Raw genomic sequence first — 72,089 nt, 5'->3', positions numbered from 1 at the left:
TTTTGTGTTATTTGTCAACAAGATTGATACAAACAATTTTCTTTTTTAAAATCAAATATATTTTAATACACAAACATAAAAACAATATAATTTATAATAACGGATATTAATAATAGTTATTACAAATAGTAGTTTATGTACTAAAGTTTTAGAAACTTATAAACAGTACTGATTCCCATATACAGTCTAGAACTGAATATTTTATCGACGATCCAGGTACATGACGAGCAAATTAAATCAGAGTTGATATTGTTATAATATCACTTAAGCTAGCTAGCTTGATTGGCCTCATACATGAATTTTACCAGCGATTATATCTAATGTTATAATGCCCGAAGCAATTCATTGTAGTTGAATGGTTTGTAATTCCAGAAATCTATAAATGTTTCTTGTCCAAGTGTGTATTTTACCAATTTCTAGGCGTTATTTACAATTATGGCTTCCTAGGCCTATGACACAGTGATCGTAACTGTCCAATAATAATATTCTTCTTGCCTCTTGAGTCGTCGATTTTTATATATCAACCACGGGAGCCTCTAAAACATTCACCAAAGTTTGTTTGCAACAATACTGCCAACCGTTAGTATTATATACACACGTCGTGATTCTTACGCACAAGAACGTTCTACAAATTTCGAGTACACGAAACACAGTTAAGAATATACATCACATGCAAAAAAGAAAACTAGACAGAAACAAGCGTAGGCACTAAAATTAATGTACAACGACATATCCGTTACACTATATAATCAGAGAAATGTGACATATAAAATAAATCACAAGACAAAAAATGTGGCATACTTAACAAGTCATAAGTCAGATATAGCGGCGTTGCAAGTAAAATAGCCGGGAATTAAAGACACACGCTATATTAGAATACGTAAAACGTTACTACAAAATGCAACTGACCTATTGCATTCTGACAATAATGAGGTAATGCAATCCAGCATTCAGTTAAGAAATTCATAATGCACAAATATACTTTCTCAGGGTATTCAATCTGAGATGAAACATCCATTTAACAATGATTTTCCCATAGTGGATATTACTAATTTTTATACCAGATGTTTCAAAAATTATTACAAAATAGTGAGAAGTTTATGTTTACCAATCCGAAAACTTAAATCATTGTTTCAGATATATTTTCCTCCTCCATACCAGAAACTTTGTTACACTCACAATTATTGTTTGTTGGTTTTGTAATTAAGCACAAAGCTACAGAGAGGGCTATTTATACTCTGCCGACCACGAGTATCGAAACAAGGATTTTAGCGTTGTAAGACCGGAGACATAACATTGTGCCACTGGCGGGCGCTCGTAGTTAATAATATATATTTAAGTAAAGTGTGTTTTTCCCATAATAACTTTTTCTTTTAAATTTCAAGCCTTACTAATATTACCTGGGGTGTCGTTCAACTGTTACATGTGTAGGTTTTGATAAACTATTTTACAGTACATTCTTATTCAGAAACATTCTGGATCACACTGAGATACTACTATCTTAATATATTTCACTGCTTGAACAGGTATTCATACTATAATCGTGTGTATATTACTAATGCAAGTTTACTGTTTTATTACCAAGGAGCTCTTAATGAAACCTATCATATTTTACGCCTAAATACTGATTATAATACATCTTTCGCCGTTTTGTTATTAACCTGTTTGTATTTTCTTATAGCAAAGCCACATCGGGCTATCTACTGAATCCACCAAGGGGAAACAAACCCCTGATTTTAACGTTGTAAGTTCGTAAACATACTGCTGAACCTGCGGAGAACATTATCAACGTACTTTAGCCCCGTAATCAACTGTACAAAACACTGTACAGAGAAGCAACACTGAACTTTTAAGGAGAGCTGCATAATGTGAGTTTAATTGTTAAGTGATTTATCTGCTATCAAACATAAAGATATGATACTTTAAGAAAATACACACAATAGCTAATGTTCTATCATTATTTCTATAAAACTATGAAAATGCATTAAGACATATTAAGTATGCTAAATGTTAGTTCATATGAAGGCAGTAACATTTCTTCATTACTTGGCTTTATAATAAATTATTTTGCTCGTAGTGATATCCCAATATATTATGTCACATGCAACGGTTACATTAATCTGGGTGCGTGCGTAAACGTCATAGCATCAACTAACCAATGTTACAGATGCTCTTGTTAAGAAGTTTTATTTCATAAACGTCAGTGAATATATGCTCTGATATTGTAGTGTAACCTCAAACAAATGAACAAAAGATTATGTCACTTTTAGCAAGTGACACAAACTAAAAAGCAAGTTCTCTAAACATTGAATTCAATAAACGTTACATCAATTTATTGATTCAGGTTATTTCCACTCAATATTCATTAACATGACTCCATAATATTTTGTTTTTCAATTCGCAGTTCTATTTAACTTGTTAAATAAGAAAATGAATCACTTTTGTAACATGTTATGTAGTAGTGTTAATAATAAATAATAATAACAACTAGACGCAAATATTACTGTTTTTAATATTGAGGTTAATACCTAGTCTGAATTTAAAAAAAACAATAAATCTGGTCATAATATTTAGCATAACGATGTGGTTTTGTCTGTAAGAAAACACACACTATGATCCTGTACAATAACTATTGTTTTAAGAACCTAAGTACAATAGTTATAGGTTATTGTAAACAATGTGAAACATCAAATGATTTCATTCAGTTTTCGAAATAGTGATGCCAATCGTGATGTCTGATACAAAACCATGAAAATGCTGTCATTCCTTGAAATCCTGAAGAAAGTACATCAACCTTACATTTACCAAAACAAACTTAAAATAAAGCTTCAAAAATATTTTAAAAATCACTTATTCGTTACGTGCGATACCATTAGCTTTATTAATGCCTCCTAATAGCACTGCAAAATGTCTCTGAACTTATAACACTAGAAACTGGGTTTCGACAACTGTGTTTGGCAGAGTACAGATATTCCATTGTGAGTCTTTGAGCTTAGCTTCAAAACAATGAAGATATATCAATACTAATGAACTTATAAGCTTTCTACTTACAACTAACATGGTTTTCAATATAATATAGCTTAGTAAAGATGATTCAGTAGTAGTTTTCTTAATATTTTTTTAAATATTTAGCTTAAGTAATAGAATTTAAAAGACTGTAATTATAGAAGGTAAAAATCAAAATTATTTCTGTTTATAATATGCTCCGTAACATAGTGCAGGACTAAAGAAACGTTTAGACACACCATTTCATTGAAATACCAATTGAGTACAAGCAGCACCGTTACTTTACTTGTACGGTTATTTCAAAATGTATGTTTGCTTGTTATTAATCACAAACCTGCATAATGAGTTATCTCACTGTTAGTATCTAAACCTAATTTGTTTTGCATTTTGCCACCGGAAGGCTTCTAAAATGTTTACCACTTAGTTCGAAAAGTTATTTAATTGTTAACAGTATAGGTTCAAAATACCAGGTGCTTGGTATTAAAGTAAAGATTGTGGTAAATCAGTGTATGTATACTGATATAATTTCTTATTATTTGACTAGCTACATAATTTGTTTTAAAATAAGCACGAAATTTATCAAATGATACAAAATAAAAGACATCCATTATTGTCAATTATAAAAGAATGTTTAGCGTAGGTGGTATTAATTAATTATTTTGTGAGTTAATAAAAGAGGGTTAAATGCACACGATTAATGGAAGAAGTTGTGTTTATAATTCATTAAAGTTAAGGCTATTATCGAACGTCGGGTGAAATTTATTGATTTCGAAGGTATAAAAATCCATAGAGGCAAGCAGACGATTAAGTGATAAATATATTAATTTGTTTGTTTTGAATTTCGCGCAAAGCTACTCGAGGGCTATCTGCGCTAGCCGTCCCTAATTTAGTAGTGTAAGACTAGAGGGAAGGCAGCTAGTCATCACCACCCACCGCCAACTCTTGGGCTACTCTTTTACGAACGAATAGTGGGATTGATCGTCACATTATAACGCCCCCACGGCTAAAAAGATGAGCATGTTTGGTCCGACCGGGATTCGAACCTGCCACCCTCAGATTACGATTAGAACGCCTTAACCCACCTGGACATGCCGGGCCTATGTGGTTAGTTTGTATGGCATTACTAAGCCTAAAGATTGATAATAATATTTGTTTGCGTGTCATTGAAATACTATTGTACTCTCTAATTACTGGAACATTGTGGGGGCTTGGCCATGCCAGGCCAAATACATTAATAATGTGATCCGAACAACAGACCGACAGAGCAGACGAGAAAGTAAAGTCAAGGACGCAAAGTTAACTGCTATAGGAGTGAAATACCTAGGGAGTAATTCCTCAGAGGAAATTAACATTCTTAAAAGAGATAGCAAGTATTCCGTCAAAACAAGTTCTAAAGTAAATGAGAAAGCCAGAGTACACTTTGACAAAAGCAACATACAGTATTTGAAGTACGACTACCAGACAATTACTCACGCTATAATTGTAAGTGAATTATAAACGGAATAATGGTGCGTTAGAAATAGAGAAAAGTAGTACAACTTGTCTTTGAACTTCTAAAGCAAAGATGATAGGCCTAAGCGAACTTTTGAGAAAAGAAAAAGAGAGCTATATAGAGTTTATGATATAACTATGATGTGACTACGATCTCTATAGTGTAAGGAATTCATATAAATATTTTTAAATAATTGAAATATCTGTATATAAATATATACATATAATTTATTTTGAAAGCAAGTGGTGTGCAAATGTATCATCAACAACTTACAGCTGATCCGCAGTGAGACTTTTATAGTTCGCCTAAACAGAAAAAAATAGTGTTGGTATTTCTTAAATAACGCTTGGAAACGATTGCTGATAAATGTTAAGTGTTATTGCAGCTTATTTCGCGTGACAGCTAAACGTATAATAATAATTAACAAGTATTTTGGTATCTTAAAAATGTAAGCTAATGGAATCGCTTTAAAAATATGTTATGTTTGAAATTTACCTATTTATACTAAACTAAAGGTAACGCGAAAATAACATTAACTGTGGTAAGTGTAAAATCATACACACATGCATCTATACATGTTCGAGAACATTAGTAGAATATTGATATTCTGTCGTTTTAGGACAAAAACAATTTTCGTGACAGCAGAACAAAGGTCATTTTGTTATCAAAAGCATATTGAAAGTTGTTGTCATAGAAACATTATATCAACAATATTATGTTCAGAAGGTGAAATACTGATTGATACTCAACAAAGTACAGTATTAAAACGTTGAAATAGATCGTTAATATTGTTTAAAGGCAAAAAAAGACAAGTAATAGCGCGACTAAAATGAAGCAAAAATAAACTGTCGTTTAGAATTTTTTAATATATTTCGTACAGATCGATAGAAATGTAATTGATGATGTTGTCATCTTGTTTTTATATCGTTGTTTTTTATTGTAATAGTATGGGAAGACAAAATACTCAAAAATATATCACTGATACATTACAAAAGTCTATTTGTAATTAAGCACAAAGCTACACATTGGGCTATCTGTGCTCTGCCCACCCAGAGTATCTCTTTAACTTACTACACACCTTTAAACTTTAAGGTGATTCAAGATAAAGTGTCTAAAACTGAGAGTATTACTGTAAAAAATAATAAGAAAGTATCTCTTGGTTCGTAATATCAAAATGTTACTAAAATGATTAAGGTAACTGTAAACTATTAAATTATATTACTAATAACATATATAAATATTATCTTAATGTAGGTTTATGAACACCTATAATTTATTTCTATCGTTTCGCTTGCATTTCACGGAAATGTAAATTACTCTAAGACCTCAAACTTTGAGTACAACCACATTCAAATAAACACCCAAGTAAGCGGATGTGTGTATATTGTATTCCCCATTTTTAAACTAAACGACAAGAAATCTGTTGTTTCTAACGGTTATAGTAATCTATCTTGTTTGATGTTTGAAAGTAAAATTTTAATTTATGCTAAAAGTATTGAACTTATCTAAGTGTTGGAAACAAAATGAAGGGAGATACAAAAGTTTTGTATATGAGATACATAAAGTTATTATCTTTAGCCTTTCCTAATTTTCAGCTTATATACTAAAAAATAGGCAAATAGGCAGTATCATGTGGCACCAGCTTTTGAGGTACACTTATGTGCCCGAATAACGGGATTTGACCCACATTTCTATTGAGCAGTTTGAACGCACTTTTATTTCAACATGGCGCTAACCATAGACCCTTATAAAGGTCTAAAGTCTAACACTTCAAACATTGGGCTACACAAACCCCGGTGCGTACTACTCCTTCTGATTGACATCAATGATATTTGTTTGTTTTTAATTTCGCACAAAGCTACTCGAGGGCTATCTGCGCTAGCCGTCCCTAATTTAGCAGTGTAAGACTAGAGGGAAGGCAGCTAGTCATCACAGCCCACCGCCGACTCTTTTGGCTACTCTTTCACCAACGAATAGTGGGATTGACCGTTACATAATAACGCCCCTACGGCTGAAAGGGCGAGCATGTTTGGCACGACGGGGATGCGAACCCGCGACTCTCAGATTACGAGTCGCACGCCTTAACACGCTTGGCCATGCCGGGCCCCATCAATGACATAAATGAAGGAATGGTCAATAAGTTACTTAAGTTTAGGGTTGTAAATTTAAGTGTAGTCAGGAAGATTAGATGGTTTACTTGTTCGGCAAATGTGCACAATTAAAGTAACACTTTAATTGTTATTTTGTGTCACAATATGATGAAAATTAGGGACTACAGTAAAAATAATTCGCCAATTATCAGATTAATGATCAACTTATCAGAATCTTCTGTTTTCTGCCTTAATTTCGTTCTTTATCTTCAACTTATAAATTACCTTCAGGAATATCAGTTGTTTGTAATTAGTCAGAATTCAACAAACGTTTGAGAAATCTTAAATCTATCAATACTTACGGAGGCCGAAGTAGGTGACGCTTCACTTTCTCAACGTTTATATTCTATGCACGTTGTATGTATATATTAGATGTATTTTATTATTTTGCATGTTACTTTAATTAATTTATTTTCTCTGACTTATGGCGCGCCAACGAAAAAAGCCTGAAAAAGGAGATTGGTCAGTTTTTCGCCGCTTTCGTAGACTTAGTAATATTTTGTAGACTTAGTAATATTTCGTAGACTTAGTAATATTTTGTAGACTTAGTAATATTTTGTAGACTTAGTAATATTTTGTAGACTTAGTAATATTTTGTAGACTTAGTAATATTTTGTAGACTTAGTAATATTTTGAATTTTGATTGCAATTTTACTGAAATTTTAAACCTAGAATATTTAACAACTAGTGTATTTCAAACACAAAAGCTCCGAGGTTCGAAAACTAGCAGAAGTAATGAATGAAATATATGTTTTACGACAGGTAAAGTCAATGCGGTCGAGAAGATAAAATCTCTCCTTCAAAGTATTAAGTTCATCATGATTAAATAATTAAATAAAATATGTAGAGTCTTGTTAATCTTACAAGTAGGGTTGTTAAACTCGGTTAAAGTTACAAGTATGGTTGTTAAACTGGGTTGATGTTACAAGTAAGGTTGTTAAATTGGGTTAGTGTTAAAAGTAGGGTTGTTAAATTGGGTTAATGTTACAAGTAGGGTTGTTAAACTTGGTTAATGTTACAAGTAAGGTTGTTAAACTGGGTTAATGTTATAAGTAGGGTTGTTAAACTGGGTTAATGTCACAAGTAGGGTTGTTAAACTGGGTTAATGTTACAAGTAGGGTTGTTAAACTGGATTAATGTTATAAGTATGGTTGTTAAACTGGGTTAATGTTACAAGTAGGGTACTCGAAACGTAGTTTTAGGACCGTTACTCCATTTGATTGACATCAATGATATAGATGAAGAAACAGTTAATAAGTTACTTAAATTTGCAGATGATATGAAAGTTATAACAGTCAAAAGTATCTTACTGATTTACCAAATGATTAATATCACTTTATGATTTGAGCAAACAAATGGCAGATGGGTTTGAATTATAAGTGTAATTTGTATTGGAATAATTTTAAGTGTAATGTGAAAACGGGATATTGATGTAAAAACTAATCAGTTCCTCAAGCCATCCATGGACTGTGCTGTTGCTAGCGACAGTGCAAATAGTATTTTAAGTTGCATTTGCAGAAATACTGAATACCACAATATGCAACCTTTGCTTTTGACGAAGGTTGAAGCAATTTCAAAACTACTGTTGTAATGCTTACAAGATCGTCAAGTAGTTATAGAATGCCTGTACAAAAACATTTGAAAAACATCTCTGAATGACGCTAATTTACAGCTAGAGAAGGATATGTTTGTTTGTTTGGTTTGGTATGAATTTCGCGCAAAGATACACGAGGGCTATCTGCGCTAGCAGTTTCTAATTTTGCCGTGTAAGACTAGAGAGAAGGCAACTGGTCATCACTACCCACCGCCAACTCTGTGGCTACTATTTTACCAACGAATAGGGGGATTTACCATCACTTAATAACGCCTACACGGTTGAAAAAGCGAGCAAGTTTTGTGTGACGTTTGTTCGTCTGTTTTGCTTTACAGCAAAACTAAGTCAGGCTGTCTACTCTGTTAAGCGCAAGGAAGCGAGTCCCAGATTTCAGTGTTATCATTACGTAGACTTACCACTGTCCCACAGGAAGACAAGAGGTAGAAAGTGGGGTTTTCAAGTATCACAAAGTCAAGCCGGAATAAGCCTTGCACAACGATTGTCTTCTTTCCGTCAAAGTCTACATGGGTGGGATCAATTAGTTCAGCACACCCTCTGGCAGTACAAGTTATTCTATTTATCCCTATCAAGCTGCTAATTTCACTTTAACATATCAACCGTTAAAGTTATTCACTCCACGATGGCTTTTTTTTCTGATTGAACTTCTCTTTTACTTGACTTTACCGTTTTCTACTTCTACTTATATTGTTGCTGCTATGTTTGCTTATTACTGGAGGCCTCTAGAAATTTCTATGGCTTCGAAATCTATGAATTACCAACACAACGTACGATAGCCTCGACATCCATGAATTACAAATACAACGTAATATCGCCTTTAAAATAATTGTTTTTAACCCTGCTGTTACGAAAACAATCATAAAATATTAACCTCACAAAATAAATTAATTAATACCTACCTACACTAAACAGTCTTGTATATCCAATAGTTATCATACTTGCGTTAGTTGATTTATCAATCTTTATCATACTTTAACGTTTCAAACAAAGTTGGAAACTGAATGGGTTGGAAACTTAGCTTACGCATATATTTGTGAAAACAGTTCAGTCTACAAATATTCAAAGTAACTCTGAAAATGGAACAATTCAATTTTAAGTTTTGTTGACATATTTTTCACCTAGTTTTTTTGTGGATCATAATTGACGACTTATGATAGCATAGTTCTAAACGTTCTACATTGTATTACATTTTCAATATATGCATATGTTATTCAACAGAAATTGCTAAAGATGAATTTAAGTTAAGAGAACAAACAAGCTAGCTGAGGTTTGTTTGTCACATTTTTAAAATTATTACCTGCCGTGTGTGTTTGACCAATAAATAAATTACTTCTTCTCACTAATCATTTGTTATGTTTTTAAAAAAACACTTTTTTCTGTTCTTGTTAAGTTTTCTAAAAGCATAATCAGATATATAACGTGAAGTTTAAAACGTTGTACTAGACTAGCTGAGGTAGTTGAATGTCAGTTTTTTGTAATTCGTTATACAATTGAAACCCAAGAACTCCTTACCGAATATAAATCAACACTTCCTACAAGATGTTTTTAAAACATCGATTTGCCGTTATGATTTCCATACAACTGATATTTTTGTGTGTGTCGGCTTACCTATGTCTCCCCTTTGGTCAGCGATAAGTTTGTTGATATACAGCACTAAAATCCGGAATTCGATCCCTCGCTGTAGATAGATGCTGATAACGCATTCTGTAATATTGCACTGAGAAAACAGCAAACTTTACACATAATCCCAGTGAATTTGTCACGGAGAAATGATGATTAAATAACTATTTTTTATGGAGTTATTCCTGGCGTACTTATATATTTTTTAATTGTGAAAAGGTCCCATTCTGCACGTAGAACTTTAAACTCCCTAAAGGCACTTAGTTTCTCAAAAGGTACTTATTACAACTAGCCATTTAGAAATCCCCAGTTATGCCTATATTTAATATATACTCAAATACATCGTTGCTGATTATATTCTATTTTATATTTGGATGTGGTGATTTTTTATGATTCCAAAATATAAGTTGTGTCGCAGACCCTTCCGTTTCACTTACCATTGTTCGAACATTGGACCCATACCACAGACTCATCCGTTTCACTTACCATTGTTCGAACCGTTGAGCAGTGCTAAAGATCCACCCGTTTCACTTACCATCGTTTGAACCGTTGTCTCCGTCAAGAAACTCAAAGTAATGAGTTTTACAAAGAACTCTGCCGTCATACAAAGCAAACTCTTCTCCTGTTGACAACTGCCTTTGACAAGAATCACAGGCAAAACATGCCAAGTGATAAACCAGATCACGGGCCCTCCGAACCCAGTCTGTTGACTGGATTGTCCTGTTGCACTTACAACATCTCGCTCCAAATTCCCTAGATAAAACACATATTCGAAGACTCTATGTAGCATATAACGTGTCATTATGCATAATTTTATTAAGCTCTAAAAATAACAATAACAATGAAACTACTAACTGGTGAGGAAATTGTACAGATGCACGAACACATTTTTCTTACATTCAATTACGTGGTATTTATGCAGCTAACTTGGAAACTACCGAATAATAAATTAGAATTTTTAACAATGGGCTAAAACTGGCTTTGTATGTATATATCTATAAAAATACTGCATTTTTATTGAAACTGTTATTTATAGAATATCATAATATTATTCTTATACATTGTTTTTCTATAATTGAATGTACGACAACAATATATATTCTGTATCTACAGTGTAGTTTTTTACTGAGTCTGTAATGAAAAATTAAGAAAAGTTATGGCAACATACAATTAATTATTAAACGTTTTCAAAACTACTTTAAACGTCTCTAATTTTTACTGATGTCTAGGAAGTACATTTATTTACTTCTTGCTCCGATGACATGTAATTATCAATATCTTCTGATCAAACTACATGCGTGAGAACTAAAAGTAAATAATGTAGCTAACTTTACACAATGGTCTAATCAGGACACGTAATTTCACAAAATAAATCACAAGCAAACCTAAACGTCGAAAAAAAATCATTGGAAGGGAATCCAAATTTAATGATGACTAACTGTATATTCTTAAGCTTTGAAGTATTAACTTTATATTGTTGTTTTATAAACGTCAAATGTTTATCGCCGCTGTAGTATGACTTTATCAATCATAAATGTTCCCCGCCTCATACAGCGGTATGTTTACGGACCTACAACGCTAAAATCAGGGGTTCGATTCCCTCGGTGAACTTAGCAGATAGCTCGATGTGTCTTTGCTATGGAAGAACACACACATTAATCATAAAAACAAACGTGATAGTTTCACTAAATTTATTTTATCAGCTGGACATATTCGATATTATTGACATTTCGGCCATAATACAAATAATATCTTATGAGGTTTAACAAGCTAAAAAAAGATTTAGGCGGAGCTCTATCTCTAACACCAAGCTGATATGTGTAAAAATATATCTGTGTTTTTAACGTTATCTATACAAATCTGCATTTAAATGTCCTCATAAAGTGAGCTGATATAAATTAGAGGAAAGATAGATAGTCAACAGCCCCTACCAATAACTTGTTTGTTTTGAATTCCCTGAAAAGCTACACGAGGGGATATCTGCGCTAGCTGTCTCTAATTTAGTAGAGGGAAGGCACCTAGTCATCACCATCCACCGCCAACTCTTGAGCTACTCTTTTACCAACGAATCGTGGGATATAACACCTCCACGGCTGAAAAGGCGAGAGCATGTTTAGTGTGACGGGGATTCGAACCTGCGAGCCTCAGATCTGGCGTCAAGCGTCTTAACCAACCAATCAAGCGGGCCAACCAAAAAAAGCATTTGTGTTAATATACTGTAAGTTATGATTTATCTTTTACTGTAGCTTTTGTAAGTCCTGCACGTTTATTGTTAGTGGCTAAGAGTTGAGTCTGCGAACTTATAACGCTAAAACCGGATTCAATACCCATAGTGATCAGAATATACATATTTTATTTTATCTAAAACAACAGACAAACAAAACACCAGAGGCTTCCCTGTAAGGATATCTGTTACTTCAGCTTGACGATGAGGCATTTTGGTACTCATACATGTCTATATACTTTTTATATGTTCCATACAAGTCTATATACTTTTAATATGTTCATGATAGTAGGAAATCACGTAGCTTCAAGGTAACAGTTTATCACAAAGGTAATGAAACGCTATGTCCTACATCAGAAGCACTTTCGATAGATAGGCCTTTCTTCTTGTTTAGGGGCAAACTGTAGAAGACAAGCTCATAATTTGAAGACATATGAGTTATATCGTTTCACATCTTTATTTTCTATATGTGATATACTAGCATATGCGTGTATAACATTTTACCCAACCAGCAAAACCTGCAAAGCTTTCCTTCATAATCTGTCTCCGCTGTGGTACAGCGATAAGTCTATGGATTTACAACACTAAAGTCAGAGGTTCGATTCCCCTCCTTAACTGAGCAGATAGCCCGATGTGGCTTTGCTGTCAGAAAACACAAACCTTCATAATTTGTATTTTATTACCCTCACCAAAAGAATTTTTTGTGTATTTTACAATACTATTTGCTATCTTGTGATTGTTGTTTAAAAATATCGATTAGTGCAAGATTTGAAAAGTTCTTTTGAAAGATATTAGATATGTTCTTACTGCTTTTAGAATTTTTATCTTTCGATCCTAAATTCTTACTCTTCTGTTACACCAAATTACACATATAATTACACATATTAGCGCAAGTTATATTTATAGAGTTAAATTAAGTATCCCAACGCTTTTATCACAGAAAAAAAAGAAGAAATCTTTCTTAGTGTTTTGTTTGATTTCGTCATTATTTTATCCTAAGTTATATTCGTGTTTGCTGACATGAAATACGAGTTACTGGTATTGTTTTTTTGCTATCAACCTATTCATATTTTCACTTAATATTTTAGTAGCTAATATTTTAGCTACTAATATGAACATAGAACATGTAAATTTATTTGTCAGTTACCAATATAAATATAAGCCTACTTTTGGACCCAACTAGTTGTTGTGTAATTCACTCTTGTCTCCTCTTATTCTGGGAACAGATTTATATAATTACTCAATAACTATCAAAGAAAACCCATTTTGGGGCACAGCATATAGAAAAAGGCTAAATACACGCATAAAATGGCACACCACAGCTCAAAGAAGAGCATTCTATTTTATTAAGTCACAGTAGTCGATTCGATAAAACGAATTATATATATATTTATAAATGTTACATATACATCTATATAATATGCCTTTGAAGCCATCTACCGTTAATGTAATCAATGAACATCTGATTTCCTTCAAAACGTTATAAATCCTGTTTTCATTATTTTTGTTATTATTTAGCGCAAAACCATATTTTATACACCATGAGGAATCGAGCCGTGGAGTTTAATGCTGTAAGCTCGTAAATTCATAACCGACCCCCTGAGGGACAACTCTGTCTCTAACAAACCAGGTTTAGTATTAGAAAAGAAGAAGAAATTCATCAAGAACTCAGTTTCTCTTCTGTTCCAAAAAATTATATCTGGCATGAAACAACTAAAAATCTTTTATAAAACGATGATAGTTATTAATAGAAATGCACAGTGAAAACTGATATTTAATGGTAATAAATATCTTTGTAGATTATGCTCACGTATTACCTATAATAAACATGATGTATCTTATTTATTTTTTTATCACCAAATACTGGTTATCAGGACTTATATTTTCTGGTTAGTTGTTCTGTACTTTTTCACGTGTTCAAGCGAGTGAAGTACTGGTTAGTGTGTCTGTTGGGTTTGTTTTAATGCAAAATCATACTATGGGCTATCTACACTCTATTCACCGCGGCGACTCGAACCACGGATTTGAAGTTGTAAGAATATAAACGTACACTTGACTTACTGGTGGAAGAAATGAATACGTAAGTCACTTTAATATTCTCTTACGTACGAGATTGAAGACTCCCAGTGAGAGGTCTTGAGGGCTTTGTCTGGCTTTGAACCGAATAACGAGGTGAACTGTCACTCTTATAACGCAGCGACAGCTGAGTACACATTTCAAGTTGGCAATACGTTGCCGTAAACGTGTGACGCTTTCAGCTACACGTGCTGGTCGCTTAAGAGTAGCAGTAAAGTTGGGAAGGTGTTTCATTTAGTAGAGAGATTTCTGTAGCAGAAGCTACTTATCATTATTTTGATTTTGTTTTCTTTGACGAGTATTGCCCTGAAATAGAGCTTTGGATATTGTGAATGCCTAGCACAAAAATATTCTCTGCTCTTTAAGCAGTAGACGCATTATAATAGTGACTGTCAATCCCTTGGCTGCCTTCCCTCTAGACGGTAATTGTTTGTTTGTTTGTTTTTGAATTTCGCACAAAGCTACGCAAGGGCTATCTGTGCTAGCCGTCCCTAATTCAGCAGTGAAGGCAGCTAGTCATCACCACCCACCGCCAACTCTTGGGCTACTCTTTTACCAACGAATAGTGGGATTGACCGAAACATTATAACGCACCCACGGCTGAAAGGGCAAACATGTTTGGTGCGACGTGGATGCGAACCAGCGACCATCAGATTACGAGTCGCACGAATTAACACGCTTGGCCATGCCAGGCCCTAGACGGTAATTCACAATTAATGACAGTGACAGATATTCTCAGCAGCTTTGCCATAAAAATCAAATATGTTAAAGTTTGCTTTTAACATCCTTGATCAAAGTAAACAGAAACTGATTTTAGGCTTTCTTCGGTAACTTTAAATAGCGTTGGATTACATTTATTAAATATTTGTTTTCTTACCTAGTGAATTAATTCAGTTGCAAAAAATGTTTGTTTAGCGTTCATTGTCAGTCGAGTTGGAAGAAATATTGATATAGGCAGACATAGGGGACGCTGAGTGGTAAAAAATAAATATAACTGATGTGATATTTTTATTTTACTTTTTTTTTTGCTCAGTGAACACATTCAATTACTTGAGAAAACCACGTATGTTAATAATAACATTCTACAGTTTTACACAATAATACAGAAACATTTTGTATGAATAATATATTACTTTATTATCACATTGTTAAAACCAAGCATTTTGTTAAAGATTGGTTGGAAGACATACCGTTTTTATTGATATATATATTTGTTTAAGAATCGATACGCTTGGTTTTGGTGTAGAAAAGAGTGCGTAGTGCAGAATATAACCAACCGATTTTCGTAATTTGATAATATTCACAAACGTTAGAAAATGGTGTTCCTTTTCATACAAAAAAAAAATACGAAGAAAACCGTATTGAAATTTCTTCTTTATAAATGGCCAATCAATCATCAGTTTTGGAGTTTGTTACAAAGTAACTTCCGTTCGATGTTAGCAGTTCAGTGAAGAGAAACTTTACTTCTTTTCATTTGTTTTGGCTTCATTTGCCATCACAGTCCAACTTTTTTTAATAATAATTTAGGAGACAATACCATTATGAAGTGCGTAAGAACATTTCATATCCCTTTTACAAAGTTCTGTGAAAAGTTCCGTTATTTACAATCGACTCCCAGAAGAGCAGGTAAAAAGAGTCACCATCAGCCGCAACCAAACATTTTCTTCAAGAGAATAGGAAGGAAGTCATTATTAATTACAACCACATCATACAATGTATTAATGAGAGGTATAAGCGGCTATTTTATTGTCTTCTCATATCCTTAGTTGTTTGTTGTCATGCTACCTGGACCATGTTAACACGCAGTGAGGACCTAGAGCACAAACAGCACATCATCCCGCATCCAGGACAAACTGCAGCCGACGACATAGTGGGTAGTAGTGTAGCTGAAAAACAACAACAACATGGATATATCAACGACTTTTGTAAAGGAAACGCTTTGGAATATATGACACATTTGTGTATTCATGTTATTGTCGTAAGAGATGTAAAAATGTGTTTTTATAACAAAATTATGACGAATATCATTATGTTTGTTTTTAGAAACGCTAAGACAACAGTTTCACTTTTTTATCACATGCAAATACACAAAACATATTATCGTAATTAATCTTTCAAAAACGAATAAGAATAGATATTTGTTGATCCGAATCAATGTAAAAGATTGTTATAAACTTTAATATCACCAGTGTACAAGTGGTATTTTCTCACAAAATGGATTAAAATAAAATATTTGGTAATTTAAGTAACTATCAGAGTATGAAATGATGTGGCAAACCTATTTGACCTGTCACATGCAGTTTGTCTTTGTGTTATATTTTTCCGTTTTAGAAGTGTATATTACTGTTTGATGAAGTTACAAAAAGTCTATTTTTAAAATATGCGTTTAGGTTTTGAGCACTTTAAACACTTTCATTAACCATAAGTATTGTGAAACGCTCAGTACTCATTTATCGGGCCCGGCATGGCCAGGTGGGTTAAGACGTGCGACTCGTAATCTCAGGGTCGGGGGTTCGCATACCAGTCGCACCAAACATGCTCGCCTTTTAAGCTGTGGGGGCGTTATAATGTTACGGTCAATCCCACTATTCGTTAGTAAAAGAGTAGCCCAAGAGTTGGCGGTTGGTGGTGATGACTAGGTGCCTTCCCTCTAGCCTTACACTGCTAAATTAGGGACGGCTAGCGCAGATAGCCCGAGAGTAACTTTGCGCGAAATTCAGAAAACAAAACAAACTTATTTATCGAAATCAGTTTTTGTTGTATTATTTTAAATTAAAAAGTATATTTAAATTTGCCATTTTTTATCGTAATTTTAAATACTAAATGCGCCTGTAGCATGATTCCGGAATGGTGTACATAAACCATATATGGATTTTAAACTGCTGGTACTTAGGACGCAACACAATACATATATAATGAACAAAGTTATAAAACTATAAAATTTATTATAGTTTTATAAAATAAAGAATAACTTATCTGTTTCGTTTGGCATATCTGCATGTATAATGTACAATGTCACTACTTAATGAAAAAAAACAACATAAAAACAAGTTATCGAACAGAGAATTCTAAATTTTGAACTCACATCTAACCTACTCATATTATTATTTAACTAAAAAATACACTGAATACTTACAACCGGTTGTTTTAGCTTGATTCGTCAGGTATCTTTTCTGCCTAGCTCTTGAATTTTGAAACCACACCTGAGTTACCCTCTTACTGAGACCCGTTATTTGAGCAATACGTTCGAGGTCTTGCCCATCAGGATTTGAATCTAAGTTAAAGTTGGCTTGTAAAACTTGGAGTTGTTCCTCTGTGAAGGTTGTCCTAACTCTCTTTGTCTTCGTCCTATAATGCCCCTCCTTATCTCCGCTCTCTAGAAGGAAGTTTAAATTACCTCGTGCACGTCACAACTTGATAAAACAAATATCCATCATTAAGTTTCTCAATAATGAGAAACGTGCAGATTAAAACACAGTTGAATACAGTTGGAAGATCATTTTCCATTCTGTGCTTACCTCGATTTTTCTTGTTAAAATTAATGTTTAGCGCATTAATAGAAATTAAATTAATCTGACATTAAAACATTTTCAAGTCAGACAGAAAACAACAGAGTTATTCAGAATTCGCAGTGTTGATCAATTACCCTCAAATGGTTCTTACCTTAGTCTGAAATCTGATGACATGTTATATGATTTTGGGTGCAAATGACTGGTAATTCAATTTGTGTTACTATATTCAATAGTTTCATAGTACCTTACTTTTCTTGTTACGTTGAAGTGAACCATAAACTTTCAGATGGTGCAAATTGTTCCAGAACCACGGGCAGACACCTGAGAACACAGTTTGATGTATCACTTACAATGTAAGTAAACAAAAACAAAAACGGTCAGATGAATGGAAATCACGCTGCTGCAAACTGTAAACAAATGTCTCCCATTTGTGTTTGGCCCGGCATGGCCAAGCGCGTTAAGGCGTGTGCTTCGTAATCCGAGTGTCGCGGGTTCGCGCCCGAGTCGTGCCAAACATGCTCGCCCTCCCAGCCGTGGGGGCGTTATAATGTACGGTCAATCCCACTATTCGTTAGTAAAAGAGTAGCCCAAGAGTTGGCGGTGGGTGGTGATGACTAGCTGCCTTCCCTCTAGTCTTACACTGCTAAATTAGGGACGGCTAGCACAGATAGCCCTCGAGTAGCTTTGTGCGAAATTAAAAAAAAACACAAAAAAAACAAAAACCCATTTGTGTTTACAGAACGTGGAATCATTCACAATCCACTAATGCAGTTTCCTCAGACAAAGACAAGGTAAACTATCCTCCATAATACAAACAGATACCTGCTAAACCACTTCGTCAAAAACTGGCAACCGCAACCAGGAATCGCGTCAGTGTACAAACCTCTGATGAGAATCAATTAGCTCACAGCAAGATACAAAACAACTTACCATAACTGTGTTAAAAAACATACTCAGAGAATCAACGTCACATAGATATATATCTCTGTATTATTCTGCAGTCTGCAGTCAGATTACAAGCATTATATTAGACTATCACAAATCAACACAATAGGAACAGCTATTACTATACAGAAACCTTGAGTACGTGACATACGCGTTATGCATACGAGTGATGAAAATGATACACTATTTGAAATACATGGGAACGTTAAGTGTGCATATTGTACAATGATTTTGAAACGAAGTTAATAATTTAGTAATACAAAGAAAATATAATATCCGTGCTATTATTTATTATTGCGATATAAAATTCAATATTACAGTGTTTCTCCATAACTTATACTAAACTGTGCTAAGGGCAGAGCAGTTTTCTGGTTAAGATTCATTAATGATTATCCGTGGTGAATCAGTGGTAAGTGTGAGACTAAAACATGGGTTTCGATGCCCGCAGTGGAAAAAGAAAAGTCATTTTGTAACTTTGTGCTTAAAACAAATAATAATATGATTGTCTTCTAACAAATTGATTATAGTATTATTTGCATTTCAATTATAAAGTTGCGTAAGTTCACTATATGTTAGAGTAATGTATCCCGGTCGCACCAAACATGTTCGTCCTTTTAGCCGTGGGGGCGTTGTAAAATTACGGTCAATCCCACTATTCGTTGGTAAAAGAGTAACCCAAGAGTTGGCGGTGGGTGGTGATGACTAGCTGCCTTCCCTTTAGTCTTACACTGCTAAATTAGGGACGGCTAGCGCAAAATTGAAAAACAAACAAACATAGTAATATAAATCTGTGTTTCTGAGTAATAACAATAATAAATTTATCGAACGGAAATTTCTCTAACCTAATGTTAATATTACTTCAAAATAGTAACTTTCTGTATAAGTGTGAAATAAAAATTCAGAAAAGCATCGAAGAATTAAGTTAATCTTGGAATAAAACTGTATAAACAGTGAATATTTATTGGTTTTTCCTTTTGAAATTGTTTCCGAATATTCATAAATTTATTAACCGTATTGTCCTAATTTGACAGCCCTTCTCAATAATATTAACACTTGGAAAACTCGATTTACTAAGCGACATGTTTGTTTGTTGTTGAATTTCGCGCAAAACAACAGAGGACTATCTTCGCTAGCCGTCTCTAATTTAGCGATGTAAGACTAGAGGGAAGGCAGCTAGTCATCACCACCCACCGCCAACTCTTGGGCTACTCTCTTACCAACGAATAGTGGGATTGACCGTCACATTATAACGCCCTTACGGCTGAAAGGGCAAGCATGTTTGGTGTGACGGGGATTCGAACCCGCACCCCTCGGATTACGAATCGAGCGCCTTAATCACCTGGCCATGCCGGGCCTCTAAGCGACATATAATTTGTATTTCTGGTTTTTAAAGGCGACTGTTTATTTGTTTTTTTAATGAACGTGTAAGAGTCTTTACATAGATCTCAACGGAAAATGACATAACAAAGAGAAGTAAACAAATAATATTAATAGTAACTAGAAGCTCATTTTATTTTTTCGGAAATAAAACATCAACATTAACAATCAATCCATCAACAACAGAAGATGAAACACTCTAGAAATATAATCATGAGAATTCTATTATTATAAGTGAGAATAATACCGACAACGAAACTTCCTCTTTAATACAGTACTATCAAAAAATGTAAACCATGTAGATATTCAAGATGGCGTAAGGATACATGATTTATAAAATATGTGTTATGTAATCTGTAAACAATGTAAGATTGTCATTAAAATTAACGAGAATATTCTGTAATGAATGTAAGAATGTAACAATACACTGTGAAAAATAATCTATAAACAATAAGGAAATATAAAAATACACTGAGAAAAATAACCTGTAAACAATAAGGGGATGTGAAATACACTAACAAGAATAACACGTAAACAATGTAGGAACGTAGCAATACACTAACAAGAATAACACGTAAACAATGTAGGAAGGTAGCAATACACTAACAAGAATAACACGTAAACAATGTAGGAACGTAGCAATACACTAACAAGAATAACACGTAAACAATGTAGGGACGTAACAATACACTAACAAGAATAACACGTAAACAATGTAGGGACGTAACAATACACTAACAAGAATAACACGTAAACAATGTAGGAACGTAGCGATACACTAGCAAGAATAACACGTAAACAATGTAGGAACGTAGCAATACACTAACAAGAATAACACGTAAACAATGTAAGGACGTAACAATACACTAACAAGAATAACACGTAAACAATGTAGGGACGTAACAATACACTAACAAAAATAATCTTTAAGTAATGTGGAAATGTACCAGTAAATTAACATAATTAGTTTATAAACATTTAGGAAAGTATCATCACAATATCCCAACAATATCTAAAAATGTCTCTCTTTTCTTTCTGTTTGAATTCTAAACCTCACTAATATGTGTGTGTGTTTATGTCAGGATTAAAAAAATATAAGGTAGACAGTAAGAAATATTGTACTAAGAAAGACTGATTGTTATAGTAATATTGTTTCATAGTTGATTCACAAGCTTTTCTCTGAACCCAGTGGATGTTAAGTCACTGATTCCAGCTCATAGTACGCGGGAGTAGAGTCACTGATATTGGGCTGACTATGTGTATTGTTATTTATATACCACTGCATTTACGTACATTTCACAGTTTATTGGAATACTTTCTCTGTGTTTGCATTATTAAGGTAGCTATATCTAGTTGGAGACTGGAAGCAGATTTAAAAATCAGCTTCGGAATTGGTTTACAGCTTATTTTAAATAAAGAATAACGAAAACACTGTTACGTAGACCAAAATCAGTTTTACTATTTACCTCATATTGTTTTCAATACTCTTTAAATATGAAACCATGTCATATGATGTAAGCAGGATGCTTTAGATCATACAACATTTGCAACACTTTTAATATCATGTATTATACCTAACATATTTGATAACTTAAAAACAGAATTGTAGTTGAGAGGAGAATCGTAGCTGAAGGTGGCTTTTGAATAATGTTTAGCCTTCTCTTTCCTCCCACCCTTCCCATCTTCTGGGTGGCAACTACAGAAGAAGAAGACAGACTCCCTTGATAGTAGATCAAAATATATGTTTCCCCTTCCATGTGTGCAACAGAATCTGTGACACAAAGGGAATGACTTAATCACCTGATTAAGGGAGGGTATACAGAACCTAACGTACAATATATCTCGCCTTGCATGTTCAACTGTTAAGTACTGGACTCCAAACAATGAAATTTGCTAGATCAGTTTTGTGAAAATCTCATTAGATTTAAGACAATCCTCAGATTCCATTGATTGATACCACAAAATAAATAATTAGAAATAAAAAATATAAGGATATATAATGAATATATAGCATCATATTTGACAGTTTGGTGTTGTTTTTAATCTTCTAAACTTGTTGAATGGAAGGCAACTGGCTCTTGTAAGAAACAATGTAGAGAATGACGTTTCGAAAAGCTTCCGACTTTTGTCTTTTGGAAGTATTTCGAAACGTTGTCCCTAAACTTGACTTATACAACCGGCAGTTGTCGTCCATTTAACATAAGTTTCATTATTGATTTGACTTCTTTTAAATATTCGTGCAAAGCTACACATCGACTATTTGCACTAACCATCACTAATTCTGAGTTGATAGACTAAAGGAAAGCAGTCATCAACAAAACTCACCATTAACGTTTATTCCATTTTAATCAGGGGTTAGGATTTAACTGTCACTCTTATAACGGACACATAGCTCTAAAATGCTCATCACGATGTTGTTTTCGGCAATGAAACGAAACCACAGACCTTTGCATCCACGATCCAACAGAAAAACCATTAGCCACACCTAGTTCCACACATACCTATATATACTTAATAATTTCTCTGGTAATAACGTATAGTCTTCAATAGGAATATTATATATTTTTACTAAAATAACTCATATTTGCTTTAAAACACCCAATAAAATATATAAAATACAGCCAAATCTAAGCCAGTAAAAATCTCTTTACGGTTCTAAAGTAATTATTCATATTTATAATAGTAGAAAATAGTGTATTTATATTTTTCTCTATTAGTTAAGACATACACTTAAAAAAAACAACTTTAACCGACTACTTTGTGCATGTAAAAGGTGTTTTCCAACCAGAATATTCCAAATAATGTAACGTAATGAGGATGAAGTTTTAGTTGATTGCCAACCAAAACAAAAAAGAATGAATAAAAGGCTACTATCAAAGACTGAAATTAAATTGTTACATGTAATTTTTGAATTTCGCGCAAAGCTGAGGACTGTCTGCGCTAGCCGTCCCAAATTTAGTAGTGTAAGAATAAAGGGAAGGCAGCTAGTCATCACCACCCACCGCCAACTCTTGGGCTACTCTCTTACCAACGAATAGTGAGATTTACTGGAACATTATAACGCCCTCACGGCTGAAAGGGCTGGCATATTTGGTGTGACTGGGATTCTAACTCACTACTCTCGGATTACGAGTCGAGTTACTCATCCACCTGGCCATGTCCGGCCATTTTATTATGAAACACTTCTATAAACGTAAATAAAATCAGCATCTCTGTCTCCAGAAAGTAACTTTATTAGTTCAATATTTTGTATCTCATAACGACTCTTATGGGTAATAATACTTTCATTGATAAGCAGAGAACAACGTTTCGACCTTCCTAGGTGTTAATACCCATACAAGCCATTCTGAGATGCATTTCTATTTTAAGTGGGTTTCTCGTCATCAAGAAGTTCAATATTTTGCTGACGAAACTGTAAAAGAGAAATACTGAGCTAATAACGTTTTATCATTTAAAAAGATTTTAGACTTAAATGTCATTACTTTAGTGTGTAACAGCGTTTCCCAAACTTTGTTATCTGTGCTTTCTTTAACCAATATGTTTCCTTGTGTACTACCTCATTTTATAAATAAGTGAAAGAGTGACATAAATGACGAGATGTAACACACAGATATGTAAGACTATATGTGTTATTGTAGTTAATTCTTACTTTAATTAATACAAAATATATCTGAAAGCTTGATACTGAACTATTACATTACTGACTCTACCCTCATCGCTCGCGCCCGTAAAAGATCATTCACGCCCCCTGGGAGAATACTTACCGCTGTCCGAAGCGCTTATATATGGTGTTTCTGAAAAGACATGAGCTTCTACGTCAAGCTTGTATGATAGTGGGCCCAAGTAAAGTGAAGGACATGAGAGGTTACTTATAAGATACTAAATCTACATAACCTCAGTGACTGGTATTTTTATTATGATGGATACATACGGTTCAACACATGTTTGTTACAAGAATATGTAGTTATATACATATAAATATACTTATGTTCCGTGTTACTCAAATAACACAGATACATATACACTATGAGCTATTTGTTCATTACATAATATGTACGTGAAACAACCCTTATCTTCAGATATTCTTCAGATATGGTATTCTAGTTTAATATTGTGGGTCAAATTATCACTCTCATCAGTACAATCTTAACCTGTTTAACGTACATGATGTTTAACATGTGACATTGGAAAAGAGAAAAGCCCTGTATCCTCACGAATTTCTTTCTTTTATACTTGTCTTTCTATAGGTGGCACCACATCTGAGTTCCTATCTTCTTCCAAACCATACGTTGTCGTGTATATACAAAAATTAGCAAAAAACAAAACCCAAAAACGATATGGACTTGGTAGAACGAGCAGGTTTTGATTACATAACACATTCTCTGAGAATCTGCTCAATATTCTGTTACGGATTACAATTTCAGCAAGCTCAGAGAATTACGACCCGTACTATATTCCTCCCAAGCTATGATAAAATACTATAGACTACACCATACCATTCACCAGCTCAGTATGCCTATAATAGGTTGTCTCTGTAATTACTCAAGCTGATTTTCACTATACAGATAGATTAAAGGTATTTCTACATATTATTTTTTTAAAATCCTGCTTTTGCTTTTGTTAATCCCAGAAAGAAAAAAACTCAACAAAACATTGTGTTTGTGTTCAAATAATTAACTTGTTCTACGTTTGTCTTTTCTTCTTTGTTTTTTTACTTCCTTGTTTATTTTATTTTTCGTTTAATATTTCTGAATCTGGAAAACACGGGGCATATAAAGAAGCTGATTACCACAGTATTATTTTAAATAGGCCCGGCATGGCTAGGTGGTTAAGGTAGTCGACTCGTGATCTTAGGATCGCGAGTTCGAGTCCAAGTCGCACCAAACACGCTTGCCCTTTCAGCCGTGGGAGCGCTATAATGTGACAGTCAATCCCACTATTCTTTGGTAAAAGAGTTGGCGGTGGGTGGTGATGATTAGCTGCCTTCCCTCTTGTCTTACACTGTTAAATAAGAGACGGCTAGCGCAGATAGCCCTCGTGTAGCTTTGAACAAAATGCAAAGGAAACAGAATTATTTTAAATTAATTTTTTGTTCGGATACTTACCGTGCTAAAATAGAATTTGGAAAATATTACCACCACAATGGAAAGTACAATGTTCTTTTACTGTTAACACAGTTAATACGGTTAACTTGTACACCTATTAAAACCACACTTTCTTCCCGTTGTTTTGAGATATGGTATTATATTAGTATTATGAGCCCTGAATACAACACATTTTTTCACTTGCTTTTAGAAGTTAATGTGCAAAAGCTATTTGAAAAAAAAAACAAACCTATCAACAATAATTTCTAAACTGAATATTCTCATTTTTGGAGTTATTATTTGTGAACTCAACAGTCTTCAACTGTCTGTGAAGTAAATAAATTTCATGACCCATTCAATTCCCAACTTTCTTTGAAGTGTTAAATTATAATAAATATTAAATAATGAGATTCATAAGCCAATTAACACACGTATGATAACAGAGTGAAATGGTTGGCACAAAAAATGGTACTGTAGGAAGATTGATATTAGAACAATGTTGTCTGGGAATTACTTGCTTCTATGTGCTTTTTCCATTACCTGCAAGAAGTGCTGTTTTTTGAAGTGAATTTACTTATATGCTTTAAATAAAGACTGTTTTAAATTGAAGCTAGTACCTTTATTTATATTTTAAACGTTACATGGTTTATAACAGCAACTACTAAACATGTGATTGTATTCACACTAAACGTTGTAAAATTTTTCTTATAACTAACTGTGAAAATATGAATTCTTTAAAAGAGACTATTAAGATGAAACCTTCACAATACTTCTAAATAACAACAGTTAGTAATTTTTATAACTACTTCTCAGACTTAATTTAGAAAATATATTAGTTAAAATGAAACAATACAGTTACGGATTTACTGTTGTACATTTATTTTAGTGCCTAAGCTTGTTGCTGTATAGTTTCCTTTTTTGCATGTGATGCATATTTAGACTGTGTATTGCGCAGTCCTGCCTGTTCCCAAAGTTTGTAGAACGTTCTTGTGCGTAAGAAAAAACAAAATACTAGGCGTGTATGTAATGTTAGTGATTGGTAGTATTGTTGCAAGCGAGCTTTGGTGAAGGTTCTAGAGTCTCGCGTGATTGAGATATAAAAACCGACGCGCCAAGAAACAGGTGAAGTGTGTGTTTAAGTATGTTTTCTTATAACAAAGCCACATCGGGCTATCTGCTGAGCCCACCGAGGGGATCGAACCTCTGATTTTGCGTTGTAAATCCGAAGACATACTGCTGTACTAGCGGGGTCGAAACAGGTGAATATTATTATTCTCTTCAGCTACAGTCAGTGTAATATAGGCTTTGGAAGCTATAATAGTGATTAACGCTTATTTGACCAGTTCAAACAGTCCAACTTCAGTGAATTACTTCAAACGTTATTATTTCTATAAGAACATTAAATATATTTGCTGGGATGAGTCAGCTTGTACCCAGTATGAGGCCAACCAAGAAAAAGACAGTGTTAGCTTTGGCGAGGTGTAACAAATCAGAAATGATTTGCTCAACGTAGACCTGGACCATTGATAAAATATTTAATTCTAGATATAAGACTTCGTATAGTTTGTAAGTTTGTAAAGCTATTGTATATAAATCATCATTTGTGATAACTATTAGTAATAACCATTATTATAAATTGTATTAATTTTATGTTTGTATACTAAAATATATTTGTGTTTGATATGTATTAACATTTAATTAACTACAAAGACCAACTTAAAATTTCGATTATTTGAGATAGAAAAAGGTAACGTACATAACGTAATAAATCGGAGACTCATCCGAAATAAATTATAATACGTAACAATACTCACAATAAAAAGAATTATTCGTACTTGTTTTGGCAACTAAAAGTGCTGCAATAGCAAACATGAAACGTGAAATAAACTAATGCAAAAAACAGAGAGTTTAAATTGTCCAATAATTCTTTAGCTGTTGTTGAGAATAAGAAGATATAAAAGTTTTCAAGTAGGCTTAACCTAAAAATATTTAAACCAATAATATTATGCATTACAATATGACGTGGTTAAAGTCGTTCAAGCTTACTGCATTACGTAGATCAGTAACTGGCATAACTACTTTATATCACTGATATTGTCAAAAAAGGAAAAAATAGTAATATAAAATTGTAAAATAATGAAGTGTTTTTACAATTTTTATTTTGCTGTTATATATTACTTGACGTTTATAAAATATAAACAAAAGTAATAGTACTAATTTTAAGTGCTGTTATCTAAAACGTACAAGTACATTCACTTTCAAAAGCAATACTTCTTCTAAATCCAAGTAATAGAAAGAGCACATTGAGATTACTACTTCCAAGACAGCATTTTTCTCATATTAATTTTCCCATAATTTCATCTTTCATGCCCAATATTTTGCCCGGTTATTGTCAGAATTCTAAGTATACACATGTATAAATATATATATGAGTGGGTTTTAAGGATTATTCTACAGTAGGTGTGTGTGACTTGTTAGCGATAAATTCGAACAATAATAGAACAGCACCCACTCCACTTTTGTTTTAAATAATATATTAAAATTAAGATAAACGTATGTACAAAAACTCTTTACACAATTGTATCTTAAACACTATTCATTTCTCTTCTTCTTGTCAAAAGTCGACTCAGGCTAATTAAACGATTTTAGAATCCACTTGACAAGCTGCTCGATTTTTCTATACTTTTATCACAACATTATTGGTGAATAATTGGTGAATTCACTTACGTTGTCGCGTGGGTTACCACAGTTGTATCCTGAACTTCCAACGATTGTCTTCTTTCCGTCAAAGTCTACATGGGTGGGATCAATTAGTTCAGCACACCCTCTGGCAGTACAAGTTATTCTATTTATCCCTATCAAGCTGCTAATTTCACTTTAACATATCAACCGTTAAAGTTATTCACTCCCACGATGGCTTTTTTCTGATTGAACTTCTCTTTTACTTGACTTTACCGTTTTTCTACTTCTACTTATATTGTTGCTGCTATGTTTGCTTATTACTGAGGCCTCTAGAAATTTCTATGGCTTCGAAATCTATGAATTGCAAACACAACGTACGATAGCCTCGACATCCATGAATTACAAATACAACGTAGTATCGCCTTTAAAATAATTGTTTTTAACTCTGTTGTTACGAAAACAATCATGAAATATTAACTCACAAAATAAATTAATTAATACTACCTACACTAAACAGTCTTGTATATCCAATAGTTATCATAATTGCGTTAGTTGATTTATTAATCTTTATCATACTTTAACGTTTCAAAACAAAGTTGGAAACTGAATGGGTTGGAAACTTAGCTTACGCATATATTTGTGAAAACAGTTCAGTCTACAAATATTCAAAGTAATTCTGAAAATGGAACAATTCAATTTTTAAGTTTTTGTTGACATATTTTTCACCTAGTTTTTTTGTGGATCATAATTGACGACTTATGATAGCATAGTTCTAAACGTTCTACATTGTATTACATTTTTCAATATATGCATATGTTATTCAACAGAAATTGCTAAAGATGAATTTAAGTTAAGAGAACAAACAAGCTAGCTGAGGTTTGTTTGTCACATTTTTAAAATTATTACCTGCCGTGTGTGTTTGACCAATAAATAAATTACTTCTTCTCACTAATCATTTGTTATGTTTTAAAAAAACTTTTTTCTGTTCTTGTTAAGTTTTCTAAAGCATAATCAGATAAATAACGTGAAGTTTAAAACGTTGTACTAGACTAGCTGAGGTAGTTGAATGTCAGTTTTTTGTAATTCGTTATACAATTGAAACCCAAGAACTCCTTACCGAATATAAATCAACACTTCCTACAAGATGTTTTTAAAACATCGATTTGCCGTTACGATTTCCATACAACTGATATTTTGTGTGTGTCGGCTTACCTATGTCTCCCCTTTGGTCAGCGATAAGTTTGTTGATATACAGCACTAAAATCCGGAATTCGATCCCTCGCTGTAGATAGATGCTGATAACGCATTCTGTAATATTGCACTGAGAAAACAGCAAACTTTACACATAATCCCAGTGAATTTGTCACGGAGAAATGATGATTAAATAACTATTTTTTTTATGGAGTTATCGCTGGCGTACTTATATATTTTTTAATTGTGAAAAGGTCCCATTCTGCACGTAGAACTTTAAACTCCCTAAAGGCACTTAGTTTCTCAAAAGGTACTTATTACAACTAGCCATTTAGAAATCGCCAGTTATGCCTATATTTAATATATGCTAAAATACATCGTTGCTAATTATATTCTATTTTATATTTGGATGTGGTGATTTTTTATGATTCCAAAATATAAGTTGTGTCGCAGACCCTTCCGTTTCACTTACCATTGTTCGAACATTGGACCCACACCACAGACTCATCCGTTTCACTTACCATTGTTCGAACCGTTGAGCAGTGCTAAAGATCCACCCGTTTCACTTACCATCGTTTGAACCGTTGTCTCCGTCAAGAAACTCAAAGTAATGAGTTTTACAAAGAACTCTGCCGTCATACAAAGCAAACTCTTCTCCTGTTGACAACTGCCTTTGACAAGAATCACAGGCAAAACATGCCAAGTGATAAACCAGATCACGGGCCCTCCGAACCCAGTCTGTTGACTGGATTGTCCTGTTGCACTTACAACATCTCGCTCCAAATTCCCTAGATAAAACACATATTCGAAGACTCTATGTAGCATATAACGTGTCATTATGCATAATTTTATTAAGCTCTAAAAATAACAATAACAATGAAACTACTAACTGGTGAGGAAATTGTACAGATGCACGAACACATTTTTCTTACATTCAATTACGTGGTATTTATGCAGCTAACTTGGAAACTACCGACTAATAAATTAGAATTTTTAACAATGGGCTAAAACTGGCTTTGTATGTATATATCTATAAAAATACTGCATTTTTATTGAAACTGTTATTTATAGAATATCATAATATTATTCTTATACATTGTTTTTCTATAATTAAATGTACGACAACAATATATATTCTGTATCTACAGTGTAGTTTTTTACTGAGTCTGTAATGAAAAATTAAGAAAAGTTAGGGCAACATACAATTAATTATTAAACGTTTTCAAAATTACTTTAAACGTCTCTAATTTTTACTGATGTCTAGGAAGTACATTTATTTACTTCTTGCTCCGATGACATGTAATTATCAATATCTTCTGATCAAACTACATGCGTGAGAACTAAAAGTAAATAATGTAGCTAACTTTACACAATGGTCTAATCAGGACACGTAATTTCACAAAATAAATCACAAGCAAACCTAAACGTCGAAAAAAACTCATTGGAAGGGAATCCAAATTTAATGATGACTAACTGTATATTCTTAAGCTTTGAAGTATTAACTTTATATTGTTGTTTTATAAACGTCAAATGTTTATCGCTGCTGTAGTATGACTTTTATCAATCATAAATGTTCCCCTCTCATACAGCGGTATGTTTACGGACTTACAACGCTAAAATCAGGGGTTCGATTCCCCTCGGTGAACTTAGCAGATAGCTCGATGTGTCTTTGCTATAAGAAAACACACACACATTAATCATAAAACAAAAACTTGTGATAGTTTCACTAAATTGATTTATCAGCTGGACATATTCGATATTATTGACATTTTCGGCCATAATACAAATAATATCTTATGAGGTTTAACAAGCTTAAAAGATTTAGGCGAGCTCTATCTCTAACACTAAGCTGATATGTGTAAAAATATATCTGTGTTTTTAACGTTATCTATACAAATCTGCATTTAAATGTCCTCATAAAGTGAGCTCATAAATTAGAGGAAAGATAGATAGTCAACAGCCCCTACCAATAACTTGTTTGTTTTGAATTCCCTGAAAAGCTACACGAGGGATATCTGCGCTAGCTGTCTCTAATTTAGTAGAGGGAAGGCACCTAGTCATCACCATCCACCGCCAACTCTTGAGCTACTCTTTTACCAACGAATCGTGGGATATAACACCTCCACGGCTGAAAAGGCGAGCATGTTTAGTGTGACGGGGATTCGAACCTGCGAGCCTCAGATTCGGCGTCAAGCGTCTTAACCAACTAATCAAGCGGGGCCAACCAAAAAATAGCATTTGTATTAATATACTGTAAGTTATGATTTATCTTTTACTGTAGCTTTTGTAAGTCCTGCACGTTTATCGTTAGTGGCTAAGAGTTGAGTCTGCGAACTTATAACGCTAAAAACCGGATTTCAATACCCATAGTGATCAGAATATACATATTTTATTTTATCTAAACAACAGACAAACAAAACACCAGGAGGCTTCCCTGTAAGGATATCTGTTACTTCAGCTTGACGATGAGGCATTTTGGTACTCATACATGTCTGTATACTTTTTTTATATGTTCCATACAAGTCTATATACTTTTAATATGTTCATGATAGTAGGAAATCACGTAGCTTCAAGATAACAGTTTATCACAAAGGTACGAAACGCTATATCCTACATCCCGAGCACTTTCGAAAGATAGGCCTTTCTTGTTTAGGGGCAAACTGTAGAAGACAAGCTCATAATTTGAAGACATTTGAGTTATGTCGTTTCACATCTTTATTTTCTATATGTGATATACTAGCATATGCGTGTATAACATTTACCCAACCAGCAAAACCTGCAAAGCTTTCCTTCATAATCTGTCTCCCGCTGGTACAGCGATAAGTCTATGGATTTACAACACTAAAGTCAGAGGTTCGATTCCCCTCCCTTAACTGAGCAGATAGCCCGATGTGGCTTTGCTATAAGAAAACACAAACTTTCATAATTTGTATTTTATTACCCTCACCAAAACCATACTTTATACACCATGAGAAATCGAGCCGTGGAGTTTAATGCTGTAAGCTCGTAAATTCATAACCGACCCCCTGAGGGACAACTCTGTCTCTAACAAACCAGGTTTAGTATTAGAAAAGAAGAAGAAAAGAAAACGAATGTTTTATTAATTTTATGGTTTGCAGAAAGTTATTACTGCGATTTCGAAAGCCTTACATAAAATTAATTTGCATTTAGTGACATTCATTACGCGAACACAGACTTATTTACTAAGACTTATTAAGTCGCTTTCGTACAGACTTTTAAGTTATGTTCATGTGATGTATGAGGCTATGCTGGAAACAATCGATGTGTCAACATCAGCTCAAGCGCAACGTGTGTCATCATCAGTTCAAGCGCAACGTGTGGCATCATCAGTTCAAGCGCAACGTGTGCCATCTTTTCTATTTCTAACGAAAATGTCAGGCTTCACTTCCGCCCGGCATGGCCAGGTGAGTTAAAGCGTTCGACTCATAATCTGAGGGTCGCGGTTTCGAATCCCAATCGCACCAAACATGCTCGCCCTTTCAGCCGTGGGGGCGTTATAATGTGACGGTCAATCCCACGATTCGTTGGTAAAAGAGTAGCCCAAGAGTTGGCGGTGGATGGTGATGACTAGCTGTCTTCCCTCTAGTCTTACACTGCTAAATTAGGGACGGCTAGCAGAGATATCCCTCGTGTAGCTTTGTTACTTAAAGGAATGAAATCGAAATTGGCAGTCAAATTTATAGCTACAATTGTAGCACTGATAAGAAATATTCATTCATTAGTTAGCCAGGCTGCGTATGTTATTTAACTTGGGGCATAATGGTAAATAAAACAGAAACGTATTAATTAATATTTGTTGTAAAGTTATTATCAATGCTGTAAGTGTAGCTACCAGTTTGAGTCACATGCTCAATTCGTTTTGGGCCGTGTCTTCTTTTCATAGCTAAGGTATATTTTATCAGATCTGTTCATATCATCAAGTGAGTATCCAAAGCATATTGTTTTGTAGGAACACGATCTTGTGCCATAATTGTTTATATCACATAAGGACACATTTTATGTTAGGAACAGAGCGTCGTGATCTAACTGTTTACATCACTAAGAATACATCTATGATTTATAAGTGGCATTCCAATATGTGTAGGTGTATGAAGGAACAATGAAATAAATATGAAAACAGTATGAAAGGGAAACACTATTTGTCTGTATTATTACGTAATAATCTGAAGCATACTACGCTGTTTAATTATCAACACTGTGCACTCACTTAAATTACAAAGTGAGAATCCAAGTCAGGTTATCTCATCGAAATAACAACCTTGTTGTCTTGTTAGAATTCCAAAGTGAGGATCCATATCAAATTATGTTGTATATGTGACTTCCGCGTGTTTGTAAGAAACCAAATGATCTAATTTTCACAATCCTATAAATTTAATTACACAATATGTAACGCCAACTTTTGCGTGATACCTACAGATTCTGCCTATTTTTATTTTTCTAGATGAGATTCCTTTGATCTATGTTCTTGACCTGTATTTTGATGTCATTGATAGGTCTTGATGACAAAAATAGGTCAAAATTCAAACTAAGATTTCTCGCATTGCAATTTCCTTAATTGTTGACCATGGTTTGTTGTTTATACTAAATAAACATATCACTGAACTTCCTCCCTGTTTGTAAAACTCGTATTTATTATTTTTCCTCCAATGCCTGAGTCATTGGCAGATGATATGATATCTACACCATGTAAATATTCTATGCTATTATAAATTCAAGCTACCCTGTTAGTGCTTGAAGCAATGAAGCCTAAAAGTGGTCGAATACATCCAAATCTACGTAACGTCTGCTGAGTTGTTTATTTAATGATAAATATTTTGAGCCTAAAGCATCACCTTTGTCACTGTTTCTTGCTGGACACGTCTAGGACATCAACACGTAAACGTTCTTATTGTTTGGATGAGATAATTGTCTTTATGTATAAAGTATTCATAGATACTTGTATTACTTAAAAGTGTTTCGAATTTAAACATTAGTTGAATTATATTATATTAGAATTTTTCTATTCCATGAATTTATAAAAAAAAAATTAATACAAATATTTCCAGAAACAATTATATCGTTTGTTTGTTTGTTTTTGAATTTCGCACAAAGCTACTCGAGGGCTATCTGTGCTAGCCGTCCCTAATTTAGCAGTGTAAGACTAGAGGGAAGGCAGCTAGTCATCACCACCCACCGCCAACTCTTGGGCTACTCTTTTCCCAACGAATAGTGGGATTGACCATCACATTATAACGCCCCCACGGCTGAAAGGGCGAGCATGTTTGGTGCGACGGGGTTGCGAACCCGCGACCCTCATATTACAAGTCGCACGCCTTAACACGCTTGGCCACGCCGGGGCCAAACAATTATATATGTGTATAAATAATACTGATTTCATTATATACTGTTTATCTTGTTCAGTTACATTTCAGCTGTCTAGTTCAACTAGATATTCCAGCTAGCTTAGACCATTCTTTTAAGGTCGCCACAATTCATTTCAATTCCACGTGTTTTATTAATAGGTTATAATGTTGCCCCAATCGTTTTATTTAAGTTACTTAGTTCTCTTGCTCCTGGGGAAAACTGCGAATGATACACAGCATCAAACTACGAAAAAAAAACAGATTTTGAATTTATTTTTCTGAATATCTAATGAGATTTAAATCTTGAATAGCGCTTAATGCATGTACCTATTGCTTTAAAGGAAAACTCCAGAATTTTCTTTAATATATGCTAATCTCCACCCTGTTGTCACATTCTCTACATCCTGACAAGCGGATTACGTGTTTCGGATTAAAGCAGGCGGTATAGGATGTAATGTAACTCTGTTCATTATGCAAGTGTGTGTTCTTGAGAAAACCGAGAGGTGTAGGTGTGAAAACATTCTACTAACCATACTTAATCTGAGTTACGGTGCCATCAATTGTCTTCACTACAGGATCAAGTCAAGGATCATTTACCGTTTGGGTACCGCGTGTATTTCCCCCCAACAAACCCTCCTACTCCAGTTACTAAACCTTGAGTTAAGACTAGTAATTTTCAGAGCAACAGGAATTTCAAAAGTGGTGTTTCTATTTCTAAAGACCAAAAGATTTTTGTAAGTGCATGTTTTGAGAAAAAAAAAAAAATGCAAAGATGAATTATTTGAAATATGAAGTAAAGGGAACTTGGTGTGTAGAATGTTTCAAACGTAATTACAAGGAAACTGTTGATTATTCATCGGAGGGCGTAGCTTAAAACTGATGTAAAAGATTGTAGGAAAACATCAAACAATTGGACTCAGTTTCTGGTACATTGATGAGGTGACTGAAAATTTGATTTTTTATTTCAATTTTCTGCAGGTGACACAACCACGCATTTCCTAAATCTAGTAGGCGTAGTCGTGATGTCATGGTAAAATTACGTAAAAGCATAAAAGACACCAGAAACATTGAAAAACTAAAATCCGGTTATCGACGAGGATACCTGATAAATCCTGTTTTTTATTGTGCAGCAAACACAAAAACAAACAACATTTCTGTATTACACTATGACATTTCTTGACATTGAAGATTATTTCTTATATGTTACCTACACATAACCTACTACACTTATATAAGAAAAACTGCAACCCTTTGGGGGCCATACAGAAGTTAGTGAATTCTTAATATCTATCATGACATTAGTTGACAAGTTATGACTGGTTGGCCCGGCATGGCCAAGTGTGTTAAGGCGTGCGACTCGTAATCTAAGGGTCGCGGGTTCGCATCCCCGTCGCACCAAACATGCTCGCCCTTTCAGCCGTGGGGGCGTTATAATGTAACGTTCAATCCCACTATTCGTTGGGAAAAGAGTAGCCCAAGAGTTGGCGGTGGGTGGTAATGACTAGCTGCCTTCCCTCTAGTCTTACACTGCTAAATTAGGGACTGCTAGCACAGATAGCCCTCGAGTAGCTTTGTGCGAATTTCAAAAACAAACAAACAAACAAAATCCCTCTAGTCTTACACTGCTAAATTAGGGACGGCTAGCACAGATAGCCCTCGAGTAGCTTTGTGCGAAATTAAAAAAAAGACAAACAAACAAACAAATTTATGACTGGTGCTCAGGCTGGTAGGTTCGTATTTAATAAAGAAATAATAATAACAGCTATCATTATAAATGGTACACGATTCATTTTTATCATCCTAGTTTTGCAAAAATATCAGATACTCATGACGTAAAATAATGATGGGACGATAGTCTGTCCGGAAAATATTATAATATACTCATCATGCAATTTTTTTAGTAAACTTGGGTGTGTGTGTGTGTGCTTCCTTATAGAAAAGTCAGAGCGGACAATCTGCTGAGTCCACCGCGGGGAATCGAACCCTTGATTTAAACATTGTAAATCCCTAGATTTACCGCTGTACCAGCGGGAGGCCTTAAGTAAGATCATTGTTGACAAAACCATTAAGGTTAGAATTATAAAATCATCAGTTTAAGCCATATATTAAGTTTGAAGGGAAGAATATTTATCGTCACCGACGTATTTAGACGAACATGTATCTTAGATTGCACCTTACACAAAATAAAGAAGTTTAATTTATATTATATATGCTTGTATATGTATCTTATCAGCAAAACGTAAAAGATACACGATAACATGATTTATAAAGATGGGTAGATATAACACTGTGCTATGTTTTAAATAGTTACGTCAAGTAGATAACACATACATAGAAAACAGTTTGGTTTCACACAAAAAGTAAATTTTGTGTTTATAAGACAATGAAAAATACTGTAGACAATAAAGATAAAATAAACTGTTTACAAACAAAATATAGTCCTCGTATTATTAATATAGTAAATAAATATTTTGTAAAACCACTCAATTTTCATCTGTATGTGGACTTTAGTACCATTCTCACTAGAACTGTTAAAAAGATATATACTGAAAATTGTTAAAGGAAATGTTCTGACAGTTAGTAATGATTAAAGATACGAAATTAAAATTTAAAGGATTAAACGTAAGATTTATAGAAATGATCGGATCATAGAAGCCTCGTGGATATGTCAGATAATAAATGTCTGAAAGTTTGTTTGTTTTTGAATTTCGCGAAAGCTACGCGAGAGCTATCTGCGCTAGCCGTCATTAATTTAGTAGTGTAAGACTAGAGGGAAGGCAGCTAGTCATTACCACCCACTGTCAACTCTTGGACTACTTTTTTTCCATCGATTAGTAGGATTAACCATCACATCACAACACCCGCGAGCATTAGATTATGAGTCGAGCGCCTTAACCACCTGGCCATGTCTGAACATGTCTGAAAGACTGTTTAAGAAAGTGTCAGAAAAAAAAGCATAAAGAATGAAGAAAATATTAAAATCCACGAACAAATAACTTGAATTTTAAACTTTTATTATTTGAATCAACTTTTAAAATATTAAAATCCACGAACAAATAACTTGAATTTTAAACTTTTAATATTAGAATCAAATTTAAAAATATTAAAATTCTCGAACAAATAACTTGAATTTTAAACTTTTAATATTAGAATCAAATTTAAAAATATTAAAATTCTCGAACAAATAACTTGAATTTTTAACTTTTAATACTAAGATAAACATATATTTATTAGGCATTTTCATGCTTGTGCGGTGGAAAGAATCTTTTGAAATTAACATATTTTGAACTTTGATTAATTTTGAACAGTTACGTGAGCTTTTCTTTTAACATGAATGTAATCTTAGTTGTTAATCAACTTAAATTTTTTTAACATTTCATGATATGTATCAATAAATATTTTATTGTGATAATTATTAATAATAGATTACATTTGTGTGTCCAGGTTGAAAAGAGATCTTGTTTCGTTTACAGAGAAGATTCCAAGTTTTTAAGAAATGGACTACTTTGATAGGAAATACATAATTAGACAACGAGTATTAATTGTGTGGATTGTTAATGAACTTCTGGACTTTTAAAAGCAAACCTGAATGGTTAGCTTCACTCAATGTTGACCATTCTTTCCATTTGTGGCCCGGCATGTCCAAGCGTGTTAAGACGTGCTACTCGTAATCTGAGGGTCGCGGGTTCGCATCCCCGTCGCGCCAAACATGCTCGCCCTTTCAGCTGTGGGGGCGTTATAATGTGACGGTCAATCCCACTATTCGTTGGTAAAAGAGTAGCCCAAGAGTTGGTGGTGGGTGGTGATGACTAGCTGCCTTCCCTCTAGTCTTACACTGCTAAATTAGGGACGGCTAGCACAGATAGCCCTCGAGTAGCTTTGTGCGACATTCCAAGACAACATTATAACTCTCCCACGGCTGAAAGGGCAAGTATGTTTGGTCTGCATTTTGAGATGTGATGTGTTATAAATCTATTAGTCAATACGCTGTTCATTTAAGTATAGCCGCATAGTCGGAAGGTGTTTCTGACTAACTCTCCTCCCTTTGGCTAGCAGTTTTAAGCTGCAGATGGTTACACCTAAACTATTGTGTTTTAAAGTATTTTTCAAATAACGTGGTGTACATATTAAAAAAATACTAATAACTTGAAATTCCACAGTTTGGACTTTTTTTAAATGTATGATGCAATAGTATGGCCCCCTGCTAGTACAGCGTTATGTCTTTGGATTTACAACGCTAAAATCAGGGGTCCGATTCCCATCGTGTGGGCTGAGCAGATAGCCCGATGTGGCTTTGCTATAAAAAAAAAAACACAAGCACACGCAATAGCATGATAATGGAGTTTGGTGATTTAGATTTCTTTAAAGGAAATTTCGTTGTATAACTTTTATAAGTGATCTTAAAGTATTTGTAGAAATATTAGCAGTCTTATTAAAATATTTAATGATATAATTCCAAGAATCCATTGGGAGAAAGCAACACTACATCTACCATATCTAGTGCTGACAAAGTCTTTGGTGAGTACCAGGGTTCATAAGGTTGTATAGGATACGACAGACACAGTGGTGGTGCCCTAGGCATTATGTATGTCTCCATAACAACGAATACCGAAGTTTGTTTGTTTGCTTTTAAATTTCGCGCAAACCTACACGAGTGCAATTTGCGATAGCCGTTCCTAATTTAGTAGCGTAAGACTAGAAAGAAGGAAGCTAGTCATCACTACCCGCCGCCAACTCTTGGGGTTGTTATTACCAACGAATAATGGAATTGACCGTCACATTATGACACCCTCACAGCTAAAAGGGCGAGCATGTTTGGTGTGACGGGGATTAGAATACAAAAATGGAGCAGTAAAAGTGACTGAAAGAGTTATAAAAATGTGTTTTAGCGGGAAAAATTGTAACCAGATTTTAATAGATTCTCTTTAACAATTTTAAGTTTACGTATTAAAAGTAAAACAAACAAAACCTCTTGGTTTTATATATAGACTTTTCCAAAATGAAACTAATGTTTGATTTGATAAACAATATTTAAAACGTATTAATACACCGTTGTTTTATGAAGATTGATGGTAGATATAGGTTTAAAAAAAATACTATTTTTACAATTTTAGAAAATGTTTCTAATTGTACAAATGTTTGTCTTGAAATAAATAGTTTTCCTTAAGTTTTTGTTTTCGGTAAATTTACTTCACATATTTTAGTTATAAGTCCGAGGACTTATAACATCAAAAGTAAGATATCGAACCTGCGACGAGAAAGGAAAGAAAACCCATTGCGCAGCTCTGCGCTTAACAACAAAGAAACGAGCAAAACATGCTGTCAATAATTCATTCTAATGTATTGTAAGAGGATGTATTTGTTGGTTTATGAAAAGTTATACATCCAAACAATTTCGTAGGTAATACACAAAAATATCATAAATAGCGTTTTTCATATTTTCACTCGGGCAAACTAACAACAGAAACTAGGTCTTGGAATCCTTGTTACAGAAAGTAACCCTCATTGGTACAACGATATAAGAACACCTCAAACATAAGTCAACTGTCAAAACAATTGTAAGTTGTGTTAACTAATTAAATGTCATTTTCACTCATTTCTGTGGTCTTAACCTATAAATTATGAACTCAAGATATGATTTATACCAATATTCTTCGAAAACTAGATGTGAAAATATTTTAAATTATGTCTTTATAAATTGTATGTTTTAGTATTGTTAACATGTAAACATTATCATTAAAAGTAGGCTTCCATCACAGTTTGTTTGTTTATGACCAAGTTATTAAGGCTAACTGCCACCTTTCCTAATTTTGCAATGTCGACCACAGAGAAGACATTCGGACGGCAGTACCCACCTCTGAATTTGGGGCTGCTCTTTTCCTATGATTGGTGGGATTGACTCTCACATGATAATGCCCCCCACAGCTGAAAGTTAGTGACTGTAGCAATGAAGAAAAACTGTTTTTAACAAACAGCTACACATCTGGACACGTCTTACGGAAATTTGTTCAAATATAGACCAGGATGCACTCGTTATGTTATTCATATATACGTCATAAAACACAGTTTAGCTTGCCAGACATCGAGTTAATGTTTTAACAGTAAAAACTGTATTTTGTTATGAACACATTAAGTTTGGGTGTTTCCAAACATGTAATTTCAGTGTAGGGATTTAAATTACTGAAAGAAACATGAATTACCTACACAACACTTAACACTCGCACCCGAGGGTACTTTTTGTATCCAACGTTATAGCGTGTAACCTAGGATATTTTTAATTAGTGTAGAATTTTATTTATTATTTTTAAATGTATTTTTGTTTTGGCTTGTTTATCGGTTATAACAAACTAATATAATTAGTCAAAGATTTGGATTTGCTATTTTCGACTAAGTCCTTGCTTTTGACTTTATTTACTTAACTTTATCAGTGTTACTTATGACTTAAAGTTACTTAAACTTCTGCTGTTAAATCCATACTTAACATAACTGTTTTTTTCACGCGATTGTTACATTACTGACCTTGTATAGTCTGCTCTACAGTACACATTGTCTTCTTTAATAAAGCACGATGGTTGACGGTCCAGTATGGTTTGACAAACGCAACACCTGAGGCATCGGGCATGCCATGACTGACCATTGACCTTAAGTATAAAGCGATCGGTGATGAGTTGGTCACAAGCACAGCAGTATTCTTGCTCAGTCTAAAAGTAAAATTTTTAGCTAATTATTAAAATATAATTCACAGAAGTAATATTTTCATGAACATGTATTGCAGTTTACAAAGACAAATTTCCCCGAAAAAAAAATCACATTTCCTTCTTATTTGTCATTATTTCATGTAATAGTTTGTGGGTAAAACACAAACGTATCCTAAAGTGTGTTTGCAGGTACAGTACTATCTACACTTATTATTTTTGAAACCTTTCTATAACCATAACTGGCAAAAAAAACAACATATCAATAATAAAAACTATATTGAATATTGTAATACCAGAAAACAAATAATTGTTGTTATTCTTTGTTACTGAACACAAAACTACACAAAGGACTAGCTGTACTCACTCTGTGCACCAAGGGTATCAAAACCCAGTTTCTAGCAATAGAAGTCCGCAGACATATCGCTGTACCACTGGGGAGCGAAGAGACATAATATATTTAAAAAAAACCGTAAAGATGTGTTCGGATCGACACATAAATTACGTAGTTAGCCATAGTAATACAGAAAGTTTTAATGCTACAAAAATTATTGAAACTAGAAATTAAAAACTAAAAGAATTAAAATGTAAAAGAAAATAAAAAAGAATTATCCCTTCTTTGGTAAGTCACTGTAATTATGTTAGTTTGAATAAATTAAAAACCTATCGACGAAACTAGGGTCAGTCTTGAAAATAAGGAATTAGAAGGGGGCGATCCAATAGGTTTTATTGTCGACTTCGAAGTGAATGATTACTACTGCTTCGTTTTGCTTTCTTGCGTATTATGAAAAGGCATTTCTATTACAATGCTCATTAAATGCTTTTTTAAATAATTTTTATCTCTATGAACTTTTCGTACTTCCCCTTTTTATAAGTGAAGTATCGGAATTCTAAAAATGTTAACTTATTTGTTGGGATATGATCACAAAATGTTCCATAACCTTAGGTTGGTACTGAAACCTTGACCTATTCCCTCTGGTTCAAACCATGGAAATAAAAGAACAAATATTTTAAAATGGAATATAATTCACACTGGTATTCAACTCTCTTTAATAGTATGTATGTAATTCCTTGTGTTTTTCAATAGAAAAGTTGTTTTTTAAGACGAATAATGCAATACATCTTGAGATAACATAACTCTACATATATATATATCACTAATTATTATTTCAATAAATATAACTTCTCAATAATCAGGACTGGAAGTCACACCATAACTTGACATATAAAACAAGTTTATATTGGATGTTATTTGATAACTGCCTGAATCTCTACATATTTCTGGCCCGGACATGACATACTGATTAGAGTTTTGGGCTACGACTTAAGAAATCTGAGACGATTCCCGCTGAGAACTTTAACATTTTCAGCTGTGGGTGCGTAATTAGCGAGACAGTCAATTCCGTTATTTGGACCAAAGATAGACAGAGACCTAGATATACGAGTAACTTCTCTCTGCTCAGTAGGGATGGGTTTAAAAATCCTGTGGTTGCTTTTTACTTTTCTCTTACGAACATACCAGTAATTCTATGCAGTGTTTGAATAAGTAACTTTAAAACGTTAAATTCATACTGTATATGCGAATAATTCTAGATTGACCTTCTTATGTTCGTGTACACTCATTAGCACTAACTCATATATCGATGTTTATTATAAACCATTATCTAACTCTAGCTTTTGTGTCAATTTAATTTAAAATAGCCTGTATTTTCGAAATACAAGACTTATAGAAGCATGAGTAACTACATTTTGTATCACGGGTGTATATTTAAGATTCAAAACTTAGTATTATGAAATGAAATAAAACTCGTGTGGAGTTCGGTAATGTAACTCAGCACTCCTGCTAAGAACTATGCTCACCATCTTGAGGAAAAATTATCTCTTTGTGGAAAGGAAAACAGTTAACTCCCATGGACGTAGAACATCCGCACTCATTAAGAATACTTTTCACTTCAATTAAAGTAAAGCTGCCAAAGACATGCGATTCGTACATTCTACACAAGTTAACTAACTTTTGTTGAATAAACAAATACGTTAGATCCTAAAAAAATAAATAAATAAACAAAGCAACATCATTGTGTCCTGAAAAAACCCTTAACCATTTTATCTCATACATTTCTATAAAATTGTAAATACTTTTCATATGTCAGTATTCCACATTAAGGCTTATATTTCACCATTATTCTTTGAATGACAAATCAATGAAATATTTATGCTCTTACAAAATATTTACTGTGCTCTCTTTCATTATGTAGACTTAGTATCTTCCTGAAAAATTAAATATCTAGCATGTATACTTGTAACTATAAGCAGGTTCAGCAAGTCTTAACACAAAATTATGAAACCTCTGTAAACCAAGTGCTTTTGAAAACTCTGTAAACCAGGTGCTTTTGAAATGTGGAATTTGCTTTTTGCGGGACAGACTGAAGAAAGGTTCACCTTTTGTAAGAGCTCGAGTTATAAGGTTTTTATTATTCTCTACTTATAACTATTTATCGCATTTAGATACAATTTATTTTGTTCTGAAAGTGTTGTAATGACGATATGTAAAGTTATGAAGTTTAAATCATAGCTAGAATTATTCAAACCAAAAATTAATTGATTATTTTTAGTACCTGAAAGTTTATAACCAAGTGTAATGTGTGTGTTTATTTTCATAATAGAAAGAAGGCACTCTAAATTTCAATCAATATGATATTTTAAAACTATAAACATTCTAAGTTTAGTGTCGCTTTTTTCGCTTTTAATTCAATTTTTATGTCTTGATTGGTATACCTGAATCTTAGAGGTCTCTGTCCTACTTACACCTTAGAAGATTCTTTTAAAGAGTCGCATTAGGCCTAATTACCTTTAAAAACAGCCTTATAGAACTTTTCTGCCTTTACAACCATATTTTGTCACTCTATAGTAACCTTACTTTTGGACTGTTTCACGACACTGAAGTTCCATTCTTTCTTCTTCTAGCTACACATCTTGGCGAATATTTTTACGCCAAGGTTTCCCACAGCCATTTTACTAAGGTGCATAAATGTGTAATTGAATGAGGCAAGTGTGATTCTAGTTTCTTCTCATGAAAATAACAAATGATTTCAATATATGGCTGGAAGCTTGTGAAATGTAGGCTTGTAAGCCTAACCTTTTGTCACCTGCTTATCATTTTTTTTTTTTTTTTGTTATTGCTTAAAGATGTTCCTGTCTTCTTTATAAGGGTTTTTTTTCATTTAATTTATATCTATGGTATTTAACTTGCGAATAAATATGTTGCCCTGAAATGATTTGAGGTGTAGTTTCTGAGTTGCCCTTTACGCATTATTGTTTGAATACTCCTGTTTCTATGTTAAACAGTGAAAACTTTCATTGTTCGAAATATTGTGTTTTTTACCATACGTCGTTCAACAGCCTTGATATAAGAACATTCTACCTCTGAGAGAGCGGAGACCAGTAGTTCTTACCAAACAATCATGTTTACATGTCGATATTGTGCCTCTCGAATGGTTGGGAATTAGTAGTAACCCAAGTACATAGAACTAAATATGCCATTTGTGCCAGTAAGACTCCCATTGCGGTGACAATCCACTTTATTAATATGTAAATAGATATTATCAACTCTGTATTTAAATATATCACTTTTGCGAGTGAGATAATCTTTGCGATGTACTAGTATTTGTTTAATCCGCACTTCAAAACAAACAAAAATATGAGTTTGTATGTTTAGTACGTTTACACAAATGATTATGTTAATTAGATAAAGATATCTCTCTCATTCCAGACGTGTAGAGTCGGCTTTTTATAAAACTATTCCAGCTATCCCTAACATTCTGAGTATTTCGATAAATAACCACTCTTTTCTTTATAACATGGTTGCATTTTTTTTTATTCAGTCAAAGCACAAATAATGTTTTGGCGAGACCTGTGAATAATGACAATTAGGCAGTGTTGTGTAACAATACTAAAAAAATGTAGATAACAATAAAAACAGTGAACCAACAATGGATCATCTGCATCTCTTTCAGATTCTTTGGAAATACATGTTACTACTACCACGTAGGTCCAACCTAGTTGGCAGTCACATCACGTATCTTTAGATGAATACGGTTTAATTGTTTTGATGCTATATAATGACATTTTGTCTTCTGGTACGTTTAGAATACACTATTAGAATACATCGAGTATGCAATAATAGAACCTATACTAATGTGACGATTGTTAGAAGAAGTTAAGCTTACGTGTGTTACGTCGTGAAACTTGCACTGCCTTTAGAATCATATCCTTTTCTCACAATGTTTTTTTTTATATATAAGCCATTCTTTGTAATCTGTCCTAACGTTCAACTAGTTTTATAAAACTTGTGCTGGTGAGTATTTTTCATCAGTTCAGATTATTAATTCCAAGATATTTGATCCAAGAATAAAATCATATAATAGTAAAAAAAATCCAAAGACATCAGAGTCGATCACAAATATTCCTTTCAGATAGCTTAAAAACGTCACTGGTGGTTTTACTTCATCGCTTTGATTCTTTTACTTATAGAAACCATCCACGGAATTTCTTAAGTTTCTGACCATGCTATTGATTGCAGGCTCAACTAACTAAACCAAATTATCTACTATTTTTTTATTGAAGCTGGTACAGTTGTATCCTAATGGTTAGTTGAGCTGCTGATCCACGGTTCGAGAAGTGATGCCGTTGAACTGTTGGCGTGTTATAAAAGAACAGTCAATCATTGTAATTACATTTAACTAATCGGGCAAGTACCTTCTGGTGGTGGGTTCTGTTGACTTGTTACCTTCCTTCTGGTTTGTTTTAAGTTAGGCACAAAGCTACACGATGAGCTATCTGTGCTTTGCCTACCACTGGTATCGAAACCCAATTTCTAGCATTTTAAGTCCGCAGGTATTCTGTTGTACCACTAGGAGAGTTAGTAGCTTTAAATTAGAGACGTCTACATCTTAACTCTCAAGTGTCTGTAACTTGATTGTCTCGCGAATGCATAAAGCGGGTTCGTATTCAAAATTACACTCCCTTTCTTGTTGTTTTAACAAACGTAATGATTCTAGCATATAAACTTATGTGTAAAAAGGTTTTATTATCGTCTTTAAGTCAGACTGAGAAACACTTACTTTAAGCATTTGTTTGTTTGTTTGTTTTTGAATTTCGCGCAGAGCTACACGAGGGCTATCTGCGCTAGCCGTCCCTAATTTAGCAGTGTAAGACCAGAGGAAAGGCAGCTAGTCATCACCACCCACCGCCAACTCTTGGGCTACTCTTTTGCCAACGAATAGTGAGATTGACTGTCACATTATAACGCCCCCACGGATGGGAGGGCGAGCATGTTTGGTGCCACAGGAATTCGAACCTGCGAACCTCAGATTACGAGTTGAACGCCTTAACCCACCTGGCCATGCCGGGCCATCTTTAAACACTTATGATACTATTTTAGAATAACGTTCACATAAATGAATTTTGTATCGTTTTTATATATGTTAGTTTGGTAAAGTTTTAATAAACACAATAAAATAATGCACTGACAACCTTTCAAAACGCTAATAAAACAAATCTATTTACAATATTCCAGTAATATTATTTCAATAATATTTTATGAAAACGTTTTGAATGGTAAGAGAAATTACTTTGATCTAAGCATAGACAAACATATCAACTTAATCTTATGACGTCAAGCATTATATAAATTAGTTTTATCTAGTGGTTTTGTCAGTTTATAGCACTTCTTTGAGAAAAACACATGAACAAAATAAAATTCGTTTCAAAAGTTATATTTATAGCCTGAGATTCAAGTCTCGTTTTCCAAGTATTTTTTAACTTGTCGGTTTTTAAATATTGTCTTTTTACTTTGTAAGTTCAACCACCAGAACGAGACCACCTCTTAAATAAAGGGTGGTTTTTAATGAGATTTTTAACGTTAACGAGACATTATGCGATACAACTGCTAAACGATCAGATCAGAGAATTCTAAGGTCTAAGCACAGCTAACCCAAATATAGAGACACTGACCAGAGGAAAGACAGCTACTCTTAAAAATTAACTGTCACATTTATGACGCGCCTAAAGCTGAAGTTGAGTAGTGTATAGAGCTAGAGCCGTATCATTGCTTAACCCATAGGCCCATAGCGCGCAACCCGGATAACTACTCACATTCTCGCCACTGGACAGTTCAAGTATCGCAATATTTATTATTGACTTTCATCTTCGTATATTATATAATTAACATATTCAACGACTCCCAAAACACCGTTTTGAGTGTTGTACTACTTTTTTAGTGTAATGAGAAATGGATGTCAAGAAAAGAAGTAATACTTGGAAAGTTCGGAGTACATCCTTTGCACTTCTGAGGTCTCGTGCTTGAGCCTTGGCACAGGACATCTTTGTTCTTTCAGCACCAAGAGCGTTTTAAAGCATAAACTTAAATAAAACATTTTACGATATTTTCACTTGTAAAGAATCTGCGACATGCAAAATTTTATTTAGTATCAAGTGAAAAAACATTAATTTTTCTATTCTGAGATTTCGAAACCCAACAACTTAACAAGTCACCCAAGAGACTTATGCGACTGTAAAACCCACAACTCAGTGAAAAGAGAATAAACTTTATTCAAGTTTCAAGTACATATCTATTTATATATATATATATTTAATATGAACTTCTCGTGTACCTGTAATTTCATTTTTCCTGATCTCGTAACGAAATAGAATAGTAACATTAATACTACGCATAATAGGAACACACCCGACCAACGTTTGTGTCGTCACATGCTGACGTACTAACCCTGACTTCAGCCAAGTAGATGATATGCTCCCCCACACTTTCACATACGCTAGCTTTGATAATCTGATCGATACCATTTCTAGAAAGTGAGGGGAGGGGATTAGTTGAATGTAGTCCCCTGTATGTTCATCTGATTTGAATTTCATCAAGTATGTATTGTTACCCTTAAAAGATGCGTAACATATAGACAGAGTAACTGAAAACATCAGAGATATCCTGGAAATAACTAGTCGTTTATGATACCTCAAAAACGTATCAAATCTCTAGATTTTAAACATTAAGTTTCGGTGGCAGGACTTGCTGTTGGTGGTGGCCATAATGCCAAATATCATGAACTATGAAAGACATAAAGCCACCTTAGTTAAATGTTCATTCTTGAATGGAGGCTAAGTAACCAATGATTTGCAGCTCAGATTACGTGACGTAGTAAAAGATACCTGATTTATGAAGACATGAATATATTTAGCGATTTAGCATTGTTCAACAACAATGACATAAATCATTGTTCTGACATCAGCAGATTTTTAATTATTCTTTGTAATGCATACGATACGGTATTTTTTTTCATCTGGTTTGAATCCTCATTACACCAAACATGCACGCCCTTTCAGCCGTGAGGGCGTTATAACGTTACAGTCAATCCCACTATTTGTTGGTATAAGAGTAGTCTTCACTCTAGTCTTACTCTGCTAAATTAGGGATGGCTAGCGCAGATAACTTTCGTGTAGCTTTGCACGAAATTCAGACCAAGCAAGCAATTTTTCTGCAAACCTTTATCACATAAAAATACATTGTTTATGTATCAAATGTTTTGTTTTTAAACCATTTGCATATATTAATTACGTAATGCCTTTTCTGTGATAATTTTCAATTAACATATATTATGTTATATAAAAAACAATTCACAACTATCAAATATCAACTATTTTTAAAAACATACATAAAATGGTCTGAAACAAGCGTGTTTCGCTTTCCAAAGATTGCCTTAAAAATAACTGTGTTTGTATTCTCTGTCTAAACGCTATTTTTCTCGTCTATCAAATATGATTCCCTGTAGCAAAATCATTTCGTGCACAATGATGTTGTTATTGTCTTAATGTAAAACTGAACTACTTGTGCAATGCGATCGCGAGTAATCGAAACTCGAATCTTAGCGTTATAACTTCGTAACTTTACTGGAGGATTTATGTATGAATTTTTTGTCTCTTCTTGAAACATGTTTTACTTATGTAAAATAGTTCCTTCTGTTAAACACACTTAGTTTGTATCTAAAGAAAACTGTATCACTTACTATTTTAAGAAAACATAAAACAGAAAATAATCCGTGATGACAAGAAAACCCACTTGTAGAGAAAATTATACATGTAAAAATGGCTGGTATGAGTGGAGAAAGCGATATGTAGAGGAACGAACAACGTTTCGACCTTCTTCGGTCATCGTCAGGTTCACAAAGAAAGAAAGAGGTACCTGATCAATAGCTGGCCTCATGTTTGAAGGCGGTTGTGCAATTGAGTGTAGCAAGTCCAAAATAAACCAATAAAAAGAACACCTTTATACATATATTAATAAATATATCCAATATCTAAGTACGTCCTCTACATCTCTACACTCAATTACACAACCGCCTTCAGTCATGTGGTGAGCTATCGGTCAGTTACTCTCTTCTTTCTTTGTGAACCTGACGATGACCGAAGAAGGTCGAAACGTTGTTCGCTCCTCTACATAGTGCTTTCTCTATCCATACCAGTCGTTTTTACATATATAAAACAGAAAATGTTTCACTTATTCAATATTAGTTCAATGAGTTTAATATTATTATTAATAACAATAAGAATTCACTACTTCTATCAAGTTTTGCTACGTATACAAAAATGTTTTAAGTGTTACAAGCACAGCTACCTGTTAAAAATTAATCATTTATCGAATGATATTCTCTTAACTAAAAGTTCTTGTATTATGAATAGCTTTTTAATGAAAATACATTTTCCGTCACAAGCAAAATTACATGAAATAAGTTATCCTAATATTCACCAAACTTTTATCTCTACGAATAGGAAACGTATAGCGTAATATCTAAGCAAGTTGAGCGTATTCTGACCATTCTACGGTAATTTACACTTTTGTATTCCTTACAGCTTTGTTAATAGAGATTACTATAATAGTCCCCTACTGGTACAGCGGTAAGTTTACGGATTTACAACACTAAAATCAGAGGTACGATTCCCTTCGGTGGACTCAGCAGATTGCCCGATTTGGCTTTGCTATAATAAAACACACCCGCTTACTATAAATCATAATGTTCTTTGCAGTGAAATCTAAAAACATATTTTCTCAATATAGAAATATTGGTTTGCCAAATTTTGGTTTTGTTAGAAATGATTTATTCCCCAAAAACAATTAGGTTATTCAAAAATATTAAAACATGTCATCTATACATGAAAGAATGTAAAAATTAAGTACGGTTATGTGTGAGATACTATGTTATATCATTTGAACCATCTGTTGCCATTCTTATGAAAATTAATAAAATATGTATAGATATCAAATAAAATATACTAATATTTTTTTCCTATTCAAGTGTCCAAAATTGTCGAAGATTGATTGATCGTTTCGTGTGTTTAGAAGTCTGCTTTTTTATAAGACACTAACACTCGTGTAACGAAGGTAAATATTCGAGTATTTGTATTATATAAAATTACAGAAATTGCAAAATCGACTCTTGCAATGCTGAATTTTTTGTTTATATGTGTCGGACAATGAATCTGAAAGTCAAAGGCTCGAGTATCTTTTTCGCGAAATCACGCTTCACGCGTGTTCCAAGATGTGACGATGGCTCATTTTTGATTAACCCTGTTCACTCTAGTTTATCACTTCAAAAATGGGGACACGAAACGCAGATATTCATTGTGCACTATTTTATAAATGTTCAACACAAACAAACTTTTATGTGTGAATATACAAAGTGTCCGCAAATTGTGCTAACAAACACGTTTGCTTGCGTTTTAAGACAGGCCTGGCATGGCCTAGCGCGTTAAGGCGTGCGCTTCGTAATCTGAGGGTCGCGGGTTCGCGGCCGAATCGCGCCAAGCATGCTCTCCTTCCCAGCCGTGGGGGCGTTATAATGTTACAGTCAATCCCACTTTTCGTTGGTAAAAGAGTAGCCCAAGAGTTGGCGGTGGGTGGTGATGACTTTGACACCTATCGGTTACCATGTATCTAAAGAGATACCTATACTAAAAGAAAAGTATAGGTAGTAAACAACATTCACAGAATTAGAAACCTCAATCTAAAGTATGCATAATTTGTTAAGCAATTACTGTATCAGATTAAGTTGTCTGATCACGAAGTTAACTTTCCATCGAATTTGACTTAATCCTGGAAAAGCATTGTGTAAATGAGAAAAGCAAATATTAAATTAGCATAAATTAGCAGATTAAGTTCGTTATGACTTCAATACAATGATTTGAACGTGCCTAAAAAAACAGTTTGAAGAATATAACAAGAATACATAATAAGATAATATACAATTAAGAGTCAGTCTTCAACATAATAAGATAATATACAATTAAGAGTCAGTCTTCAATATAATAAGATAATATACAATTAAGAGTCAGTCTTCACATAGTAATTAATAATTAATAGTTTAGAAATATTTTTTCCTCCTATTCTTTTTGTCACAGGAACAAATATTCAGTTATTTCTTATTTGGTTTGACATCTTCCAAGTCCTTCATTTAGTGCAACTTCTAGGCATATGATAAAAGATTAATTCTATTACTAGACGTCACAGTCTCTTTGATGTAATGGTATAATAATTGAAAACAGTTTAAATTGGAGACTAAAACACAATATTCAAAACATCTAACTAACTATAGTTACAGAATTGAAATTAATACTTGTATAAATATATATTTTTCTTCATAGAACAGAGCATGTTTCAAAATATGACTAGTTATACATTACAGAGCGTCCACAAAAGTAATATAACCAGCTAATTTATACACTCTTCCACTATACAATGTCAGGATTTAATTTAAGAAAATACAAAATTTAATACAGTCAAAATCACCTTAAGGAATGAATACATTTCTTTATCAATTTCTCATACTCTTGATTCTATTCTCTCTAATTCATAGTATTAATACTAGTATTCAAAACTAAAATATTATGATTAGTAATACTAAAAATACATCAAAATACCTTCCATATTGTGTCTTAGAATAAACATGATTGTTTGTGATCTGAAAACTTCTCACAAACTATGGAAAGCCCTCGTTCTCCATATACAGTGTAGTGGAACTTTTTCTTTTGGGCAGATGTCGCTTGGTCGTGCATGAGTACTAACTCGTCTGCAGTCCCCTATCTGCTGGGCGTGATGGACGGTCGCACAAGTCCACTAACGGATAACTCTCTCTCAGGCCATTACAAAATATTACACTCTGTAATTTTACTTCAACCTATGCACTATTATCTTTTAAAGTTGCATTGCCCATACTTCTCAGTAACTTAGATGGTTATCCCTGTTAGAGTCAAAACGATATGATTGAATTTTGAATTTTGCGCAAAACTACACGAAGACTATCCGCTCTGGTCTTTCATAATTTAGCAGTATAAGACTAGAGGAAAGGCAATCACCCACCGTCAACTCTTGGGCTACTCTTTTACCAACGATTAATAGGATTGACCGCAAATTATAATGCCCCCCAGGCTGAAAGGGTGAGCATGTTTGATGTGATGGGATATTGTATGTTAAAATAGCCTTTTTATCCACAATTATCTTGCACAGTTTTAAGTGCAATAGCAAATAATATCATTTTAGCCTCATATTTGATCTACTGATCTCTCCAGCTAAAAAACAAAACCAAAACTCGGGCTTAGTCCGCTTCATTATATCGTGTTCGACTCCTCCTATAAAACCTATTAATAACTGGAACATAGATTTCTAGGGTACTTTATAATTATTTATATGAAAGAAATGCTCAACTTTTTCTACGAACTTTGTTTAAGTACGTGTAAACATTAATATCAAATGCCAAGAGATAAAGTACTCATTGTGAAAATAAACCTTGTCCCTGTTGACCACAGAAAGTGTTGTTTGTGTACCCTGTTGTGAAAACAGAAGCGAACTATTTTTACATATCCTTCCAAGACCTCTCTGCATCTCTCTCGCGACGTTTTCCGTTTGTAGACATCTGACATGACTAAAGACTGGTAAAATAGTCGCTTTCAGTCTTTTAGGCAGTAATTTATATAGACAAGGTCAAAGTGACAGACGCTGTGAAAGGAGCGAGCTGATTGATGAAGCTTCGCGGCGGGACCCGGCTGCGGCTGCGACTGCAACAGGCTTGTCCAGGTGAAGGTGGTAAGAGTGGTCCACCAGACAATAGCTTCTTCGTCATCAAACACAAGCAGTGCCACATATAGTAAATGGCAAGAGGACAGGCCATGAACATGGGGTGCGGTTACGGTTTGAACTGAAACTTCGGAGTGGTCCTAATGTATGGAAGTACATAAATTTACAATGGTTGTGACTGTTCACAGTTTATACAGTGTTGTGGAACTTTTTCTTTTGGGCAGATGTCGCTTGGTCGTGCATGAGTACTAACTTGTCTGCAGCCCCCTATCTGCTGGGCGTGATGGACGGTCCACTAACGGATACCTCTCTCTTACGCCATTACAAAACATTACACTCTATATATATTTACTTCAACCTATGCACTATTATCTTTTAAAGTTGCATTGCTCATACTTCTCGGTAACTTAGAGTCAAAACGATATGACAGTTTATAAATTAGCAATTTCTATTTGAAAGGAAAAGTATGTTATAAAATTGGAAAATTATTTTTGTTTGTAGTTTAGTACAAAGCTGCACAATGAACTATCTAGCGTTGTAAGTCCTCAGACAGGCCACTGTGGGGGCCTGAAAAAAAGCTTGAAACGGTATTGCGTACTTCAGGTATAAAAATTATCTACAGTATAGATGTAACCAAAGATATGTTCTGAAAATTTTAAGACTAAAGTAAAAATTCGGCCCAATACTATCTCTTAAGTGCTATATTTAAAATCAGACGTGGACAGTTTTTGCCTCCAAATGACAGGCACAAAAATACACGTGTCACAAAACTCAAGCGACGAACGGTTGAAATTTTAGCTAAAGAGGTTCAGTATATCGTGACATCGTAAAAGGGTGGACATACAAACAGTTCTGCCAGAGCCGGCCTATATATAGCCAAACTGAGATAAACATTTGATCCTGTTTATGTTTAAGCTTAAAGCTACACAATGCAGGTTTCTACTCTGTGCCCATTGCTGGTATCGAAACCCGATTTTTAGCATTATAAGTTCACAAGTTTTCTGTCAAGTCGAGAAGGAGGAAGAAAACGGTAACAGTCTTCACTACAAAATGCGAACAGAAGCAAGGACAATATTTTGGCCAAATTACAGCTATTATGATGAACATGTTATAAAAATGCAATCGAAGAATGGTTAAAGTTTTTCATTACAAGACATCGTTAAATGGGGAAACATGACCTCAGTTTTGACGACATTTTTGGAAATTGACAATAAATAAGTAGATGAATTATTAAAAAGCAAGCGTCCAAAGGGTGGGAAGACATAGTAACAAGAGAATGGAGAATCTTCTGAAGCAATCGGCCTTTTATTGCATATTACACCACGAGAGTTTGGTTCAGTTTATTTTGAATTTCGCGCAAAGCTACAAGAGGGCTATCTGCGTTAACCGTCCCTAACTTAGCAGTGTAAGGCAGATAGTCATCACCACCCACCGCCAACTCTTCGGCTACTCTTTTACCAAGGAATAATGGAATTGACCGTCATATTCTAACGCCCCCACGGCTGAAAGGGAGAGTATGTTTAATGCGACGAGAATGTGAACCCCCGACGCTTGGATTACGAGTTGAGCGCGTTAGCCACCTGGCCATGCCGGGTCGCGCCATGAGAGGATTGAAATACAAATATATTATACACCCTTATACGTTAGAATATATAAGCACAGTGGAATATGAAAATAATAGTCACAGTAAACTTTAAAGAGTCTGATATGAATTATAGTTACAGTTATTATACTTATAATTATATGAATTATAGTTATAATTATATGAATTATAGCTATAGTTATTATAGTTATAATTATATGAATTATAGCTATAGTTATTATAGTTATAATTATATGAATTATAGCTATAGTTATTATAGTTGTTAGTATATGAATTATAGCTATAGTTATTATAGTTGTAATTATATGAATTATAGCTATAGTTATTATAGTTATAATTATATGAATTATAGCTATAGTTATTATAGTTGTAATTATATGAATTATAGCTATAGTTATTATAGTTGTAATTATATGTATTACAGTTATAGTTATTATAGTTGTAATTATATGTATTACAGTTATAGTTATTATAGTTGTAATTATATATATTACAGTTATAGTTATTATAGTTGTAATTATATGAATTATGGCCCGGCATTGCCAAGCGTGTTATGGCGTGCGACTCGTAATCTGAGGGTAGCAGGTTCGAATCCCCGTCGCACCAAACATGTTCATCTTTTCAGCCATGGGGGCGTTTTAAGTGACGATCAGTCCCGCTATTCATTGGTAAAAGAGTATCCCAAGAGTTGGTTATGGGTGGTGATGACTAGCTGTCATCCCTCTAGTCTTATACTGCTAAAATAGGGACGGAGAGCTCAAATAACCCTTGTGTAGCTTTCCGCGAAATTCAAAACAAACAAACAAGCGAGACGTTTACTATGATGTGGGTTTATTAAGCTTGCCTGGATATAATCATGCATACAACAGTTGAATTCGATTATTCAACCAAGTGAAGTATTTGTCACATACATACTAGGTCGAGTAAAATCCTGTAAACTACAAAACTTTTGTTGAAAAGCTACGAAATTCACACTGTGCGCTAACACGTGGTCTAAACAGCCAAGTCAGATACCCTAGTGCTCAGTTATAAATGTGTTTAATTTTAAACTATTATACTCACAAAATGGAAGGTTGTTAACAGCATCCACCGCAACAAGAGCATTGTCCCGTTTTTTGAACCTCATGATTAGATTATGTTTGTTTGCTTGTTTTGAATTTCGCGCAACACTACTCGAGGTCTATCTGCGCTAGCCGTCCCTAATTTTGCAGTGTAAGACAAGAGAAAAGGCAGCTAGTCATCACCATCCATCGCCAGTTCGTGGGCTACTCTTTTACAAACGAATAGTGGGATTGACCGCACATTATAACGTCCCACGGCTGAAAGGGCAAGCATGTTTGATGCGACCGGGATTCGAACCCGAAATCCTCTGATTTCGAGTCGAACGCCTTAACCCACCTGACCATGCCGGGCCATTGGGATTATGGTCACTTTTTTAAGCCGCTAACAAATGAAAGTGTGCTAAGCAAAATCATGTGTCGATCCTTGGACTTTATGATCCGCCGCTTGGAATGCTAACAATTAGATCACTCCGAGTCTGATAATAGGAAGATAAAATAAATATTTTAAATTTATCTTTGATATAATCTGGTTCGACCACCTCCACATTATTATCACTTCTATAGATTATTTGAAGGGAAGATGGACTAGTGTACAAGTTGAAATTGCTTTTTTAATATAAACACATAATAATTGGTAAAATTCAATTTATGATGAACATCACCAAACATATCATAGTAAGTTCGCTAGACTCTGATACTGTTACACCAAATGATCTAATAAAACGTCAACAGTTCGCCCATGAAAATTAATAAAAAATCGATAGATATATATATATATACCCCTAAAAGATTTAAGCAATTGGTAAAATGAGGCCAGGAAAAGGAGCAGGATGAGTGAAGTCCTATAAAATAAAAAAATGTTAACACGTTACGAATGAACAAAACATGCCATATTTACTGTTAATTATTAGTAGCGCATACTAGTGCTATACAAGTGTATAGCGGTGGAACGTCCCTTGTATTTATAACGGTAATTCATGAATATTAGAACTCAGTGGAAGTGCTAAAGTAATATTTTTGTTAAGCCATGATCATCAAAGATTAAGCCAGTTACAAAGTACTTCAAGTAATAGCTGGAAATACACTTTTATATTGTAACCGTATCTCCATATATATTTACGAAATATGTGTTGTTGTTTTTTAACATTCACTTCCCTAATCAATCGTAAATGTTGCATCCTCTGTCGTACTATGCCACATTTTCTTTGGTCGTCGTTACTGTTGTCGCTGCTTAAACTAATCAGTCTTCGTCTCCGAAACCAGGGGGCAGTACAGAGGTCAGATTTCAGTGGCGAAGGCTTGAGATATGGTCTCGACCATGATTAATTAGAACCATAAGGATTGTCAAGAGGGAAGACAAACTCCGCCCTAACTCACCACTCATAACATTTTAATATATATTTTTCTCTACAAGTGGGTTTTCTCGACATCACTGATTATAACATTTTAATGTGTTTTGTTTACCTTCCTAAGCATAATAACAAGATGTTATACGTTGTTTCCTGAAACACAATAAATATTTTATTTCTATAGCAACGTTTGGCAAAGACCTCTTCACACACAAAAAATCTCTTGTTTGTATGTTTTATTTGAGCTTTTAAGAGGTTGATTTTAGCGTTGTGAATACGAAGAACTACTACTATCTTCAGAGGGGACAAACGTTTTCTCATCAATGTGTATACAATTTCAATACTGTGGTCATTACAGAATACTGTGACCCTAGATTTTAGTGTTATAATACACCAGTTTGCTGCTGGGCCATTGTGTAGCTCAAGCGAAAACATAATGTAATATAAATGTTATATGTGCGAATACCTGAAACCAAACAAACAAACAAAACCCCCTAATCTAATTCTGATGAGGTGTGATATAAATAAAATTGATGAGAAATTGCACTTGAACAACTCAATACAGTTCATATCACAACAGATGTTGTCAAGTAAATTGCTAATACAAGTATTGATATATTTGTTTCTTTATTACAAACAACTAAACTAATTGCCACTGTTCCTAATTATGAAGTGCCGACAGCAGAGAAGGAAAATGGCCGGCAACACCCACTGCCAGTTTGTGGGATACTTTTCACCAACTAATAGTGGGATCGACCGTAACACTACACGTCCTTAAGCTAAAAGGACAAGTATCTTGGGTACCAATCGAAAATTCCAATAAATTGCGAGTCGAGCGCCCTAACCACACTAATGTAGATACCGCCGCTCTCCAGTGGCACGGCGATATGTCTACGGACTTGTTTGTTTTTTAATTTCGCGCAAAGCTACTCGAGGGCTATCTGTGCTAGCCGTCCCTAATTTAGCAGTGTAAGACTAGAGGGAAGGCAGCTAGGCATCACCACCCACCACGAATTCTTAGGTCACTCTTTTAGCAACGTATAGTGGGATTGGCTATCACAATATAACGCTCCCACGGCTGAAAGGACGAGCATTTTTGGTGTGACGGGGATTCGAACCCGTGACCCTCGGATCATGAGTCGAGGAACTTAACCACCTGGCCATACCAGATCTTTTGGGTGTTAAGCATTCAAAGGTGTTTTTTGTCAGTTTGTTTGTACCGAAGCAGATGTTTACTTTTCATTAGTGATCGTTGTAAACTCGTTAGTTCAGTTATCGGTAAAACGTTGTGTCACTCATTTGTCAGTTAGCCTGATGGAAGTGGTATTTTTTATTAAGGATAAAAATTTCCACGCTTTTGTTAACAAGTTTTTATGACAATGGTACTGCTATTTTCAAGGACTTAAGGGACATTTGTTTCTTTATGGTTAAGATTATTGTAAATAATTTTGGAGGATTTCAATAACTGTATAATATCTTACTCAACTAATAACCTCAAATAGGCTTCTCTTTGCGCTTCACTACAGAAGTTTCTTCGTTTCTGATTAGAAGGGCAGTTTTATAGGAATTCACGAAGTCTCAATTTTCCAGAAAAATTTGTGTAGGTGAAAAATAAATTAAGCTTTTTTAAGAAAGTGAGTGGTAGGACGAAAATAATTTACTGTTAGAAATAGTCGTCCTTCTAATACTGGAACCAAACATAGTTCTGCCGCCAATCTTGCTAACAAAACTAATAATTTAAAAAATGCTATAACTCGTGCACAGAATCTCAAACCATTTCTACGTCGTTAATACTTTAAGCAAGACTCTAACATGAAAGCCATTTGTGTATTCGCTGATGATGAATTTAAAAGACATGTATTTTGTTTATTCGCAATAAGAAACACTACATTGTAGTGTGTATGTTGTTGTTGTTGTTTTTGACTAGATCTATTAGATTTAGATGTTTTGTTGTTATTAGTATAAGAAGTTGAAATCTTTGTTGTTTAATCTTGATAAAGAAAAGTTAACTTTCCAAAAGCGCTCAGACTATTGGTAGATGTTATTTTTTAAATAATCTTCTTAGTTAACACTGTAAATCCTACCTACTTCTTATTATCTTTACTATGACATTCAAATGTATTTCTAGACAGATACAGAATGTCTTTCTCACTATATTTTATTGATTCTGATCAATAATTTTAATGAATTGCAAATGTACGTCATTTGATTGAAGAATCTATTTGTTCTTTATACGTTTTTAATCTAAATATTTTTTTCACTAAATAACAGCTCATTAGCCCCAATTACTGTCTTCTTCCTATGCACGGTATCAACTTAATTTCATTTATATGTTTTAGGTCCGGAATGGCCAAGCTTGTTAAGGCGTGCGACTCGTATTCTGAGGGTCGCGGATTCGCACCCCGGTCGCGCCAAACATGCTCGCCCTTTCAGCCGTGGGGGCGTTATAATGTGACGGTCAATCCCACTATTCGTTGGCAAAAGAGTAGCCCAAGAGTTGGCGGTGGGTGGTGATGACTAGCTGCCATCCCTCTAGTCTAACACTGCTAAATTAGGGACGGCTAGCACAGATAGCCCTCGAGTAGCTTTGTGCGAAATTCAAAACAAACAACCAAACATTTAAACGTTTTCGGAAGCTAAAAGGCTATGTTTCAAGCATTAGTTGTAATAAACTTATCTTACTGAGCTTTGGAAAATCAGTTTTAGTTTCTATCCTTAGATTCAACATTTGTCACTGCAGTACTCTTGGTTTTAGAGAATTAATACTCTCGTCAATGTGCCGCGACAAGAGCAAAAAAAAAAAAAAAAAACAGAACCAGGCTTGTTTGATTTTCCCGTAAACAACAAGAAAGATTCATTTCCGTAAACATAAATGTTTGCTGTACAAACGTTTATAACACAACAGTACAGTGTTGAAGACTATTACACTATTAAAGATGACGATGAATATTGTTTATAATTTGTTTTTAAGCATGCTATATAGATTATGTTACCATTCTGTTTAGCATGCATGTTAATTACAGAAACGGAAAGATAAAACACTGTTTTATATTGAATATTGAATTATCTCTAAAGCTTAAAACTAGTTTGCGAAGTAGTCTAATGGTTAGTATGCCCGGTTTCTGAATCCATTCTGATTTTGGACTCTCTGCCCCAGAAGCTAGCTCTACATTTGGAATAGTGGGTTCACTATAAGAGTAAAGGTCACGTCCCACAGTCGATTAGATAAACGTGATATAAAAACTGACAGTGGATGATATTCACTATATATATGTATATATCAGTTCACAATTAGGGATAATCACGCACAGATAACATCTGTGTAGTGTTGCGCGAAATTTAGACATTTTTACTGTATCATTTAATGCCTTTTCACTAAATGAATTATTACTGTCTCAGAGGCAAAATAATTAGTTTATCCAGGGCTTCTAAAAAACCTTTTTTCTAGCGACGAAACAGAAACGATTTGAAGAATGGTTTAACTGTGTTACTCAAAACAAATTTCAATTCGATCAGAATTTCCCAAAATATGATAAAATAATACACTATTTACCATAACTTGTAAGATACGCAAACAACTTAGATCATCAGTTATTCTTTCAAACATATTTTTTTTCGTTGTTTAGCATTTCACATGGTAACATTATAGCCAAATTTTGTTCACGACTTTAAATTAAGTTATCTTCAGCTCTTAAAAAAAAAATTGAAATTTTCCATTAACAGACATCATGACGATTTACCAACAGTCACATCATATTTGGTTTTCAGCGGGTTATTATTTACGATGATATATATATATAAAAGATATTAGTATTTCTAGAAAAGTCCTAATTTCTTTATATCACGCTTTTAATTGTTATCTTTATATCTAATTAACACTTATGTTCTTACAGTCGATAGTAGCGACTTCTGTACTTGCAATGTTCTTTGCCTTAAGTAACCAACCTTTCTAAATTTAGTTTAAGGCCATAAGCTAATGGCTTTTGTAAACTCGTAAGTTCTGTTGTCAGTAAGGTATTTGTAAAACGTTATGTCACTCAGTGGACAATTAGCCTGAGAGATCTAGTGTGTGTGTGTGTGTTTCAAGTATACTAATATCCACACCTTTGCCAGGTGAATGTTTCATATTTAGTCTTCTTATCTTATAATCGGACACTAGTGATAAGTATATCTTACATTTCCTATGCTGTTAGTAAGTGTGCCATTTCTCATTTATTTTATATTTTATAGAATTAGATCCATTGTTAATCTTAATATCATACGTTGTGTTATGCCTTCGACAAGTTTGATTTTTTACTTAGTTTGTATTTCCTAGAATAAGACCACATTAAAAATTTTTATTGTACGAAACGTCACGCATCATCTTCAACTGTTTCTGACTGCCATTTCTTAAATTGCATAGCACTGCCCTTGACATATAAGATATATATATATATATCGAAATAATTATGTTACTTATATACGTCAGAGAATTTAAATACCTGGAATATGGAAGACGTATCTTTTAAAACTGTCTTATCTTCTAGACCTTTTGCGTTTAAACGCTAGATATTATCCTACCACTGGCAAATACAAAGTACATATGTGAATGTGTTGTTTTCTATAGAGATATACAAAATACTACGAATTCTAACTATTAGAAAGAACCATGTTTTTATTCTTTTTTGTTTGTTTTTTTTCAAATCCATACAAGTTTTACTCTGGCATCGGGGTTTACCTGGCATCATTAGGTATCTCACCTGATGTTGTCAGGTAAACCCTGTGAAACGTTGTAAATATAATAAACTAAAGTTTTATTACGTACAACCGATAAAACCTTGTGTAGAAACTACGAGTTTATTCTTGTCAGCAATTTCAAAATATACGCTGTAAAACAAACTAACAACATAGTACTGTAAATATTTCAGTATTTCAAAAAGGACTAAGATGTTTAAACGTACAATAAAAAGTAATACAACAGCGTTTACACCGAGTTTACAAAATTATCTAAGATGAAATTAGTATTTAAAAGAATAAAGAAGGCGACTTTCATCAACATATCTTTCACACAGCAGGTGTGAAGGTGTTCAGATGTGCTTCAAAGATATTATGATATTTAAAATTGTAGTTATCTTAATATTAGTGTTAAGTTAACTCAGCAGATGATGCTATATCCATTTATTCTTTTATCTAAACAAGAGCAAATATTTAAGGCTTAAGACTATAGAAAATTCAACAATAAAATATTATCAAATGTCTCTTATTTTCTTCTTAAAGTGATGTTTGTCAGATGTGATATATGTTATAAACGATTTTATAATTTCTTGACAGAAAATTTAAAAGATGTCTTTTGATTCAGTCCAAATGCTCTTTCATTAGCGTACGGCCCGGCATGCCAGGTGATTAAGGCACTCGACTCGTAATCTGAGGGTCGCAGGTTCGAATCTCCGTCACACCAAACATGCTTGCCCTTTCAGCTGTGGAGGCGTTATAATGTGACGGTCAATCCCACTATTGGTTGGTAAAAGAGTAGCCTAAAAGCTGGCGGTGGGTGATAATGACTAGCTGCCTTCCCTCTAGTCTTACACTGCTAAATTAGGGACGGCTAGCGCAGATAGCCCTCGAGTAGCTTTGCGTGAAATTGAAAACAAACCAAGCCAACCATTAGCGTATATAATGCCTGGTCTTTATAATACTATAATTATCAGTTATTAGCGTATATCCCTTCAGAAATGACCGGATAAATACTGCTAACCCCATCCCATAGTATACCCTAACCTCACATTTCATAACCAACTGTTTTTTAATGTTTTTTAAAACAACTTTGACCAACAAAGAGGCAGAAAAGTGCAGTCAAGGCTATCCACTGTCGGTAAATTTCATTGTGAGCCAATTAAAATAAAGATCATTCATGAAATGAATTGTTAGATGAACAACTTCTAATACATAGAAAAACTAGTGCGTTTTGGTAAAACTACGTTCCAACAATTGGATTTATGTTATGTTGGTTAGCAATAAAAGTATAACCTAATATTATTGTTAGTCTATGTACCATATAAAATAAAATGTGCAGACAACGAAACTGGAAGAGTAGTTGTTGATGTTTTATTACAAGATCTCCGTTGATGAAAGAGTTTTTGTTTTCTTTTTATTTAAAACGTTAATGATACAACAGAAACTAGCTTAATTAAAAAACGAGTTAAGTTTAAAATTCAATCGATATTTTAAACTTTTATGATAAATGCTGTGAAGTTAGCTCTAAGCTAGATAATCCCACACTACATCTTTATTTTAGGATTATTATACCAGTGCTAACCACACATACAAGAATTCACAACCCCTTTTCACGCCAGTCGCTAAAATTGTAGTAGGTGGACAGCAATCGACCTATTAGGTGTAGATAAATGCATTTTGGCTTTTAAGGCTTGTCCTATTTCGAGAAATCAAGTGTGTCGTCTGTATATTAACTTTCATATAGGTTATATTTATTTATAAAATTATTTAATTATTTATTTATTTTACCTCCTGCGATTCTAACCCGTTCACCCTATACTCTTAGTACACTTCAACGTGCATCGTTCAATTCTATTGTTGTTTTGTATTTACTTCGCTTAGTATCATCTAATATCGGTTTCGTAGCCTCCAACGTTGATAAAGGCATAAAGTCTGGTGAAATAAAGAATCATTATTCTGAAGTTGTTTGGACCTTCATGGACAATGTTGTAATCATTTGGATATATAGTAGGGGACCCAACAAAGTAGACTGTTGTCAATTTTTGCAAATACACAGCTTATAGGCTCAGTTTTACTGGCAGGTTCTATTTCAATGTGCTTTATACGTAACTAAACTGACAACGTTTGGTGAAAATATTGTAAAACAGTGTGACACCGCTGAGAAGAATCTTTCAGCCAGCACACGAGATTGGCAAGCGATTTTATAGGCGGTACTAGGTACGAGAATAGAAAGGTTTTCTAACAACTTATTTACATAAACGTGAACTACAACACTATATTACACATTTTGATTATGTTCACTTTTTAAGTTATAAAACAGCTTTTAGAGGTACTAGTATGTATTCACGTAATCAACCAGTCGGTATACTGACTATTTAGAGGTACTAGTATGTATTCACGTAATCAACTAGTCGGTATACTGAGTACTGGCATAAAATTTTCAAAAACAGCCGTTGGTTATAACGCATCATCTTTCCGTATGATCTGAGTATAAATATAAAATACATATGATACCTATTACATACGTTTTCCTTAGCCACATTATTACATAAACAGATGTTACTATTTGGTATTTCAAGGAATATAAATATATTTTATGAAGACAAGGCAAATCCTTTGCTGTAAACACTTCAGTTTATTTCTATATAATAACAAATAATCTAAGCTAGCGTTAGTAGTAAAAGTTCCGAACCATTTGAAAAGAGTGCCTATAATGAATAATGCAAATAATTCAAGAATTGTAAGTTATTGTTGGATGAACAGCATTTAATCACTTAAAGCTGCAAAACTATCCTTACAGTAGGTACGAATACATGCAAAGTAGACCAGTTTATGTCAACTGTAACATTGAAGTAAGATTAATATTTAAAAGAATTTAAACAACTGAAAAGTTTAAACACTCCCACAAAAACATGTTAACAATACAGAGTTAGTATTGATAACATTACCATGAATATAATTGGTTGTTTGATGTAAAGCACAATGGTACTAAGTGAGTTATCTGTGCTCTGTTCATGGCGGTTACCGAAACACGTAACATACAAGAATTCACAACACCTTTTCACGCCAGTCGCTAAAATTGTAGTAGGTAGACAGCAATATAATGTTATTTGTATTTACTTTAGGAATTTTAAACGTTATAATAGTGGTTTAGCTGAGTAACGGTTCTTTCTCCATATAAATTTGAATCCAAATATTTACTTGATACCACGTAACAAAACTGTGCGCGTGTTTTTCTTATAACAAAGCCACATCGAGTTATCTGCTGAGCCCACAGCAGGGAATCGAACCCCCTACGTGGAGGGTTCTAAATCCATGGACATACCGCTGTACTAGCGAGAGACGTAACAAGCTTTCTGTAACAAATACATTTCTGCCAACGTTTTTTATGTTTCTCTTATTTTTTATGCAGTTATTAAATAAAAAGAGTGTAAGGTTTTGATAGTTTTTATTTTGTTTTATGCTACGCATAATAATGTATTTTATCAAGTACTATTTGTTTGGTTTGTTTTGAATTACGTGCAAGGCTACACGAGGGCTAATTTAGCAGTTTAAGACTAGTGTATGCATGTATGTGTATATTTTATTGTAGCAAAGCCACATTGGGCTATCTGCTAAGTCCACTGGTGTAGAACTAAAACTATGGCAGCTAGTCACCACCACTCACCGCCAACTATTGGGCTACTCTTTTACCAATGAATAGTGGAATTTATCGAAAATATTATAACGCCCTCAGTAATGAAAGGGTGAGCATATTTACTAGAAAAGTGATTCGAAACTGAAACCCTCAGACTGCGAGTCGAGGGCCCTAATCACCCGCCTATGCCAAGCTCTTTAATACGAAACATTACACGTGCTGAACAGTTCTAGTTAGATTTAGAATGATACTAGTAGATTTTAGAGCCACTGTAGCTAATGTGTTTATATGTGAATAACATATGTTACTTCAACTTCAATACTTCATGCATGAGAATGCCAGAAATAGAAGAAAAGTGAAACTTTATCACAAGATTGTTAGACAACAGCCATAAGGTGAATCATTTATTATGTGTTGCAACAGAAAACGTCCAATTGTTCTGTTAATTTATTTAGTAAAAAAGGCTTAAGTACCAAATTTCTGTGATAAATACATTAAAATATGAATCAAAAAATGAAAGAAGTTTGTCTAATGAAAGGTGGGATTGAAAGTGTAAAATATATATCAAAACAAAAATATTTCCAAATTATAAATTATCCTCAACGTTACAAGTATAACTTCTCCAAACTAATCACCAAATTTGGGTGGGGGTTAATTAAATTATTATAAATAATAAAGTTTATAACCATTACAGTTTTTTCAGTGGTCTAACCTACTTTATTTTACATTCTAAATCCCACGAGAAGAATGGCATTAAAAGTATTTATTAATTCATTTTTGTAGCCCCAGATTTCGAACCATAACTCACTTACAAATATTTCCAAAACAGAATAATTTTGGACTACGCCAAAGAAGTACTTTTTATTTTAACTTGCTATATTCTATTGCGTTCAAATTAAGAGCAGGTTATGAGAAGATGAGAACGTATAGATCTTTAAACCTATTTCATATTATGAAACACATTGTAATAAATCTCAAAAATTTGAAATATTTAGAAATTCAAAATATATGAAATTTAATTTTCTCCGACAATGGAGATTGAAAATAAAAGTCTCACAATCTTGTTTGAATGATGAAAGTATAGGTGCTTCGACAATGCATCGACGTCTTCATACACTGTAACTAATTTTAACTGTCATGTTTCTTCAATTTGAGTAAGTGTAGCGTTCATTCACAAAAAATTTGGTTTATTTCATCTCTATGACGTACACAACATAGTACAATATGCAGCACTCATAACAAACAGCCATTACTACAGTTCAAGTGTTTCAAATAGATTTTTTAACATATTAAAATCGATATATTTTGGACAGAAATTAGTACATCAGTGAAACTAGCTTTACTATCGTTTCGAATATCAGCCAGTTTAATTACGAACAGCAAACTTAAAACATTTTCTATGAGGTCATTTTGTGACAGAATCTATGTGTTGCTGTAAACACATTTTCTGCATCTTTCAGGACTACTTCGTAGATGGAGAAAAAATGTGAGTTTGTAAATAAAAAAAATTGTCTTCTTAATATATTATACAACATGGGCCTTAGCGAGCCCCCCCTTCAAGCAATATTATAAACTTTTCTGTATGATTAAAGTTTTATTTGTACTGTTACCGAGTTAATCTGGGTATAAATGTCTAAAGTGTCCATCATCGTTATGAATGTTTTGTAAGAAACTGCGGGTTATGAAACATATATATAATTTGGATATCGTGGTTCGCTCTGACCCGCACCATAGAATAAACAAGGGTTAATAGCCCTGTTCGCTGGGTAAGCAGTGATTTTACTTTTATGCATAGGAAACATCCCGGACATTCCATATTATACTTTAATGAGTATCACATAGACAACATCCTGAACATTCTATATTATACTTTAATGAGTATCACATAGACAACAAACTGGACATTCTATATTATACTTTAATGAGTATCACATAGACAACATCCTGAACATTCTATATTATACTTTAATGAGTACCACATAGACAACATCCTGAACATTCTATATTATACTTTAATGAGTATCACATAGACAACAATCTGGACATTCTATATTATACTTTAATGAGTATCACATAGACAACAAACTGGACATTCTATATTATACTTTAATGAGAATATCACATAGACAACAAACTGGACATTCTATATTATACTTTAATGAGTATCACATAGACAACAATCTGGACATTCTATATTATACTTTAATGAGAATATCACATAGACAACAAACTGGACATTCTATATTATACTTTAATGAGTATCACATAGACAACAAACTGGACATTCTATATTATACTTTAATGAGAATATCACATAGACAACAAACTGGACATTCTATATTATACTTTAATGAGTATCACATAGACAACAAACTGGACATTCTATATTATACTTTAATGAGTATCACATAGACAACAATCTGGACATTCTATATTATACTTTAATGAGAATATCACATAGACAACAAACTGGACATTCTATATTATACTTTAATGAGTATCACATAGACAACAAACTGGACATTCTATATTATACTTTAATGAGAATATCACATAGACAACAAACTGGACATTCTATATTATACTTTAATGAGTATCACATAGACAACAAACTGGACATTCTATATTATACTTTAATGAGTATCACATAGACAACAATCTGGACATTCTATATTATACTTTAATGAGTATCGCATAGACAACAAACTGGACATTCTATATTATACTTTAATGAGTATCACAGTGGTAAATATTGAACCTTAATTTGAGATATCATACAACAAAATTCTCTAAGAAGAAAAGTAACTATTTTTCTTATAACTTCGTTTATTCAACACTTGCGATACATATGACCATAATTTTAAGATTCCAATACAGTTAATCTCAACTTTGACGCTCAACAAAAAATAATTTCTAAACCTTATTGCAAAATCATGGAACATTAGTATTATATTTTTACAATTTATGTTTCGGATGATTTTGATGTAATTTCACAATTCAAACGACTGTATAGTTAAAGAGAAGTAGATATCGCTGATGACCTGTACATGCTTATTAACACCAATAAATACATCAGTTACTCACCTTCATGACATTGACCGATACCTGATTTGTGGCCGTAGGGGAGCGAAACTTCAGGTCTTAAGCCAGCATGGCCTGGACCGAAAAGATCTAAGGAACGTTTCCTCTTAAACCTTTAGCTAAGACAAAAGTTTTTGTTTATTTTTAACGGAAGCACAACACTTCGAATTGATACGAAAAGTCTCTAATTTGCTACACAGGATTTTGTGGAAGAAATTGATCATACAATTAGATAACTTTGAGGGTAGTAGGATAAAAGTATTTATGGGTATAAGTTTCACAAATGGAGGGTCTACTGGTGTCAGTGCCCGCCCCTTTACAGCGCCCTCTGACTTGTTATCTGTCAATCAAATAACAGGGGCGGAGAAAAACAACTCCCGGTTAAGCCACCCATGGATAAAGTGCAACAAGAATTGTAACCCAAATTGAAGTTTTTATATTACCTACACAAATAATATATATATTTTTATGACAGAAGTCATTGTAAAATAATTATAATGTCATAATAAGTTCTCAAATTTGATCAATTTATGTGCCAAGTTGGACAACGATAAATCTATGGACTTACAACGCTAAAATCCAGAGTTCGATTCCTCACCGTGAACAGAGAGGAAAGCCTAATGTGCGTTTGCTCAAACTTGATTAGGATATATACCTTTGACACGGTTTTTGACATATTATTTCCGTTATATTACGGATACGAGATGCTTAGACACTCTGATAAACATGGAAACTGCACTTAGAATACGGTTACATGCGACTCTGGCGTATTGCGCTTCTCACACCTTGTAAATATTGTGTCTACGAACAAAGATTAAAAATATCGTACAACGTTCACCCTTGTAGTCGCAACACATTGAAAGACCTCGAGCAACAAAGATAAGCTGCTCAAGCCCCGTGTTGATCCTGAAAAGCGACAACTATTGACGCTACTTTTATAAACTCTCCACAAAGGCCACAAGGCGGTTGTCTACACAAAAAGCTCGCTTGTTCCAGTATGAACGCATGAGTGGCTATTTAGGGGTAGGAGGAGTCACCTATTGATCAACAGATATCCGAACAAACTGTAAATAATATATGAAAGATTATACTCGTCTGGGGTCCCACAGAAGTACGTCGAACATTTTCTTTGACTTTACAACTTCTAAAAGAGGGAACAAAGCGCCGCTGGAGAAGACGGTCGCAGTGCCTGAGCTCTCGCTGGACAACTGTCAGCAAGCGTGGCTGCATTTTAACTTCCTGGGCAGAATTTGTCATCTACGAGTCTGATAAAGTCACATATTTTATAATGCACATTATATAACACATTCGATAAAAATATAAGTAGTACACAATATATGGTACACATTCTATAGAAATATAAGTAGTGCACACTATGTGACACACGTTCTACAGGAATATAAGTAGTACACACTCTATGATACGCGTTCGGTAGACATATAAGTAGTGCACCGTATATGACATGCATTCTATAGAAATATAAGTAGTACACACTATATGACACTTATTCTATAGAAATATGAGTAGCACACACTATATGTCACTTATTCTATAGAAATATAAGTAGTACACACTGTGTGACACATTCTACAGAAATATAAGTAGTACACACTACATAATACGCATTCGATAGAAATATAAACAGTACACACTATATGACACACGTTCTATAGAAATATAAGTAGTACACACTATATGATACACGTTCTGTAGACATAAGTAGTACAGTACTACTATGTACACACTACATTACACGCATTCCATAGAAATATAAGTAGTACACACTCTATGACACATTCTATAGAAATATAAGTAGCACACACTATATGATACACGTTCTGTAGACATAAGTAGTACAGTACTAGTACACACTACATTACACGTATTCCATAGAAATATAAGTAGTACACACTCTATGACACATTCTATAGAAATATAAATAGCACACACTATATGATACACGTTCTGTAGACATAAGTAGTACACACTACATTACACGCATTCCATAGAAATATAAGTAGTACACACTATATGACACATTCTACAGAAATATAAGTAGTACACCGTATATGACATGCATTCTATAGAAATATAAGTGGTACACACTATATGACACGCATTCTATAGAAATATAAGTAGTACACACTATATGACACATTCTACAGAAATATAAGTAGTACACACTATATGACACGCATTCTATAGAAATATAAGAGACACCGCAGGATAACGTAAACTCTCTGAATTCGGTAACGTTTATATAGACTGGCTGAGGCACCAGTTAAGGAAGCCAAATCTGTATCAAAAACAGTGGTAACGACGTTTCCCTTCCTTCTTTCAGGCCCGGCATGGCCAGGTGTGTTAAGGCACTCGATTCGTAATACGAAGGTCGCGGGTTCGAATTCCCGTCTAATCAAACACGATCGACATTTCAGTCGTGGGGACGTTAAAATTTGACGGTCAATCCCATTTTTTCGTTGGTAAAAGAGTCGCCCTAGAGTTGCGGGTGGGTGGTGATGACCAGCTGCCTTCCCTCTAGTCTTACACTGCTAAATTAGAGACGGCTAGCCCAATCCTTTCTTCTTAATTCCTGATATCCTCCTCAGGTTCTAAGTGCGATCCCTGTTTTATGGAAGGCAATAATTATCTCCTTTAACTGATAAAATATTGGTATTTTTAAATGCAAAGCTGAAAGTCTATAAAATGTAGAGATGTCCCCCTATTTCAGAGTTGTTGTTGTTATTTTCTCTTCCTATATTTGGGTAGAAAATTCCAAAACAAATATCCCATGTATACTTTCAGACAGTTTCCAGTTACCATACCAACAATTATGTTAGTCGGACCAATCAGCTACGAGTTATGGATGCTAACACACATACGATGAATCATCGTGATTGTTAAATAATAAGTTATCGATCACCTTTGTTATTGTTCCAGAAGAAGTTAAATCTGGCTACATCTCTTAAGCTTTCTTTGAACATATTTAATAAACGTAAATAATAAATTAGAGTTGTATTGTAGCAGCTGCAATATTTTGCAGTCGACAGGTTAAATAAACCTGCCACTTTAATGACAAAATGCGGTTAAAACAAAATGCATAGTTTTATTTCATTATGATTTTAATTTTCTTGAGTTTTATACATGTGTTCTTTGTCACAAAATAAATATAAATCAAATCTTTTATACATATATATATATTTCGAGATGGTATTTTCAGACAAGAAAAGTAATTTTAAAATGCTCAATAACAGGGCGTCTTTGTAACAACAAATAGACTCGTCAACTCTTTCTTTGAAAATACATACCATTAGTAAGATCTCCTGTAAGCTATCTTTAAAAGCACATACTTATTATTATAATTATTGTAGGTATATATAAATATATACCTAATTAAAACTCGTGTAGGCCATCTTTTAAAGCATCACATCTCTAACTAGAACTTACGTACAAGCTTTAAAATTGTTTGGTTTGAATTTCGAG

The 72,089-nt window shown here is 33.8% G+C and overlaps 1 protein-coding gene across 1 annotated transcript; it reads right to left on the bottom strand.

Annotated features, from left to right (window-relative positions):
• Positions 1–15,325: 15,325 nt before the first annotated feature.
• Awh (LIM/homeobox protein arrowhead) lies at positions 15,326–69,039 on the bottom strand. Its single transcript, XM_076503805.1, has 5 exons — positions 68,613–69,039; positions 40,854–41,035; positions 29,542–29,759; positions 17,317–17,556; positions 15,326–16,066 (listed from the first exon to the last, which is right to left on the bottom strand). Exons 1-5 carry the CDS (start codon positions 68,616–68,618, stop codon positions 15,957–15,959), a joined length of 756 nt encoding a protein of 251 aa, XP_076359920.1. The 5' UTR covers positions 68,619–69,039; the 3' UTR covers positions 15,326–15,956.
• Between the last annotated feature and the right edge of the window lie 3,050 nt (positions 69,040–72,089).

This window comes from Tachypleus tridentatus, chromosome 6 (genome assembly GCF_004210375.1).
Source record: "Tachypleus tridentatus isolate NWPU-2018 chromosome 6, ASM421037v1, whole genome shotgun sequence".
NCBI lineage: Eukaryota > Metazoa > Arthropoda > Merostomata > Xiphosura > Limulidae > Tachypleus > Tachypleus tridentatus.
Note: the sequence above shows the minus strand (reverse complement) of the source record. Positions and strands in the feature narration are given on the sequence as shown.

Bases quoted from the DNA above. Each gene is read 5' to 3' on its own strand.
- Awh (XM_076503805.1), bottom strand. The intron at 29,760-40,853 runs GTCAGTAATGTA...TGTTTTATCTAG, and splicing joins TGTAGAGCAGACTATACAAG to GGAATTTGGAGCGAGATGTT. The intron at 17,557-29,541 runs GTAAGTGAAACG...ACTTCCTTCTAG, and splicing joins AGACAACGGTTCAAACGATG to AGAGCGGAGATAAGGAGGGG.